Source organism: Orcinus orca, chromosome 16 (assembly GCF_937001465.1).
Source record: "Orcinus orca chromosome 16, mOrcOrc1.1, whole genome shotgun sequence".
NCBI lineage: Eukaryota > Metazoa > Chordata > Mammalia > Artiodactyla > Delphinidae > Orcinus > Orcinus orca.
Window position 1 is genome coordinate 57,044,969 of NC_064574.1, and position 71,104 is coordinate 57,116,072.

General features: G+C 44.7%; 1 protein-coding gene and 1 long non-coding RNA gene across 3 annotated transcripts in view; both read left to right on the top strand.

Annotated features, from left to right (window-relative positions):
• The first annotated feature begins 16,274 nt into the window (after window positions 1-16,274).
• On the top strand, window positions 16,275-43,729 carry HAPSTR1 (HUWE1 associated protein modifying stress responses). Of its 2 annotated transcripts, none has more exons than XM_004270191.4 (5): window positions 16,275-16,410; window positions 17,488-18,402; window positions 19,003-19,083; window positions 28,771-29,046; window positions 41,331-43,729. In XM_004270191.4, exons 2-5 carry the CDS (start codon window positions 18,177-18,179, stop codon window positions 41,573-41,575), a joined length of 828 nt encoding a protein of 275 aa, XP_004270239.1. In that variant the 5' UTR covers window positions 16,275-16,410; window positions 17,488-18,176; the 3' UTR covers window positions 41,576-43,729. The 2 variants fall into 2 exon arrangements, 1 of the variants encoding a protein (XP_004270239.1); XR_004483525.2 differs by lacking the exon at window positions 16,275-16,410 and adding an exon at window positions 38,448-38,562 and having other exon boundaries at window positions 17,138-18,402; window positions 41,331-41,487.
• An 18,027-nt stretch (window positions 43,730-61,756) lies between these two features.
• The window catches only part of LOC117201538 (uncharacterized), a 13,894-nt gene continuing 4,546 nt past the window's right edge, over window positions 61,757-71,104 (top strand). Inside the window, exons 1-2 of the long non-coding RNA XR_004483604.2 lie at window positions 61,757-63,181; window positions 63,597-63,711. This is a non-coding gene — a long non-coding RNA (uncharacterized LOC117201538). The remainder of the gene's footprint in view (window positions 63,182-63,596; window positions 63,712-71,104) is intronic.

Genomic DNA, 71,104 nt, shown 5'->3' on the forward strand with positions numbered 1-71,104 from the left:
CGCATGCCCCATCCCAGTCCTGGGAGCTGATTCCAGGAAGCACCGAGAGGGAGAGAAGTGAGACAGGGAAGGGAGAAGAACCAATAAAGTGTGCGTTAATGGGCAGGGTACCATGTTGGACAACAGGGTCTGTTTCCCTGGGGGTCCCCTGAGAGCCTGTGTGGGGTGCAGGTCACTGTGACTCCAATGGAGGGCAGAGAGCCTGAGGCATTTATCCACCAACGTCTGTCCTTCCTGGTTGAGAGAAGCCCTCAGGACTTTAACTCCTCCCACGTTTCCAGGGTGAGCCTGTGTTGGGTTGAGTTGGAGAGCGCCCTCAGGTAGAGAAGAGGAGAAGTGCAGGTTAGAGCTCAGGTGAAGCAGAAGATGTAACCAGAGTCAACAGCCTCTGGGACACTTACGTGCGTGATGCTTGATTCAGGCTGGTCAAACATGCACGTGCCTTATAAATACCAATTCATGGATTCCTCATGACAGCCCCATGAAGCAAGTGTTGCTGTCACCCCCATTTTACAGATGGAGAAACTGAGGCAAGGGAGAACGGCAAACAGCTTGCACAAGACGACACAGCAAGTCCTAGCAGTGCAGGATTCAAACCCAGAAAGTCTGTGCTTGTCACCACCACTTACGACTCTTGCCCACTCTGTTTTGCTTCCTTTCGTGCCTTCCATACTTACTGAGCACCAACTCGACCTGGCTGGTCTCAGCTTGGGGATCACCTCCCCTAAGAAGCCTTCCCTGACCATCCATCAAAAGTAGACCCCTCCAGGGCTTCCCTGGTGGCGCTGTGGTTGAGTCCGCCTGCCGATGCAGGGGACACGGGTTTGTGCCCCGGTCCGGGAAGATCCCACATGCCGCGGAGCGGCTAGGCCCGTGAGCCATGGTCGCTGAGCCTGCGCGTCTGGAGCCCGTGCTCCGCAACGGGAGAGGCCACGATAGTGAGAGGCCCGCGCACCGCGATGAAGAGTAGCCCCCGCTCGCCGCAACTAGAGAAAGCCCTCGCACAGAAATGAAAACCCAACGCAGCCAAATAAATAAATAAATAAATAAAATTTATTTTAAAAAATGTTTCAAAATACAAACTTTTCAAAAATAGATGCTTTGACTCACTCACTGTCACATTCTGGAATTGTCCCTCAAATTACTTCCCTCTAATATAGTTTTTGTTTTTTTCTTTTTGTTTTTGGATTAAAAAAAATTTTTTTAATTGAAGTCTGATTTATTTGACATGTTTCAGGTGTACAGCAAAGTGATTCTGTTACACACACACACATATGTGTGTGTGTATATTCTTTTTCAGATTCTTTTCCATTATAAGTTTTTACAAGATATTGAATATAGTTCTCTGTGCAGTTTTGGGTTATTTTTAGAGGTCAATTCTGATCCCCTTACAAACTCTGCTCCTGGCTCATTTATTGATTGAATCAGTATTTACTGCACCCCCTACCAGGAGCAGACCCTTCTCAGGAACCCAGCCCAGGGGCTAACCCCATCCATATTGTTTTTCTCGCAACCCATCTTCTTTCCCCAAAGTCAAGTGCCTGGGACAGTAAGTTCTCAACATGAAGGAGGTGGGAAAATGCACAGGGGATTTAGGGTGTGAGATGTTGTAATAATCCATTGTGATCCCACCAGATATATTTTGAATCCAAACGCCTCTCTCCAGCCTCTTTTCTCCTCTCTATCACGGCTGCCCTATCCAGGCACCACCACCTCTTGCCTGCATTATTTATTTATTTGTTTGTTTGTTTATTTATTTTTGGCTGCATTGGGTCTTCATTGCTGTGCACGGGTTTTTCTCTAGTTGCAAGAGAGCGCGGCTTACTCTTCATTGGGGTGCAAGGACTTCTCATTGCGGTGGCTTCTCTTGTTGCAGAGCACAGGCTCTAGGCACATGGGCTTCAGTAGTTGTGGCATGCGGGCTCAGTAGTTGTGGCTCGTGAGCTGTAGAGCGCAGGCTCAGTAGTTGTGGCGCACAGGCTTAGTTGCTCCGAGGCATGTGGGATCTTCCCAGCCCAGGGCTCAAACCCATGTGCCCAGGCGGATTCTTAACCACCGAGCCACTAGGGAAGTCCTGCCTGCATAATTTAAATAAACTTCTTCTTTTTTTTAATTTAATTGATTTTAATTAAAAAAAAAATTTTGGCTGCACCGGGCAGCACGTGGGATCTTAATTCTCCAACTTGGATCAAACCCGTGCCCACTGCAGTGGAAGCGCCCAGTCTTAACCACTGGACCGCCAGGGAAGTCCCTCTTTTATTTTTTTAAATTACATAATTTATTTTTTGGTTAAAAATTTTTTTAATTTTATATTGGAGTATAGTGGATTAACAGTGTTGTGTTAGTTTCAGGTGTATCAATAAACTGCTGGCTGGTCTCCCAGCTTCCACATTAAAACTCACAAGAGCAAACTTTTTATTATGGAAACATTTCAAAAAATAGACAGAAGTAGAGAGAAGAAAATAATGAACATAATTTCAACAACAATCAGCTAATCAGCTTATGGCCAATCCAGTTTTACCCACTCCCGGGACCCCTGGGATTTTTAATTCCTCCAAGGACAGGATAATCTGACTTTTCATCAATTCCCCTGCAAACGTATTGTTTGTTACGGCATAAACTTTATTCCAAAATTTCATCAGGGATTTGCTTTTGAATCCAAAGTTTTGATACTCAAAACGAAAGTTTAGAGACCTTTAAAAAAAAAAAAGCCTCTCTTTTACAAATCCTGCAAATCAAAAGCCTTGGCTTTCAAGATTATAGTCTCTGCCATGAATTTCAAAAGCCTGCTTAGGAACTCATAAAAGCCAAGACTTTGGCATTTTCTTTTTTTGAATTGGTTTGGGTCAAGCTTCTCCAAGGGGTGTATCCAGAATGATTCAGGCCTCAGCCTCAATACTTGGTTTTGTGGAGAGAGAGGTCACAGGATTTCTCTTAAAAAGGGAACAAACAGCATTGCTGCATGTGCAGAAAATGTTACCCAGGACTATTTTTATTGTTGTTCAAATAATAATTTTAATGAATTTAAGTGATTTCTCAGAATGTTCACAGATGTGAAGTCCACAACCCTGTTTTTCCATAGACTTTTAAGCTCTTTGAGTACAATTTCTCCTAATATAAACTTTTACAAGACCCTAACTTCCAAGTTTGAGGGGGTTATTTTCTATTTAATATTTCAATATGCTGGGTGTTTCGGCAAGAGTAGCTTGCTTCTCAGGGCTGTGCACCAGTGCACCCTTGCAAACCAGTGTCCTGGATGTCACCTAGAGTCTCATGTCATTTGAAAATTCTGCTTAGCTTTGCATCATCTGATTTCCTTGGTCATAAGCATTGGCATTAATGTTGAAGTTAGCCACCTGTTTTAAAAAAAAAAAAGTAAGATTTTATTTTTAGGCAAATCCACTGAAATCTCCCAATATTTTTCAAACCAAAAATCACTAGAATCAGGACTTACCCTCAGGCCCGGACATGATACAGACAAACCGAAGGGGAAGGAAGGGTGGTTAGTGGTGAGAACCACTTACTGAGAATAGAATCGCTGGTGTTTATCCTTAGCTCAGCCAACAGCTTCCCTGGTGACCTGATGTGCCAACGCTGGGTTCAGTTACCAAACGGGCAGTTTTCCTGATGACAAAATCAGAATATACTGAGTCCTCAAAGCCAGAGGCAAGAACCCTTCTGTTTTTCCTAAAGTGGCCCAAATTATCACCACTGGGTATGACTTGATCGTTGTTTTTTTTTTAATAAACTTTTAAAGTTACAACTCTTTTAGATTTACAGCAAAGTTGCAAAGATAGTAGAGATTTCCCATATAACCCACACCCACTTTCCTCTGTGATTTTCCTGCATTATAAACGTCTTACATTATTCCCATATATATGCTACAGTTAATGAACCAATATTGATACATTTTTACTGAAGTCTATACTGTGTTCAGATTTCCTTAGTTTTTACCAAATGCACTTTTTCTGGTCCAGAATCCAATACAGGACACACATAATTACATGGAGGCATCATGGCTCCCTAGATGCCTCTTGGTTGTGACAGTTTCTCAGACTTTCTTGGTTTTTTGTTTTTTCCATTTGAGATGTAATTCATATACTACAATATCCATTCTTTCAAAGTGTACACTTCAGTGGGTTTTAGTATCTTCAAAAATTGTGCAGTCATCACTACTAGTCCCTGAACATTTTCTTCACCTCTGTAAGAAAACACACACCCACGTAGCACTCACTCCGCATGGCCCCAGCCCCCAGCTCCCAGCAACCACTAATCTACTTTCTGTCTCTATGGATTTGCCTGTTCTGGAAATTTCATATAAGTGGAATCATACAACAGGTGGCCTTTTGTGTCTGGCTTCTTTCTCTAAGAATGATGTCTTCAAGGTTCATCTGTGTTGTAGCAGGTATCAACCCTTTGTTCCTTTTTCACGACTGAATAATATTCCACTGAAGGGATATAGCACATTTTGGCTATCCAAAATGTGGATGTATCAATGATGGACATACTCACTTTTGGCTGCTATGACTTTCCTTAATAACTTCAAGGAGTACTGCTTAGGTGTTTTGTAGAATGTCCTTCACATGTTTCGCATGATGATGCTACTGTTATGGGTTCTGGGAAGGAAAACCATAGAGGTAAAGTATCTTCTCATTGCCTGCATTGAAGGTGTATGCTACCAGTATGATTTCTCACTCTTGATGTGAACTTTGATCACCTGGCAGAGATGGTGTCTGTCAGATTTCCACACTGTAATGTGCCCTAATTTTAATAGACTGTTGCATCAGTTTCCTCTTTGGCTGTGTGGTTGTAATTCTGACATTAATTTTTGCTGCATAGATCTATTCAAAGGAAGGCTGGTTTTAACTTATTTGATTTGAATTCATGCTTTAAAGAGAGACCTTTTATTTTTTTCAGATAGAATACATTTAATTACATTAAAATATCACAGTGAAGTGATTTGTAGAGATTTTTAAGCAAATATTTAATATGCAGTGTTGGTGGGGATGTAGAGAAACAGACATTTCATAGGCTGTCTGGAGTTAGGGTCAAGATGGGGAGGAAGTTTGACATTTCGCATCCAAAGTCTTAAAATGTGCCACCTGAATCCATCAGTTCTATGTTTAGAAATTTATATGAAGAAAATAAATACATATGCCAAGATTTGACCAAAACAAACAAATAAACAAAAAACCTCAATCCAACTCAGTATGGTGTATTAGTAGGAACCAAAAATCAAAAATAAACTAAGTGCCCCAAATAGAAAATTAGCTTTAAAATCGATGACATAACCCCACAATCCAATGCCAACCAACCATTTAAAAGGATGTAAAGGTGTGAGTAGCTAATCACAATTTATGGCAGGGAAAAGAAGATGAAAAACAGCGCTGATAGGAAAATTCTAATTTTGTAAAACAAATGTATATATGTATATGCAGAGAAAAAATAAAGGAAAGATATGTATGAAAATATTACATTTGTTTTTTGAGTTGTGGGCCAAGAGTTTGGTTTCTTTTCATTTATTTGTATTTTTACATTTCCTTACAATGACTATGTTTTGATTTTGTGATAAGAAAAAATTAGTTTTACATTTTTTTGTTGTTTTTTTTTTGCGGCACGCGGGCCTCTCACTGTTGTGGCCTCTCCCGTTGCGGAGCACAGGTTCCAGACGCGCAGGCTCAGCGGCCATGGCTCACGGGCCCAGCCGCTCCGCGGCACGTGGGGTCTTCCTGGACCGGGGCACAAACCCACGTCCCCTGTATCAGCAGGCGGATTCTCAACCACTGCACCACCAGGGAAGCCCTAGTTTTAAGTTTTAAAGTTATTTTTGATCTACTACATTGAATAATGTGATTTCTATGTATTTAGCCATCAAAGTGCACTTTAGAAAGGAACCTGACAAATAATTATATAATCACACTAGGCCAATCCCAGCTCTATTGCTTTTTCCTTTTTTCCACACCCTGAGGCATGCAGGATCTTAGTTCTTAGCTCCATGACTGGGGACCAGGGATCAAAACCCCACCCCCCGGCCTCCACCCAGTGGAAGTGCAGCGTCTTAACCACTGGACCGACAGGGAAGTCCCTACTGCTCATTTTCTGTATCAGCCAAGGTCCCTGCACCAGAGAGGTGGCCGCTCAAATCGGGTGAGTTGAGGAGAGAGCAGTACAGGGGATCATGTTGTACTTGGAGGCCAATGACAGCTGAGTTACCTCTCCTGTGCTGGAAAGGCAAGGAGAGGGAGTGGTCACCAGTAGTCAGAATGGGTAGTCTGCTGCCACCCCACCGGTAAGGAGCTGGGGGAATAAGTACCCTGACTCATGTCCCTCCCTCTGCTCTCTTTTTGGGCTCCCATCAGCTAGACTACTGGAGATGAGAGGGCATATCCCAGTTTGTGGACATGGGCTACACTGGTCAGCCTTCCTGTGCTGGTAGCCGAGAGAAGAATGTGCAGAGTGGACCTGGAAGGGTGGCCAGAGGACAGCCAGCCAAGGGCCATTGGAGCTTGTTTGAGTTGTTTAACCTCTATAGTATAATAAATATATTTGGTCTTCATCCCTGCTTCCTGGCACAGATCTAAAACCCTTGGAATTTCCTGAGTGACAGGGGTGGCTTCTGTTATTCACAAGAAGCCCCTTTCAATCACATCTGAGTTTAGGCTAATGAGGCGGCTTAGGGTGGGGCCCCTAGACAGCCTCAGGATGGGGCTGCTCACCAGAAAGACCAAGTGGTGGGAGGGTTAGAACTCTTAGCACCCAACCGTCGACCTCCAGGAAGGGGTGGAGGGGAGCTGGGGATTTCAGCTCTATCAAAAGTCTTGAACAGCACCCTCTTTCTCTCTCTCCCTCCGTTGAAAGAAACCAGCTGCCAGGTCTCGGGTTGCCCCACGGGGAGTTAGTTAATATAATTATCACCCAAACTGTTTCCTTTCCCAAAGGAGATTACAGTGGGATCCCCGCTGTAAGCCCTCCCGTCATACATACCCCTCCCCTTTCCACGTCCCCAGCAACCTTTTATCTGTTTTCTGTGACTATAGATTAGCTTGCATTTTTTCAAAACTGTATGTAAAGGAAATGAATCATAAAGCACGTACTCTTTTTTGTCTGGCTTCTTCCACTCAACACAATTATCTTGAGATTCATCCGCGTCGTATTAGGTACCAGTAGTCCATCCTTCGTATCGCTGTGGATCGCCGGGTCCACTGTAAGGACGTACAATAGCCCCTGTATCTTTCACCTGTTGATGGACATTCAGGTTGCCTTCAATTTGGGGCTGTTACAAATAGAGCTGGTATAAACATTTGTGTATAAATGTGCACGTAGGCTTTCTTTTCTCTCTGATAAATATCTAGGAGTGGTTAGGTCTTATCATAAGTGTATGTTGAATTTTATTTTTTATAAATTTATTTACTTATTTATAATTTTTGGCTGTGTTGGGTCTTCGGTTGCTGTGCGTGAGCTTCCTCCAGTTGCGTAGAGCTGGGGCTACTCTGCTTTGCGGTGCGCGGGCTTCTCATTGCGGTGGATTCTCTTGTTGCGGAGCACGGGCTCTAGGCGTGCGGTCTTCAGTAGTTGCGGCTCGTGGGCTTGTAGCTGTGGCTCTCAGTCTCCAGAGCGCAGGCTCAGTAGTTGTGGAGCACGGGCTTAGTTGCTCCGCGGCATGTGGGATCTTCCCGGACCAGGGCTCGAACCCGTGTCCCCTGCATTGGCAGGAGGACTCTTAACCATTGCTCCACCAGGGAATTCCCCCCATATGTTGAATTTTAAAAGAAACTCTTGAATTATTTTTCAAAGTGATTACACCAGTTTACATTCCCACGAGCACTCTAACAGGATGCTTAACAATCACTGCACCAACTCACTAAATGCCAGAGGTCCCTCTCATTGTGATAACCCAGCCCCCAGCCCCCTTTACAAATGCCCCCTGGGATGGGGCAGTGCTGTCACTATTGAGACCCACTGGACCAGAGGATCTTTGGTTCCAGCACTAGGCAAGGATCTGCCCCCATTTAGGAACCATGGAAGAAAACCTATGAACCCCCATATTTCTGAACTGAATTCAGTAGCCTGAGGTCCAAGATGATCACAAGAGCAAGAGGTAACTGCTAGTAGCACATCTTGGCTTGGCCTTGCATTCTGTGGTTCTTCAGTATCTGAAAAGACCAAAATGGTCTTTATTTAAAGAACTAAGGTTTACATGCAGTGGTGAAACCCAAGTGGTGGTTAGAGCCTAGAGTCAGCTGACCCATTTGCTCTCTCTTCTTAATTTTGTCTTTGGCCCTGGAGCCTCCCTGGGGAAAAAATAAGAGGTGTTTGGTAATCTTGCGCTGAAAGCGGGTACTTAAGTCAAAAGTACACCTGAACTCAGCTAATTTGCACTAATCACCTATGCCAGCCGCGGATCAACCAGAGAGGAGAACGTCCTCAGGATGCAACCACAAACACGCATTGCGGGAGCTTCCCACATCAAACACTATTTTGATTTCTAAAACCTTCATCCCCTGCCCCCTACTAAACTGGAGAGTGCATCAGAATCCCCTAAGGGCTTGTGAAGACCCAGAGTGCCTGGTCCCACCCCTAGCGATGCTGATTTCTTATACCTGATTTCTTCTATCTGGAGAGGTACCTGAGAATTTTCGTTTCTAACAAGTTCCCACGTGGTGCTGATGGTGCTGGGCCAAGGGTCACACTCTGAGACTCACCTCCTGATTGGAACCTTTTGTTTGACAATGGGAAGTTCAACCATGGCAGTGATTTTTCAACTGATGTGATTTTTCCCCCCAGTGGACAAAATCCGGAGACATTTTTGGTTGTCATAACTGGTCCTGGCCATTAGTGAGTAGAAGTCAGGGATGCTGTTCAATATCCTATGATGCATAGGACAGCTAGGATTATTAGAAATTAATTAGAAATAATTATTTGACCCAAAATGTCAGTAGTGCCAGTGTTGACAAACCCAGCACTATAGGAGAATGCTTAAATAAATTAGAAGATTCCCACAAGGAATAAATATTATGCAGCCATTAAGAAGAATGCTCCTTGTACAACAATAGTCAATATTCTGTAAATGAAAGTAACCTTTTAAAATTGTATAAAATATTAAAAAATTAAAAAAAAGAAGAATGCTCCTTATACTATGTATAAAAGAGATAAACAACAAGGACCTACTGTATAGCACAGGGAACTATATTCAATATCTTGTAATAACCTATAATGGAAAAGAATCTGGAAAAGAATATATATATTCTTTTTCAGATATATATATATTTACATATATCTGAAATATCTGAATCACTTTGCTGTATACCTGAAGGTAAACACAACATTGTAAATCAACTAAATGAGAAAAAAAAAAGAATGGTCCTTAGACCTTTTTATAACTTGGGGAATTGTTCATGATATGATGTGCGGGGAAAAAAAAGGATAAAAGAAGTATATTCAACATATTAGCTGTTTCATTTAATTTTCTTTGTACTGTACCACTACCTAGAATTATCTGGTTTGTTTCTATGTATACTTATATATCGTCTGTCTCCATTTACTAGGTTGTAAGCTCCTGGTATTCTTTAGAAGAGCATTAAATAGTTGCTGAGCATGTGAATAGGTAAATGTAAGTAAAATCAGTGGTGTGCTGGTAAATGTTTAACAATCAACTCTCAGAAAAGAAAATCTCTGATTTGTCACATGTGCCAGTTTCCATGGTGGCTGATTTCAAGCTACCTCCGGCTTAAGAAGAGATGAATTAGAGGGCTAGCTCCTGGGCTAGTTGATGTCCTCCAAGGATGAGTGGAATAATCTGGCTATTAATATGATGCAGCTCCCAATTTCTGGTCTCAAGCCAGCTTCCAGATTCCTGATTGAGAGCATCAGTTGAAGAAATGTTATGCTAATCGTGGCAGGAGTCTGGGGAATGATGCATAGAAACATTCTGGGTATTGGGGACCCATAAAGTGTAGGTGTTCAGGCGGTGAACTGCATGAAGGTGGCACATCTGGGGCATGTGCCATTTACATCACAGACACACGCGAGCTTGTATGAAAGAACGCAGGCAGGCTCAGAGATTCTTGTCTTCTGAGTCCTGAGGCAGGGGGGTATACCTTCCTTCATAAACCCCATGGACTGCTGGCCATGTACACATTCTGGAGAGCACACAGACACACGTGGTCCTGTTATATATACACGTACGTGGCTGGGCATCCCCTAAGCTCCACCTTTCTCAGAGGCCCAATTCCGCTCCCTCAACCCTGACTCTGAGGCTGACATGATTGTTCCACCTGGGGGAGAGGGCAGTGGAGTATCACCAGATACATATATGTCCTGGGACGCCTTCAAGTGGGTAAAAGTATTCGACCTTCAGCCAGGGCTGCTGTACACCTGGCTACAGGAATGTACTTAAAACTGTTTTAAAAAATCATTTGAGGACTTCCCTGGTGGCACAGTGGTTGAGGGTCTGCCTGCCAATGCAGGGGACACGGTTTCGCTCCCTGGTCCGGGAAGATCCCACATGCCGCGGAGCAACTAAGCCCGTGTGCCACAGCTACTGAGCCCACGAGCCACAACTACTGAGCCCGTGTGCCACGACTACTGAAGCCCACGTGCCTAGAGCCCATGCTCTGCAACAAGAGAAGCCACCGCAATGAGAAGCCCATGCACTGCAACAAAGAGTAACCCCTGCTCACTGCAACTAGAGAAAGCCCACGTGCAAGAGACCCAATGCAGCCAAAAATAAAATAAATAAATTTTTAAAAATCCTTTGAGGGGCTTCCCTGGTGGCGCAGTGGTTGAGAGTCCACCTGCCGATGCAGGGGACATGGGTTTGTACCCCAGTTTGGGATATCCTCCTTTCTGTTCCACCATCCTTGGCTTATAGCTTCCTTCCTAAAGGTTACCTCATGGTCAAAGATGGCTGCTGCAGCCCTTGCAATCTTGCTTGTGCTCCAGGTAGAAGGAAGAAGGAAGTAGCAAGTGGGCATGTTAAGTCAGTTCCCTCCAAGTAGCTTTCCTGGAAGCCCCACCCAATGACTTCCTCTTATTATTTCATCATCCTCCCTTAATTTCAAGGGATGCTGGGAAATGTAGTTCTTAAGACAGACACATTAAGTTCCTAAAGCTGCCAACCTCCTTCTCTTCAAGGCCAGCTGGGCACGTTTGGTTTCCCACAGGTACGATCATTTGGTTGCCATCTTTGTTCCCTCCATTGGCCTGGAGGACATGATAGCCCTTGCTAAATTCACCCAGAAAAGCTTAAATGATGGCCAACAAAGCCCATTCTTCCTGAACACTGGAATGTCTCTAATAAAAAAAGCTCTCCTCCAAAATAAAATGGCCTTGGACATTATAATGCCTCAAAAGGAGCCATCTGAACGATTATCCCAATAAAATGTTGTGTTTTCATACCTGAAAAAAAGAAAAAGGGCACATTGCCCACTTGAATAAAATGTAGGCTCTGTTAGCAAAGAACAACTGTGGAATGATAATTGGGAAGGGAGCTAGCAGACTCTGTTATATATATTATCCCATTCCGTGCTCAGTTTTGAGAGATCCTTAGGAAAATCCACCATTTCCCCCATGAGGTCTGAGATTCTGTGACACGTCTGGGTAAAAGATTTTTTGTCTCATAGATAACAGACTAGCAGCACTATTTTCTATTGTTTGTCAAGGCAGGTAGAATTTACTTGCCCTAGGTTAGCTGTATTTCATAACAAGGGGAGGAGAACATATAAGGCTTCCAATTTCTGTTAAAAATTTCTTTCTTTAAAACTTATCTTTGTTTTCAATCTGTGTTACTGTTTAAAACAAGAGTTTACCTTCAGTTTACCAAAAGAGGTAAGTGGGTTGTAACTGTATCCAATCATGAGCATGCCATTTATGCTCTCAGAAAGGCATCAAAAAGGGGAATCAGAACCCACCTCTTCCACCTTCCTTCCCTACTTGCTGGAACACTCACCTCCTGTTCCTGTACAAGATGACTTTGGAAGGTGAGTTGTGGGCCTTCTGGGTCACCTTTGGAGTCTAGGACTTTTTGAACAATCAGAGAATCCCACCTTCATTAGAGAGCTGAATGCAGCCTGGGTGAAATCTAGATCTGGTGGTTTTAAAACATGTTCTCCATGGGACTTCCCTGGTGGTCCAGCGGTTAAGACTTCGCCTTCCAACACAGGGGGTGCAGGTTCAATCCCTAGTCGGGGAGCTAAGATCCCACATGCCTTGTGGCCAAAAACCCAAAACATAAAGCAGAAGAATATTGTAACAAATTCAATAAAGACTTTAAAAATGGTCCACATCAAAGAAATCTTAAAAAGAATAAAATAAAACATGTCCTCCAAATCTATGACACTCCTCTCTTCAATAGATGGGGTCTAATTCCCCCCTCTTCTTGAATGTGGCCCAGACTTAAGTGTGTTGCGTCTAAGGAATAGAATGTGGCAGAATGATGCTGTGTGACTTTTGAGGCTAGGTCATAAAAAGGGTAACTTCTGCCTGGTATTCTCAGCTCACTCACTTTTGGGGAAGCCATGTCTTGAGGACACTCAAGCAGCCTGTGGAGAGCCTGAGGCTCCTCATCTGTTCATTTCACCATCCTGGTTCATTGAAGATCAGACTGCGGACTGGGAATATGTGTCTTCTCAGTGAGATGTTTGGATTCCTTCTTCTCCAAGAGATCTTCTCACTAAGTCATCCCCCTCCTGCTGTCTTTGCTTCAGCAAAGGATGGTGATTCTGGAGACAGGCTGCCTGAGTTTCAATCCTGGTTCTACTGCCTACAAGCCGAGTGGTTTTTTTTGCTTTTTAAAAATTTATTTATTTTTGGCTGTGTTGGATCTTTGTTGTTGCGCGTGGGCTTTCTCCAGTTGCGGTGAGTCGGGCTACTCTTCGTTGCAGTGGCAGGCTTCTCTTTGTGGTGGCTTCTCTTGTTGCGGAGCACGGGCTCTAGGCACGTGGGCTTCAGTAGTTGTGGCGCACGGGCTTAGTTTCTCCGTGGCATGTGGGATCTTCCCAGACCAGGGCTTGAACCCTGTCTCCTGTATTGGCAGGCAGATTCTTAACCACTGCACCACCAGGGATGTCCGAGCTGGGTGGTTTTATATGAGTTATTTAACCTCTGTAAGCCTCAGTCTCCTCATCTGTAAAAGGGGACAATCGATGGATACACATCAGGGTTTCTCAACCTCAGCATTACTGACATTTGGGCCAGATAATTCTTTGTTGTGGGGCTATCCTGTAGGATGTTTAGCAGCATCCCTGGTCTCTACCCACTAGATGCCAGTAACAATGTCTCCCCTATCCCAGTTGCAACAACCAAAATGTTTCTAGACATTAGCAAATGTCCCGTGAGGGGGCAATATGACCCCCAGTTGAGAACTGCTGACCTAAGTCATTTATTTCTGTGCATGGTGCTTAGTCAGCACTCGAGAAATGATCATCATGATTATTTTTCTCTCTTCTGATTGCAACAATATTAGATTTCAGCAACGTTTTTGCTAGGTGTTTTTTTTTAAGATGCTGTTTGCATTTTTGTGACAAAATTATTTTTTTAAATGTATGCAAGATGGCTAATTTCATGTGATGTGAATTTTAACTCACTTTATTTTTTATTTATTTACCGTTTAAAATTTTTTATTTATTTTTTTGGCTGTGCCAAGTGGGATCTTAGTTCCCCGACGAGGGATCGAACCCATGCCTCCTGCAGTGGAAGCAAGGAGTCTTAGCCACTGGACCACCAGGGAAGTCCCTGTATGCTGTTAAATGTTAAATAAAAGATGTTTTATTTTATCTTGTTATTAGTATTGCCTTTTGAATATGATTTGACTTTTCTTTTTTTCTTTGACTTTTCTTTGACTTTTCTTATGTCTTTTGTCTCATGTCCTTGAGTCTAACTTTGACCTTTCTAGCAGTAATTAATCCATGAGACCACTTTTGCTGCCCACTGTGATGAATGCACGCATTATGTATCGTGAGAAGCTATTGGTATCCTTTATTCTCTTGACATTTCTGCTCGGTAGTCAAATAGGTGAGGAAGGGCTTCCCTGGTGGCGCAGTGGTTGAGAGTCCGCCTGCCGATGCAGGGGACACGAGTTCGTGCCCCGGTTTGGGAAGATCCCACATGCCGCGGAGTGGCTGGGCCCGTGAGCCATGGCCGCTGAGCCTGCGCGTCTGGAGCCTGTGCTCCGTAACGGGAGAGGCCACAACAGAGAGAGGCCCGCGTACCACACAAAAAAAAAAAAGGTGAGGAAAAAGATGGGCTGCCATTGTGGGTTTTTTTGTTGTTGCCATTGTGGTTTTAATTCAATCACATTAAGAATCTTGGAGTGGGGAAGGCCTTTTTAAGCTTGATGCAAAACTCAGAAGCTTTATTTATTAAAAAAAATTTTTTTTGGCCACACCTTGAGGCTTGCAGGATCTTAGTTACCTGACCAGGGATTGAACCCGGGCCCTCAGCAGTGAAAGCACCGAGTCCTAACCACTGCACCGCCAGGGAATTCCTTCTGGTTACTTTAAATGGATTGAAGTTTCCAGATCTTAGCTGAAAGGTGTTATATTCACTGTGGCTCATACAGCCTCCCAATTCCAAGGCTGGAGGCTAATCCAGAAGCATTTTCCCAGGCCCCTTGAGTGCTAGTCTTTGTTGAATGATTTTGTGTGCTGGGATTGTAGGAGTTTGTTCTCTCCTCACTTATCATTTAATCCTGAGACTTTTAACCCCTTTTTTAACCCTATGACTTTCTAACATCATCTCCATTTATTATGCTCAGAGAGACTTAGTAATTAGCCCAAGGACACTCAGCTAGGAAGTGCCTGTACAATTATTTAGAAAGCCAGATGACATGGCACCATCTCACCATCATCAGAAAGAGAATGTAGTTCAAGTCAAACCAGATCATTCCTGGTTCCTGGAGCCCTTTCTACTTCTGTGCCTTTGAATCTATGGGTCCCTCCACTCTGAGGGGCCTCTCCCTTCAGGGAGCCTTGCCTGTGCTTCATGGCTTAGCTACAACGCTTCCTCCCCCAGGAAGCCCTCCCTGATTCTCATCACTGGGAAATAGCATTTGGCACATGCTCATGCTGCTTTTCACAGTGGCCACTTGTGAGACTCACCCCACAGCTTTTGCAGGTTGGCTATGAGCACCCACCAGGTGTTGATGTGTAATAATGTTGCTTAGGTTTTAAAAAAGGCAGTTTAGAATGAAAAAAAATAAACTCATTTGCCAGTAGCCAGTAGCCTGGTCTCCAGTCATTTTGTGTGTATGTGTTTGTGTGGGACAGAGAAAAAGAGAGAGAGAGAGATTCATCTAAGACCTTGGTAGCTCCCAGAAGAATCTCACTTATCACAGAAAACGTTACAATGCATTCAGATGATGATGATAACGATAATTATTTGCTTTAAAAATAACTGAAGATTTTTCCTACTGTAAAAAAAAAATTGAAAAACATTTTCATATTATAGAATCAATAGTTTTTGTAGTGCCTGTACAAAACAGACCCTAGGCTGTGTTCCTCTAATACTGAGTGGACAAGTACCCTGCCTGCCGCTCCCTCCCATTCTGGTCGACCTAAAGAACTTGGGATTCCTCTACAAGCCTTACTTTTGCCTGGCATGTCCTTCCTGCCATGGTCTCCATCCCCCTTTCTTTCTAAACCTTATCTTTTTAAGATTCAACCAGGAACAAGACTGCCAAGCTCCCTGCCCTCTAAGAACTTACTTTTTGTTGAAAGGAGGCACATAAGTAATCATTTCAGATACTGATACAGGCTATGAAAAAACAAAACCAGGCAATAGGAGAGTGTGGAGGGTGGTGCTTTAACGAGGCTGGTCTGACAAAGGCTCTCTGCTCGCGGGCCATTTGAGAGGAACCTTGAGGAATGACGACGAGAAGGAAAAGATTCCAGAGAGAGAGGGAACTGCGAGGGCAAAGGCAGTTTCCGAGGAAACAGAAAGAAGGCCAGTGTGGCTGGGCAGCCCAAGCCAAGCAGAGACTGGCGTTGAGATGAACACAGAGGAGGCGGGGCCAGGTCCTGCAGGGACTTGTAGCCCACAGAGAGGAGGTCAGATTTTATTCCCAAGGTGATGGCTTTACAGCCAAATTGCTTTGTAGAAGGGTTTTCTTGCAGCTCGTGGGACTTCTCCAAGCCCCAGTGGCTCATGCCTCCGCCGCCAAACTGTGAGGGCCAGTTTTGCCTCTGTGCGGTCATCGCCCCTTTAAGTGGCGGCTTACTCCTCAGACCCTGAGCCCCTGGGGACGCCCCCGGCTGGGTGACCGCAGCGCGCAGCCCCGCGCCTGGCCCACAGCAGTCGCGCAGCCCGGGTCGGCGGAGGCTGACCGGGCGATTGCGCACGGAGGCTGAACAAGTCGGCGCAGAACTTTCCCCCTGGAAGCGGGGCCTCCCACTCGGCGCGGCCACGCGGATTCCGGTAGTAGGAGGGGGGGGGCGGGGGCTGGCACGTGAGGCAGGCGGCCGCACGTGGCCCAGGAGTGTGCTTTTTTCGGGACAGGTGCGGGGGCCGCCAAGTTCGCGAAGGCGCAGACGCAGCCGGGCCTCGGCACCCCGTCTCCCACTCAGGTTTATTTTCAGATTCGTGGCCGCTGCGGTCTGGTCAAGGGAAGGTGTCCTCGGAGAGCGCCAGGGCGTCTTAGTGGGGCGGGCCAGAGGGTCCCCCACGCACAACGCGCAGCGAGCCGCGTGCCTGCTGTCTGCCCAGCAGGCTGGTGGGAGCCCGCGGGCCTCGCATCTCGGAAGTTTTTCTTTGGACTCTGAGGCTCAACTTGCCCATCTAAGAAATGGGTCTGAAGTAAACAGCTGGCGAAGCACTTTGCCAACTTGGATTCAAGTTGGGCGTTTAATTCACTTTCTTCGATTCCCTCCTCCCTTTGGAAGCCCAAGGGGCTGGAGTAGCGGGATGCCACCCACCACACCCTTCCGTCCCCGCAGAGCGGTCACGGGAGTTGATTTTGCGTCCCCTACGGCCTGGAGGCACCGGATCAGCCCTCCTGTGGGGTGCGGTCTCTGAGCCCCGGGTCACGTGACTCCTGCTCGCTGCCTCTGGCCAGCGAGCAAGTGCGCATGCGCAATTCATTCTCTCTCTCTCTCTCTCTCTCTCTCTCTCCCCCCTCCCCCTCTCTCTCTCCCCTCTCCTCTCTCCCCTCCCCCTCCCTGTCTTTCCTCTCTCTTTCCCTCCCCTCTCTCTCTCCCTCCCCCTCCCTTCCTCTCTCGCTCTTTACTTCTCCCTCTCTCTCCCTCCCTCCGTCCCTCTCTCTCCCTCCCTCCGTCCCACTCTCTCCCTCCCCTCCCTCTCTCCCTCCCTTCCTCTCTCCCTCCCTTCCTCTCTCCCTCCCTCCCCCTCTTTCTCTCCTTCCCTCCCCGTCTTTCTCTCCCTCCCTCCCCCTCTTTCTCTCCCTGCCTCCCCCTGCCTTCCTCTCTCTCTCTCTCTCTCTCTCCCCCCCTCCCTCCCTCTCTCACTCTCTCTCTCCCCCTCCCCCCTCCCCCTTAGGTTGGCTCGGACGCAACCACTGTCAGCTCCTCCCCCTCCTTCTCCGTCTTCACCCTTCCTTTCACTCCCTTTCCCTCGCCCTTTGGTTACGTCAGGCGGACACGCCGATGAGCCAATCACGGCGCTGTGTTTAGAGGCCGGCAAGCGGAACCGGTCGGATTGGACCAATAGAAGCCCTCGGATCCGGCGCGCCCCAACCGGGCAGGGGAGCCGGGGCCGAGTGGGCGGTGCTTCCCCGTCAGCATGTGGGCGGGGACCAGCAACCGCAGAGGCGTCGACGACGGCGGCAGCAACGACGACGTTCCTCAGTCTTCGGGGTAGGCTCGGCGGCGCCGGTAGGGCTACGCGGAGCGGTCGGCGGTGGCCCTAGGGAGGCCGCGGCGCCATGGCGGGGCGGTAGACGTGCTCAGGCCGGCGAGGCGAGAGGCGGCAGTGTTCATCCGGTCCGCAGCGCCCTTCGGCAGGGGCCGGGGGTGGGGAAGACTGGGTCGGGGGTTGTCCCGGGCAGCGCGGGGCCGCGGGGCGGGGCTCGCAGGCCGTCGGGGTGCAGGAGGCCTGGGCCGCCGCGAGGAGCCGCCGCAGGCCGCTGGGCCCCGCCGCCGGGCCGCTCGACGACGACGCTCCCGCGGGGGCCCCGCCTGAGCAGGACGCGGCCGCGGCGGCTGCGAGGCCGCGGGAGGCCGCGGAGGATGGAGGAGCGGAAGGAGGAGGGCGAGGCCGAGATCCAGGAGCACGGGCCCGAGCACTGGTTCTCCAAGTGGGAGCGGCAGTGCCTGGCTGAGGCCGAGCAGGACGAGCAGTTGCCCCCTGAGCTGCAGGAGGAGGCGGCGGCCGCCGCGCAGCCCGAGCACAAGCAGCAGAAGCTGTGGCACCTCTTCCAGAACTCGGCCACCGCCGTGGCCCAGCTCTACAAAGGTGAGGGCCGCCGCCGCCGCCATTTTGCGCCGCCGCCCCCGCCTCGCGCCCGGCCGTCGGCGGAGAGCCCGGGGAGCGGTTGGCTGGGCTCCGGCCGTCGCAACGCGGCCCCACCGCCCCCTCCTCGCAAGATGGCGCCGCGGGAGGCGGGCCCTCGGGAGGCGGCCGGGGGCCGGCGTGGGGGGCGGCCGGGCTTGGGGCCGCCCGTGGGGCCCTCCCGTTCCTGGGGCCGGGCCGCTGGGTGCCCCCGGGCCGGGGAGGGCAGGGGAGGAGCCCCCGGTCACAAAATGGCGAAGGGAGGCGGCGCGGGGCCCCTATTGTGCTGGAGCCGGCCTCGGGGCGGGGACTGCGAAGGGGTGCCTCCCTCTGCCGCGCATCTGTCCCGGCTGCGCCCGGGGGCCCCGCGGCTCCCCCTCCAGCCCCGCCGCGACCCCTTTCTTGCCCGCTCCCCACCTAGCGCGGGATCCCGGAACCCTTGAACAAAATGGCGAAACCTAATATGGCCGTTCCGGAGTGATTGACGCCCAAATAACATTGCTTTTTCTTTTTTTGTCTTTGTGTGTTTTTTTGTTTTTTCTCTTTCGTTTCGTCGTTTTTCAGACCGAGTGTGTCAGCAGCCAGGACTTTCTCTTTGGGTTCCCTTCCAAAATGCAGCCACTGCCGTCACCAACCTTTACAAAGGTAAGGACAACTTTGCTGCATTGCTGGCTAAGGGGAAGGGCGGTCTGCGTTAGGGTTTAAGTCCTGCGTTCCTTAGTGCATTGGCCACCTTGACCTGGAGGTATCTCCCGAGTGTTTTCTGCTTCTGAATCCAGCCACTAACTCTCAGTATCTTGCAACTTGAGAATTCTGGCGGTGTGGTGTTATATCTAGATAACGGGTTCTCAGCCGGGGGCGTTTGGTCCCCTGACCCCATGGCGATATTTGACAATGTCTGGGGCACTCCAGAGTGTCATCACTGAGAGGAGGCCGCTAACTGTCCTCGGTGCACGAGACAGCCTCTCCACCCCCCAAATGGCAGTAGTGCCGAGGTTGAGAGGCCCAGAGCTCCAGACTGAGATGTGCTTCTTAGGCACCCAGGGAAGAGGAGTGTGTCTCGCACAGAGGTGGGAGGGACAACTTGTTTGTGGAAAAGCACCTCTTGGAATAGTTTTTCTTGAGTTACGCAATTTCGAGCATGATGGTGGCACAGCATAATTTAAGTGCGTCGAAAACTAGCTAATTGGAGTAATCTGTACGCACATTAACATGCAGATATTTGATGGAGTTGCTCTTCCCTAGCAACTCCATCAAATATTTGCCTTCCAAGCTGCTTTCTGCCTGACGGTACATTGTTGGCAGGAAATCTGATCAGTTTGAGTTGATATCAAGATTTGTGTTTCATGGCAGTGCTTTTCTGCAGTTAATCCCCGCCCCCCACGTGAAGATATGTGAGTAAATGTTCTTGCCCATCGTGTTCTCTCAGCAACAGTGGGTTTAGATTTGTTTTGAAGATTTGGAAATTTGGGTTTGATATTTGGCAAGGTTTCTGTGGGAAAAGGATTTGAATTTGAGTGTTAATTTTAGTAAAAATGTAATTTAAATAAATGCTTTTAAACTGCCAGAAGCTGTTGATAATTGCAGTAGAGCTTTGTGTTTTTCAGAATTATCTAAATAAGGTTGAAACAGGCTGTGGAGTGACTTGATTCTCAGATTCTTATCTGCATAAGAATAAGCCAATTAAGATAGCATTCTTTAGGCAAAAAAATCCCTTATTTTGGATTTCCTTTTAAACCTTGCAGTTTTTTGGGATGATAATTTGAGAATGTAAACTGAACCTGGTGAATAGAATGTTAATTTCAGGGAATGAGGAGCTAATAATCTAGGCTTACTGAGAAAAGGAAACCTAATGAAGTGGTGCCCCAGTGGTCAGCTTTGATTTTATATAGCTGAGTTCCTTAAATTTTGACTCTAACATTCATTACTGCTTGAGGGTTTTTAACATTCTCTGGAATGGCTCTTGGTTTCACCCAGACAGGGAATTTTGAAATAATACTTCAAACTCATATTTTTGGAAAACTCTGCTTTCTTGGAGTATAATTTACATATAGTAAAATCACCGTTTTAAGGTGTATGGCATGAATTTGACAAACATACATTGTTAGTAAATGGAATATATCTATTCCCCCCACCCCAGGCAACCGCTGATCTGAATTCTGTATATATGGTTTTTGTGTTTCCATAATGTAATAAATAGAACCTTATAGTAGGTAGCCTTTTCTGTTTGGTATCTTCTATCCACTTTTCATAATGTTTTTGAGATTGATCTATTCAGTTCACATTGCAGGTATTAATAAATTGTTAAGTGCTTTTCGTTTTTCTGACTAGTGTTGTGTGTGGAGGTATCACGGTTTATCCATTTCAGGTTTTACAATTATTTTTTGCTTTAAGGGGAAAGCAACACATAGTTTTAGTCCATCTGTGTGCCACGCTCTTGGACTAGGCTGTAGAAGAATATGAATGTTCTCTGACTTCTCAGTTTTTGGTGCTGTTGTGTGCTTCTGGAATGCATCTCTTTAGGACTGTAGCTGACGGTTTTCTTTAGTGTTAATTCTTCATGTAAAAAAGTGGGCTCAGAAGCTGAACTCTGAAATAATCCCTAATTTGATTTCTTGATTTGAAAATGCTTCTTATAATGTATTAGTTTCCTTTGTTCAGAAAATGTAATGGAAGACATTAAATTTCTTTTTAAATAAACATGAAGTTCTTGCATTATGGCAAATGCTGGATTGTCAGTCCAACCTTAGCTTTATTTTGTGTCCTATTTCTGTAAAATGAAATATATCCTCTTTTACCTGAGGAATGGTTAATTGTGGTTTGTGGAATTTGGTAGTATAGCAACATTATTCTGTTCCTAGCTGACTCAAGGAAAGTGTGGATAAGCTCTGCAGATCCTCACATTCTTCCTCCTTTTCAGGGTGTGGTCTTCAGAGAACAAGAATGCAGCTGTAGGAATAATTGGGTACCTTAAATAGAACCAATAAAATTAGCAAGGTAGTGTCACAGTGCATGCAGCTGTAAGTAGTGGTAAATTTAGAGTGTTCACAGTTCTTATTCCATATCTAAATGTGATTTATGGGGGCGGGGATGGGGGAGATTTTGGAGGATCCTTGTAAATGGGCAATGCTCTTGCAGTTTGTATGATTAAGCGCTTATCTGACAAGCTGAAGATGGCTCATTTTGCCTCACCCAGCCTGGGGAGAGGTTGGTACTTCTACCAGCTTCCTGATAGCACCTAAGATGAGCACATAGGAAGGTCAGAATTGAGGTAAAAGTCTAGCAGAGGGCCCCTTTTGATGTGGCGTTTTGAAACATTGAACGATGCAGTTGGTTTGGTTGAATGTGGCTGGAGACTTGGAGGAGAGTGAATTGGGGTGTCCTCAGTGTGCACAGAATTTGGCAAAATGGAGTTCCTTTTGCTCCACATAGTAAGTTGAGTCAGACATTGGCATCCTTTTTTGGAAGGGAAGAAAATTCTGATGGCTGGTTTTTGTTTTTACTTTGCTTTGATAAATCTAAAGGAAGTAATGTTTGTTAAATATTCAGCGGTGTTGTGTCCCCTGGCTTAGTACGTTTTCTGTTGTCTGCAGCAAAGGGAGTGAAGTTACTGAGGTGGTTTTAACTAGCCTGGTTGATGCTTATCTGAAAAATCCTTTGTCAAGCTCATCTCTTTCTGACTCTTAAATACACCTCCCATTTCCTTGGGTGACTGGTTGCAACCTCTTTCCTGACTCCTCATTAGGAAAATAATGAATTCTAAATTCCTTCTACCGTGTGGGGTTACTTGCTCAGTAGAGGCTGGCCGTCCTTTGGAGCCTCGTGGTCAGCGGAGGTGGGCGCTGGGGCCCTGCTTGCTCTGCAGCAGCTGCCTGGGAGCCAGTGCTCACCCACATCCCCCAGAGCCACTTCTCGCTGCTTCTTATTGTCATTTCCCTCAACTTTGTAATATTTTTCTTTTTCGATTTTTGTTTTATGTTAAGCTCCATTTTTTTTGTTGTTGTTGTTTAATGCTAAGCTCCTCCGCATTTTAAAACTGTCTGAAACTTTAGTCGTATACCGACTTCTCCCACATATGTTAAGAGCTTTCTCTTGATACTGTTTATGTTAAAGATGTTTTTGGTTTTCTCCTTGAACAGCATTTGCCCCAAGGTGTGACTCTAGCGGTACTTGGAGAAGGCCAGCAGCATCATTATCATGGAGTCTTCTGCTAGATTGTTCTAGTTCAGATTTTAGACTGTTACTTTTTCTTAGTCGTATGGTCCTGGAGACAGATAATGGAACAAAAAATATTTCACTATTGTAAGCCTTCATTTTCTCAATTGTGAGTAGGAGTAAGTACGCACAACTTAGAGTGCAGGCTCTTAGTGTGTCATGCAATGAGTCTTCAAGCATGGACTGTGTTGGTGGTCAGGTTCTGTTTTTCAGATGATGTTTTTGGCTATGGGCAGTGCTTAAGATGAAGGGAAGAAATTCTTATTTATTTATTTATTTTTATTTCTGTCAGAATAACCTTTGTGGTGTGTCTTCATTTTTCCCTGAAAGGGCTGAAAGTAAATAGAATTGACAGGAGAAAAATAGTGTGATGCCCTTTAAAGTCCTTATTTTTGAGACATCTTGATTCCAGATCCTGTTTATAGTGTGTAGTCACTTCATTGTGCCCTTCTTGGGCTTCTCTGTGAACTGAAAGTGAACGGAACGTACTGAAAATTTTTGGATGAGTGATTGGTGTATAAACAACTGGTCAGAGAAAGCATGTTCTACCTGGAGGCAAATAATGAAATTTCAGCTTATGTTTTGACTTTCTGGAGTTGGTTTGTGACTCTCCTGCTGCAGAAAACTATTGAACTTTGAGAGTGTTCAAAAAACCTTAGTATGGATTGCAGTTGAATACCCTGTTTTATTTTACTAAGCAGCAGCCTCAGTCATTATTAATACCATTTATAGATTTTTTTGTGAATTTTTATAGAAGACTGTCAGTTTCTGATGTGTAACTTCTCTGTAAAAGGATGTTTTAGCTGCAAATAGCAGAAAAGACAAGTCAGGCTGGACATGGATTGGCTGCTCTCTGCCTTGAAGCCTGAAGGTGGGATTGATTGAATCCAGTGGCTCAGGCCTCCCTGCTCTGTAGCTCTCTGTAGTCCATGTGTGGGCCTGCGCATACCAGCTTTGTCATTAGGCTAGTTTCAGTGTTGGCAGCTCACACCTCACAGCTTAGGGTCACTCACGGAAGGTTAGAAGAGCCCAGAAGCTTCTTTCCCAGGAGCTACCAGTAAATGACTTATGTCTCTGGGACAGAATTGGGTCACATGGTTATTCAGAACTAGTATCATAGCCACAGTTTTGGGGTTATGCAGATTTGTTTGGGACTATACCACAAGTTTCATCATCAATTGAGCAAATGTGGAAGAAGCCTTTATTCAGAGCTATCCAAACAAAAACTTGTGAGTACCTTTAGGAAAGGGAGGACGAGGACTGGATGGTAGGGAACCGTGGCCACTCTGATCCTTCCCTGGTTCCTGCTGTTTGTATGTGCTAGGTGAAGATTTAAGTCAGTATGTAAGTTACCTAGAAGTTCGTGTTTATCTTTGGATACCACTTTGTTAGGGAACTTAGAAATTGTTTCCTTAAATCAATTGAAAAAAGAGCTTCCCTGGTGGTCCACTGGCTAAGACTCTGCACTCCCAATGCAGGGGATCCCGGTTCAATCCCTGGTCAGGGAATTAGATCCCACCTGCTGCAACTAAAGATCCTGCATGCCACAATGAAAATCCCACGTGCCTCAACTAAGATCTGACACGGCCAAATAAAATATAAATAAATAAGTAAATATTAAAAAAAAAACAATTGAAAAGCAGTTTTATTTTGGTCATGACTCATATCTTTTCCTTTTTTAAAAATTTATTATTATTTATTTTTGGTTGCGTTGGGTCTTCGTTGCTGTGTGCAGGCTTTCTCTGGTTGCAGCGAGCGGGGGCTACTCTTTGTTGCGGTGTGTGGGCTTCTCGTTGTGGTGGCTTCTCTTGTTGCGGAGCACAGGCTCTAGGCGCGCGGGCTTCAGTAGTTGTGGCATGTGGGCTCAGTAGTTGTGGCGGACGGGCTTAGTTGTTCTGCGACATGTGGGATTTTCCCGGACCAGGGCTCGAACCCGTGTCTCCTGCATTGGCAGTCCTATTCTTAACAACTGTGCCACCAGGGAAGTCCCTAGATATTTGTTTCTAATGAAACAGTTAAAATACATATTTTTTCCTACAGCAGACTAGTTGGTTAATGTAGATTGAGTTCTAAGTTTAAATGTTTTGTAGTTACTAGTATTCCTTGGAAATGTACCCTGATCTAGCAGTGTGATTTTTCTGGTTTGTAGATCCTCTAAGGAGAATGGGAGATGACTTCTCTATTGTTGAGGAAAAAATCGATTGTAGAAAGAACTTTTGCTATTTAGTAACTTTTTAGGGCAAGGCCCTTTGAGCCTCAGTTCCAATTCCTTGTTTATGAAATTGAGGTATCTGCTTTGGCTAACTCACATAAGGTTAGTAAGTATCAAAAAACTATAGACAGTGAAATCTTATTGTGTTTATGTTTCATGTAAGAAAGTTCTGCATTTGGTCTTCATTTCAGAAATCAATATGATTCTTTGCCTACTGCCCCTTGCCAGCAGTGGGAAAATGAGACTAATAAAAATCCCTTGAATTCAATTTCAGCTATTTATATAAAAACAGTTTAAAAAAAATATGAAACAAAGATGTCTACTGTGAGTTGTATGAATCAGTTTGTTTCTTGAATAAGGAAATGAATGTGTTGTGATTAAAGGTTAGATTGACATTTTGATGCCCTTGGGCTTTGCCTAACCTTCGAGATCATGGCCTTTTTCCACAGTGGCTTTGGCATCAGTAAAAGTGTTGGACACAAGACTGTCCCCACAGTTTTCTTTGCTCTGCATTTCTAGAATTTGGGTGTCTAATTGGAAGGTTCAGGAGTATTCAAAGCAGTCTTTGGCTGAGAGCCTTCTGGAGGCCATCTTTGTGTGTACGTTTATTATTTTACTGGACACTAAATTAACCAGTGATTAAAATCTAGTCTGGTCATTCCTAAGATTCTCCAGTGAGCATTTAGATCTCTTCTACTTAGTGCAAGATGTGATAGGAGGGTTTAATTTTCAACCAAGTAACTCTTTAAAGTTCTCAAACATAAGAACTATATTTTAAACTATGTTTTAGTGTCAATATGAGATTCTCTGTTTAAGGAAATAACTGAGATTGGATTAATCTGGGCGGTAAAGTAATTGGATTTGGCTTTCAGGATATGTTAATGGTATAAGACCAAATTATGCCCAGACAGTGCAAAAGCATGTATGTACCCGAAGACCTTAAATGTTAAATCTGCTTTTCTCCTCCTGTACTTCTTAGTCTGTAAAAGTCTGTTTACAAAATACTTGATTTTTAGCGTGTTCTTGGTTGGTTGTGTTGTTGAGACTTGTGCAGAATTTTTGAGGTGAAGTGATTGGTCAGTTGCATACATTTTAAAAGAGGTTCACAACTACTTATATAACTGCCTTCCTTCAAAAGTATGAATATTGAGTTTTCCAACTTTGTTCAACTCTGTGATTAAAGCATCAGCCTGTTGCCGATCTGACTTTTGGGCTTTCCTTGTGTCCTCAATCAAAACGAATCAAAGCTCTTCCTCCCAGGATTGTCAGGGTTTTTTTTTTTTTTTTTTAAACTGCCTCATCTGGTTCCTTCCCTTTGGCTCTTGAGTTTTGTATCAAGTTCAGCTTTTCTTATTTGCTGTCTGGTTTGCTAGGTGTACATTTACATGCCTGCTTCATCTTACTTTGCACTATCCATGCTTGCTTCGAACTTGTTTCTTGTACCCCTTTCAACTTTTTGTCCCTCTATACTTCCAATTCTGGACCTGCCTCCATTTGGTTCTCGAAAAATAAAATTTCCTGAGTCATTCTTTTTGGAAACAAACTTCTCTGGTTAAGAGCTTGATTTTAACAGCTCTCTTCGGTAGGGCAGCTTTGTAGAAATCTAGTTGCTTGTAGATCCAGAACAGTGGACGGTTATCCTCCTTTCTGTGGTCCCATGGGATGGGCTTAGTTTACTCAATGATTTGATTTCTCTTAAAATGTTTCTAGCTCTTTCAGAATCACTTAAGGTCTACATATAACTTTACAAGGTCATCTTAGAGATTATGCATCCTTTAAGGTTGGCTTCATCTAAGTCTTTAAGACTAAGAGACGGGAAAGCACTGTATTAGCCTCTTAAATGCTATTTACCTTTGAAGTGGGGTTCGTGCTTGTTTTGTTTATGATGAAATGAGAAATCAGAACACGTTGATTCACATTGTAACTTGGGCATTCTAGTAGTGAGACACTGGAGAAATTACTTCATTCATGAGTAGCTTTTTCTTTTAGACGCGTTTTTTATTTATTTATTTATTTTGGTTGTACTGGGTCTTAGTTGTGGCAGGCGGGCTCCTTAGCTGTGGCATGCGAAGCTGTTAGTTGAGGCATGCGAAGCTGTTAGTTGAGGCATGCACGTGGGATCTAGTTCCCTGATCAGGGATCAAACCCGGGCCCCCTGCATTGGAAGGCGGAGTCTTATTAACCACTGTGCCACCAGGGACGTCCCACGAGTAGCTTTTTTTATATTTGTAAAATTAGAAAGTTGTGATGGAGTTTAATATTTAAAGAGTACTCCTGTGGGTAACTTCTTTCATTTTTCTTTTTAACTTTTTAACAATAAGAACTGATCATCTAAGGAATAGGCCTTGTTATAAAGTTCTGTTTGTGCTGCCCTCTTGCCATCTTTTTTAATAATGCAAATTCATGCAGCTTGGGAGCCTCTGTGATGTCTGGATTATTGTCTTTCTGGGACACAGGTCTTCATTCACTGGTTTGCTTATCCTTTCAGCATCTACTTTAGATGTCGCAGACAGAATTAAAATCCAGGTCAGGAAAAGTAAGAGGAATGAAGATATATTGGTGATTTTCCTGCTAGCACAGCAAATCAACTAAAAATAAATTGCAGTGACTTAAGTTTGCAAGTATTAATATTGTTTTCAACTGTGTAAAGCCACTAAAGGGGCAGGCATCATTTTATTGAAAATCTGGGTTCGGTATGTACAGGGAGAGGGCAGTATCTACAGGGAGAATAGGAGACCAGTCTGAGAGATTTTAAGACAGGGTCTTTTGGAAGTGGTTATAAGTTACAGAAAACTGTTGGGAGCTGGAAGCAGATTGAAAACGTTCCTGGGAAATGAATGAAGCTTCTTGTTTCCACAGTGCTGTTTGGCTTTGTTGAGCAGTCAATCAGAATTAATTTTCCCTTATTATTTCTAAAATGTTTGCTACTGCTTTTAGTGTGTTTCCAGTTCTCGGTGCTGAACCTGTCAGTAGGAGTACACCTCCGAAATGACATGGTACATGCAAGGTGAGCACCGCCTGAGTGATTTGTTGCGGTGTATAGTCATCTGGTGAATGATGTGAACGCTCCTGTTTAGTTAGAACTCCTGAGAATTCCTTCTTTTCTCAAAGCTTAGTGGTTAAGAACCACAGACTCTGGAACAAAAATTCCAGCTCTTGAATACTGTGGTAGAGTTACTCAGTGTCTGTTTGCTCAGTTGCAATGAGGGGACAGTAGTACTGCTCTCAAGGTATTCGTGTCCCTTTCTTCTCAGGGGAAGCTGGGTATAGTACCAATAAGCATTTAATAATTCACCTATTTAAAAATTTTTTTTTTTTTTTGCGGTACGTGGGCCTCTCACTGTTGTGGCCTCTCCCGTTGCGGAGCACAGGCTCCGGACGCTCAGGCTCAGCGGCCATGGCCCACGGGGCCCAGCCGCTCCGTGGCATGTGGGATCCTCCCGGACCAAGGCATGAACCCGCGTACCCTGCATCGGCAGGCGGACTCTTAACCACTGTGCCACCAGGGAAGCCCAATTCACCTATTGTTAGCATTACTAAATAAACTAGCTTGATTAGATTAAGTAAGCTTTTTTAAGGAAATAACATTATTAAAATGGTAATTCGTTTAACAATAAGTAGTCTCTGTTTTTATCTGTTGAGTTTTTTTTTTTAAAGAACAAGGCAGAAGCTCTAGGATTATGTGATGTGTTTACTGAATTTAGAACATTATGATTAGGTGTCAGGTATGATATTTTAAACATGAATGAAGTTCAGTTTAATAGATTACTGATAGACTTAAAGAGCCCCATGCTTAATGATATTCATTTTGGTGAACTTGTAAAATCGTGGTTTTCTTTAGGAGAGAATGCAGCTTGGCTCTACTGATCATCATGTATCTTCTTCTTATTCTTTTTTCCTAACAGAAAGCGTGGATACCCATCAGCGAAGTTTTGATATTGGAATTCAGATTGGCTATCAGCGACGCAATAAGGATGTGTTGGCTTGGGTTAAAAAGCGCAGAAGAACTATTCGTAGAGAAGATTTGATCAGCTTCCTGTGTGGAAAAGTTCCTCCACCGCGAAACTCTAGAGCTCCCCCAAGACTGACTGTAGTGTCCCCTAACCGAGCTACTTCAACGGAAACTAGCTCATCTGTAGAGACTGATTTGCAACCCTTCCGGGAAGCCATAGCTCTGCATGGTAAAGCCGTTTAAACATATTTCTTTGGAAAAATGGTTAAGAGTGTGCCTGTGGACCCAATTTCACATTTAGGTTTAGGTCCAGATATATTGTCTGTTTTTTGTCTATTCTAGTTACTACTTGCTCTAGAAATGTTTAAATAGAATGTAAGCTAAGAACTTACATGGGCAATTTTTGAATGTTAGCCAGCCTATCCTAAAAAAAATGTTTTTAGAAAGTTAGTTTGAGCTGATTGGTGTTACAATAACAGCATTTTTTGCAACATTGATTAGAATTTATTGCTTTACACACTGATATTGTACATGTTTCCTTACTCTTCTGAGTCAAAGAGGAAGTTTTTGTGTCTTAAGAATACTGTTGCATTTATAATTACCTGGAGAGCCTAGTCAGTTACGGGCAAGTAAGGCAGATAACTGTTGGGCTAGTTCTCATGGGAACTCCCTTTGACACCTTAGGTTATTGAGTGTGCCTGTAGAACCTGAGCGTTGATGACCCAAGAGGGAGTGGACAGATGTAAGAATAATTAACTTGACTTTCCTTATGTCTGTTGTCCCTTAGGGCCTTGCTTTGATAGGAGTGTTAGAGAACAGGTCCATCACCATCTCCCCAGGCCAGACCTGCCATAAAAAGACATTCTTGGCTGAGGGGTTTAAGTATTATTGGAGAAGCCTGGGGTATGTAGTCAGTAAGTTTGTTGTTGCTTGTTCTCTAATACAGGCTTCCAGATAGAACTGGGAGAGGTACTTATAGGACATTCAATACTGCTGTAAAAATAAAACAACAAAATAATAAGACTTGGTTGAAGCCAAGATGAAAACATGGATTGTACAAGTGACTAAACAGAAGTAATTAGTGAGTTAGCTCATGAGTCCTGTTAAAAGTTAACATATTTCTGAGCCATAGTGTAGGTCATCTAAAATAAAATAACCTGGTGATAAAAACTGGGATGTATACAAAGGGCTTCTATATCATCAAAGCTTTAATGCTTACAGAGATTCTTGTTCTCTTTGGCAAACATTGATTCTTTATCTAAAACGCCATTCAGAACATGGGAGTTGGAAAAAGTGTTGTTTTTTTCCCCTCCTGATTGTGAATTTGTTTACGATAAGTTAAAAACACAAAAACATTTTATTGCAAGGAAGTCCATGATGTATGGATGCAGTACATAAGACTGCTTGCTGTTTCTAATGTAGTGGAATAGTTGATGCTGTCAGAAAGTTTGAAACTCAGGCAAAATAGAGATTGATCTGTTCCTACTGAATTAGTTTCACATCTTTTACCATTGTTTGAAAAAAATTACTACAAGTGTACATAGTTTGTCAGATTAATTTTAGTGCATGGTAGTATTTGATGTAGTTGTGTTTTCCTTAAGCATTTTGATTTCCTTTGTCATCAAGTGGATTTATGATTCATTCCATATTTCTCTTGTTGAAGTGTCTTTTTTTCTGTATTATACTCTACTGTAGAAGGTAGTTTTAAGAAACATAAATGCCACTCTTGTTATAAAATCTTAATGCAGTTGTACACATTGTAAAAAGGGCAAGCTAGCAGCTCTCCCCCCTGCAACTACTATATTCTCCACATCCCATTACATTTTCTTAAATTGAGTTTATTCAACTTGTGATTTATTATTTTACTGAACTTTGGGAGTTTTAGTGGTGATGTAGATTTTGGAAGGTACTATTTATAATTTTGACTTATGTTTAAATTGTGAGGGTTTAAAAAAGTTTAATTATAAAGCTATAGAAAAATAACCTTTCCCTTCAATAAACTTACGAAGTAGTGCCAATCCAGAGTACATTGGATTCCTAGGGTTCATAAACTGAATTCATGTAGTTAAAACATGAAGTTGCTATGCAGTAATAGGGCCCCTTGAAAAGAGTACACAGAACATTATATACTGAGTTTTGTGTTATATTGGTTTTAGAGGACATAGCTGTGTTGGGAATGCTAGTCTGACTTGAGTATTTTTAGTAATTTGAATGATTTCTAATAGGGCATTGTTAACTAAATTGCAAAGCAGATTAATGACTAACTTTGTAACCAGGTGTCCTCATGATCTGATTTATTGAATAGCTGTAAATTGAAGTCAAAACTGTTTAGATCTTTTAAAATATGTTTGGAAATTCATCTTAATTAGGGTACATACTGGTCAGAATTTGGTTTTGCATAGAATTTGCTTAGCCAGATCTATGAAATGTGAGGTCAAATTGAAGTTCTTGGGGTTCTACGTTGGAGGGAGAGTCTAAATTCATGAAGTTTTGGGGTGCCGGGGGAGACAGGAAAAGAATTGGTATACTGAGGCTGACTTAAATTTATAATCAAAGCAAACATTAGTGTAGGAGTCATATTGATTTATTCTTATCCATAAGCAACCTCATGTCCTTAAAAGAGAGGACAGGGCTTCCCTGGTGGTGCAGTGGTTGAGAGTCCGCCTGCCGATGCAGGGGACACGGGTTCGTGCCCCGGTCCGGGAGGATCCCACATGTCGCGGAGCGGCTGGGCCCGTGAGCCATGGTCACTGAGCCTGTGTGTCTGGAGCCTGTGCTCCGCAACGGGAGAGGCCACAACAGTGAAAGGCCCGCGTACAGCAAAAAAAAAAAAAAAAAAAAAGAGGACAGTTACCCCTGTAATTTTTTCTTTTTTTCTTTATCGGCTGACTTCCAACAAATGCCACCCATATGTGCTATATGTTCTTTATATGAAGACAGATGGCCAAGATATAAGATAATTGTAGAGTTTTTCATGTAGACAGTGAGGGTGTGATGATAAGATCCTTTGATCAGTACCCTCATGAGCCTTACATTTAAGTATTGCAATTAAAAGTACATCAATTAATGATTATCAAACAGTTTCAATCAAAACTGTCAACTAATGGTTATGGAGGTTTAAGGAATATAATCCAGTGCTTTATTTTGGCACTTGTTTGAAAAATATGTTGTTTATTTTCTGTGTAACATGATATCTCCTTATCTGGATGTAAACTCACCAGAGAAATCAAGGAAATGTATATGCATGTGCTAAATTGATCTCTGTCCTTTCCTTATTCATCCTTGTCTTAAAATAACATTATCAAAAATTTACTGAGAACTGAATTAATAGCTGGCACCTTGTTTTTATGTAAACAAATTTCAGATAGACCAAAAATCATCTGGACCATTTTGTGGTTCCCTGCCTGCCTTTCTGATTATTCCTCTCTTAGTCATCCTTTCTCTTCTAGAGACTTTTATTGTCTTCTCTTTAGGCTACTTTGACCTCTGACCTTTCAGTGACTTAGGTTACATTCCCCAGGGTTTAGCCTTTAGCCACCTTCTCCTGCAATCCCTTTAAGGGCCATTTCAGTCTTAATTTACAAAATTGGTCCTTATAGTTTAGACCCTCTCTCCTGACTGCTAAAGACGTATGCCCCATTGTCCCCTGGTGGACATCTTCACCAGGGTGTCTTGTAGGTGTTCAGAGCGGACTCATCTAGCCTCAACAACAGCAAAAACAGGTCTTTTCTATTTTTGTGACCTTGCCACTCAGCAGATGCGTACGTAGCAGATTCTGTGCAGTTTCTAGGGAATATATGATTGAATAGGGTGCTTCCTTTTCTGTTGAGGCCAATGCATACTTGGATGATTTATTTTGATGTCATATGTAAGGTGTTCTGGGGTCAGAAAAGGACATTTCACAGTGTGGCCTGGCCATGGGTTCAGAGAAGGCTATTCTGGAGGAGGTGAGTTCTGGGCGCTTGGAATAATCTCCTTCCTGCTCTTGCTTCCCAGTCCTGAGTTGACCCATTCACCAGTCCCTCTTTCCTGGGACAACTGGAGTGATCTTTTTGATCTTGTTGCTTCACTGAAAAATAACCTTTGTATCCCTGTGTCCTCTAGGGTGAAGTCTGAACTGAGCACAACATTGTAAGACCCTTGTAGTTTGATCTGACCTTGGGTCAGATATCTTAGCTATACCGTGTAATCTTTTGAATACCTTCATGCTCTTTTCTAAGGTTTTCTTCTGCCTGTTCATCTCTTCAGACAGATCGAACATCTGTGACGAAGCTTTCCTTCAGTTCCCCCGATTTTCTCCAACCTTCCCTGAGCTGTGTGTCTGCTCTCCCCTTTTGCTTTGCTTCCATAGCTATCCCTTCCCATAGACTGGGGCTACAGTGGTGCAGGGACCGTGTCTTGGAGCTTCTGGCTTTAACAGAACCTGGCATAGATGTGTTCTGAGCTTAACACAGGGATTCAGAGGTCTGCTAAGTCAACGCAGTGGGGGCAGAGAACCTTTCCAAAGAGTTGAGGCTTATAGATCCCCAGGTGACTGCAGTATGAGGAGGGTGAGGAGAATGGAGAACAGAGCCGAGCGTATCTTAGTGCTGCAAAGTCAGCTCTTCACACTGAACAACTGAGTCTTGGAGTGGGACCTGAGGGTGATGTACCTTTAGAGCGGTTCTTTCAGTGTTTACTTCACGTCAGCGTCCTGCTGAGGAGGGTCTCATTTAAAACTAATACTTCCCCTGGATTATTGCCGTTTTATTGATGAAGAAGGCTTATTTGGCTAAATAAAATAGACCAGGTCAGTAAATGGTAGAACAGATATTCCAGATCTGTCTGGTTCCCCAATTCAGTACCTCTACATGTGTACATTTGGGGTTTCTTTCCCCCCCCCCCCACCTTAGTAGGGCTGGTGGATGGCATGGGAAAGGTCTCTAGGCTTGTTTTTCTTCCCTAAAGACATCAGACTATATACATAAGTTTGGTATTTCTTGCTGGGGTTTTTCCCCATAAGTGAATCTGGATAAGTAGGCTTGAAGATGAATGGCTTTAACCTGTATTTCTGGTTCATTTTAGCAGGAAGAGTATTTAGGCTTTGTACATAGGCTGCGTTCCCAGCATGACCTTGGGCAAGATGGCTAATGTCTCCAAGGCAGTCTCCTCTGAAAAGGAGATACATAAAGTGAGAAGCAGAGTACCCACCCTTAAACAAAGTGTTCTTTGCCTTGAGAGAAGGAGGACTTCTGCTTAGTTCTAAGTCCTGAGTGCCGCCTTTGCCTCTGGATAGCATTACTGCAAAAACAGACCTGGAGGTCAGGTGGCCTTTTAGGATACTTTTTCTCCCTTTTCAGGAAGGGTGCCTTTTTAAATTGCAGATAATCATTCCAGAGGAAGGGATAATTTAAAACTTAGTGTTAATTGCCTACTTATATTACTTGGTGAGATCTTGAGCTTCTTTTATGTTGGTATAAACTGGTGAAGTTGAATGTTCTCTCTGTCTACTGGATGAAGAGATTCTGAGCTGACTTGCCCAAGCTAGTGCTGTGTCTAGAAAGCCTTAGATTGAAATCTGGTTTCCTCATTTTGGGTTCTGTTTGTCATCATAGGGATTAGGTAAAAAGGGTCCAGAGCTAGAATGGGGCATATATGTAGAAGATAGAGACCTGGATGGGAAAGTAAGCCGGGTGCCAAGTCAGACTTCACTCATTTGCTAACTTTATTAAAAACCTGCTCTCAGTCATTTCATAGGTGGACTTTGTAGGTTTTTGGCCCTGGTTCAGACTGTTCCATAAAAATTGGAGACACTTGGTTTTATTGGTAGTTCTAAAAGTCATTTTGATGGCATTCTCTTGACTGTAGTACAGGGAACTAAAACCCCATTGGGACTGGGTTGACCCTCTGTAAAATTCATCAGTTCACACAGGGTCTGGGTGTTAAAACTAGTCACTGGTGGGAGCCATTGCTGTCATTGGCATTTGGCTTTAAGATATCTCCTTGCTCAAGTTCAAGTTCCTTTTGTGTTTAAACAACAAAAGTTTAAAAAAGACAGTGGGCTGCTACATTTGTAAGTACTGAAAGGGTCTTAGGCAAATGCAGGTAGTCTAGCCTTTAATATGATATTGGAGAATTTCCCCCGAAAAAGGAAAGTAACAAAAGAAAAGGTTTTTGTTTTGTTTGTCTGTTTTTGAGAAAACACTGTGTGTGTTAAAAGATAGCTTTTTTAGCGAGGGTTAAAATCTGAAGCTTTTTAGTCTGGAAACTCTGTGTGTGTGTGTGTGTGTGTGTGTGTGTGTGTGTGTGTGTGTGTGTGTGTGTGTGTGTGTGTGTGTGTGTGTGTCTGGCTGTGGTGTTATGAGTTCTGATTTCTGCAATTAAAATCCTTCTGTGGAAGGTGCGGTCATTTAAAAATGCAAGTGTATCTTGTCATTCTGTAGCCTTTCCTATTGCCCAGCATTTACTGAACACAGTAAACAGCCAAGCATTCTATTTATTAGAGGCTAGTGATAGGGTCAGGTAATACAAAGATGAATCACATAATCTCTCAAGGAGTTTCTAGCCTAATAGAATTGTACTATTAGTTTGAAACATAATCCCAGGCAGTCAGATTGAGGCACAGTGCCATCACTTTAGGAGTTACTAGGCTCTATATCTGGCCTCTCTTTTGTCTAACAAAGTCTTTTTCTGGCATATGTGGTGATCCTTAATCTCTTAAATCATTAAATTGCTTGACAAGATTCTTGGATCTGGAGAGACTGGGTATAGGGCCATATAAGAAAAATGCATTCATTTGATACCATATTCAGGGGTGTAAGGTCAGGTAGGAATTTTTACTTTAGAAAAAAATGTAAGGCAGATTCTGAATTTGTCATAAAATGGATCCCTTCTTCTAGAGTTTTGGAAAGCTGTGAATTTAGGCAGCATGGACCAATAGGATTTTCTTGCTCCTTCGAGCCACAGGTTTTGTAGCTTTTGTTATTTTTTCAGAACATTCTTTGGCCTGTGTGTAGTAGAGAAGTTACCAAATTTCGGTGAGAACAAATCTTCCTGATAAAATTGAGATCTGTACATTTAAGAAGAAATTTGATTATTTATGCTTGGTTCTGTGTCTCTCCCCTTTTCTATCACTCTTCATTCCTTCTGTTGATAAAGCTAAATATATAGAAACAAACATTGACAGCCACACAGATACTTAGGTTAAGTGCTTTTAAACCAATGGTACAGTATGAAAGAAACTTCTTGGCAATTTTCTGTTGTAGAGAATTAATTAGAACTGACCTGTGGGGGATTTATATCCAACCACCTTTCAAAATCCCTTTTCCTCCTCTTGCCCACACTCCTAGCACAATGTGTGGAACACAGTAGATTCTTAATAAATGCTTGTTGAATGTTGCATTCTGCATCTTCTTGAAATAACAGAACTGTCAATAGTCATTTAACAGTAAAATGTTTTAAAAACTTATTTGGAAATTAAGATGTAAGAGATTAATGCACCAAAAGCAAATCTCATCTCTTAATTGCTTAAGATTGATTATTTCAAGTAACCTTCTTTAATGGAAACTCTTGTGAAGGCTGGAATTTTTAAATTATACCCTTTGTTCAGACCAGCCTCTGAGAACAAGAACAATAAGGCAATTAAGATAGCATTAAATTTTTGATGAAAAGTTGGCATTTTCTGTATATTAAGATTAGATATTAGCTACTGAAGTTTCTGTGGGTAGGACTTAACTAAAGCTTCCAACATTAATAATACAAAACTGTTAATGAATTTGCAGTAAAATTTTCTTGGACATTTTTTTCATTGAGGTGAAGTCCATGTAGCCATGCCTCAAAGCCAGTTTATTCACCTAGTACTTCCTTAATAATCCATTGGTAGTTTAACATTTAAGTTTTATTTTTTTTCACTAGTTTTCTGATTTATAAATATTAATTTCTTGGAAAATTTGAAAATTTCCAGAAAGTAAAAAATCCAGTATCTTGTTTTCCCACTATACAGAGATAACTGCAGTTAAATGTTTGGTGCATTTTCTTCCAGTCTTTTTTTTCAATGTATAAATATTAAAATTATTTCATAGTTGAGATCATGCTGCGTATATGGTACTGTATCTTGCTTTTTTCATTTTAACGTCGTGAGCATTTTTCCCATGGCATTAAAACTGTCTTTGAAAAATTGAAAGCATTTTGGGCTGTCAGCATAACTGAAAATGTTTTCTTGGTGTGACACATGTATCTTTGTAATTGGTTTGATTTAGTGTGCTTTACTTCAATAAAAGTTCAGTATTACAATTTACAGATTGGGGTGGGGAGTGGTATCTACTTCAAATTACCCAAATCTTCCTAGTAGAATTCACTTTTCCAGGATTGAACTCCTCCCCTGGTGCACTTAAAACACGACATTTACACACAAGTGCTTGCTTGCTTAAAACCTCAGAATACAACTTTGTGCAAAGGGAGTGTATGTCCATTTGATTAGTGCATTTCATTTCAAATGCAAGAATGCCTGTTTCTTAGGGTTCCCAGTCAGAATGTTAATCACTTTGTCCAAGTTGTGGGGATTTCACATCCCCCTTCTGCCGGAGATGAGAGAGCTGGTGGCGCAGACCTGCAGAGGGTCCTGGACCTGTGCTGAGTGGAACCACAGTAAACAGTCTGCCTTGTCTCCTCCAGGGCGAGTCTCGAGGCTCGCAGGTGCTGAAGGGGGCTGGGAGGCCAGCAGAAAGGGTAGAGGCGGCCTCTAGGCCACTTCCAGGGCTGCCGGATGGAGGAAGGGAGGCTGGCTGGGCTCTGCATTTGCTCTTTCTGTGTGACCTAACTATGTGCTGGTAAACTGGAATTATATGTAATTAATTCTGAAAACAGGATTTTCTTATGACCCTAAGCATGACCTTGGTATGAAAATAATAGTTCTGTGCTACTTTTTAACAATTTGCCATGTAACCTAGATTCCTATAACTTGGACTGTAACTTTGTTTTAGCTCATGTGGGAGCTTTCTTTTCAAAGTATGATTAAATCCTCTTGATCTTTTTTCCACCCCTGCACTAATCCTTTAAAATGAATGCAGAAACTTTTAAAACTGATAAGTTTATCTTGTATTAAGCAATGGAGACTTCTCTGTCTAATCATACTACTTGTTCTACTGCTTTTTGTCAATTGATATTCCCATAGCCCTTTTGAAAAAGTGTGTTTTTGGTAGAAATTAAGTTGTATGCCCTTGGGCCATACAACTTAGTTTTTAGTTCTGAAGCATGTTTAGATTCTCTGTACTTGTATAGGCCTGATTGTTCATGTGGCTTAGCTAAGGTTTCCTAAAGCATCTTCTAGTAGCTGTCATTGGTTTATAAAATAAAATTTGGGTTGTTTAAAATATATATTTTTTGGTTGTTAATCTTAATTTTTTTTTGACACTTGTGAAAAGTCTTTTGGGGGAAGATTAGATAGTTAAACTTTGAAAAGAATTTTCACTGCTGAGAGTAGATAATAATAAATAGGTAATGTTGCACATTGTGATTTTGCTTTAGCTGTCAAACTAAGCCCAGAGTCATACACCCAACAGAAAAAAGATTATGGTTTTCTGGAAGTTACTGGGGAATTTTCAAATTGACCAAATTGATGTTTAATCTCTCTTCTTTTTTCATGGAGGATAGCAGTTGAAGGATTTGCTTGAGGTGCCTCTTCACTTCTGATGGAGCGTTTTGAGCCTTGGGTGTTAAACGTACAGCTACGTGGCTCCTACATTAACAAGAGGGGCATTGGAGCAGGGTTTGTTGAGTTCTTTTTTGGGTATTGAATGCTTAGGGGATCCTGAGTTTAATTACTGAAGTAGCCCGGTTTATTGCTGAGGGCCCACATTTTGCAGCATAATTACCGTAGAATCTCCTGCATTATGAAACAGGTATGAAAAGGTGGTCTCAAGTACACAGACACCTTTCAGTATGTTAGAGGCTGCGAGATTAGGAAAAAAGGCACAGCTCTCCCCTCAAGGAGTTTACAGTCTTGGTGGAGAACTTAAAAACAGAAAAAGAAAAAACCAAACCCAGCAAGTTGGGAATAATTGAGTTTTAACTTCATGGCAAAGATTTAAGTGAAGAGAGCCACCTGGGTATATATTTCCTGGCATTGGAGAGGTGAATAAACATCAACAGCTTTGGATTTCAGAGTGACGGGTAGGGCTCTGAAGCATTCTGTTATGTGCCAGGCACTGTGTTCATGAGATACAGATGTAAAGACACAGTGTCTATAGGAAGAGATGGGCAATGGTGCTATGCTATGTGAAATCAGCCCGAGGCGTTTCTTGCCCTTCTCTTTAACTTTTAATAAAGTTGTGTGGGCTGGGGAAGAAGCAGCGTGGTTTTTTTCTGAAGATGTTCGGTTTGAGAGGGCCAACAGGCAGTTAGAAATATGGATGGGCCCTTGATCTCAGGAAAAATGTCTGCTCCTGTGGCACAGATGTGGAAAATGATGCCTGTGGGTAAGCTAAGAGGCCAAGGCTCTCACCTGGGTGACATCAGCCTGTGAGGGGCAGAAGAGAAGCCTGCAAAGGCCAGTGAGGAAGGAGCAGGCAGGCTGGAGAACAGCAAAGAGGAGAGTTTCTAAGGAGAGGGAGGAGTACCAGGAAAGTAGCCCCAGACTGGGAGGCGGTGCTGGAGGAGCGTGGGCCTCAGGCAGTGGGGAGCAGATGTTGGGAGGCAGGTGCAGCCTGGGCCATTTTTAGGAACTGCAGATGAGTTGATATTGGCAGTGCATGATTATTAAGCCTTAGGATGGGAGTGAAGAGGGCAGAAGGGAGAGTTAGCTTCAGCTGCTCAGAGACAGACCTGCGAGGCAGGCCGGGCCCTAGATCCTGAGGCTGAAATAATTTAGGCTCGAAGAGGTGGGTAGCATAACATGAGTAGGAATTTAGATTCTGTTTGTCTTGGGTCCCAGCTCTTGCTTACTAGCTCTGTGACCTTGAGTGCCTTGCTCAGCCTTTTAACCTCGGCTTTTCATCGGCAAAAAAGATAGCACAAATATCATAGGCTGAGTTTGAGGATGAAATTAAAAAGTGCTTATTAATACAGTGCCTGACATAGGAAGTATTCCAGTATTAGTGCTTTTATTTATTTTTAATAGGCACTAGCCTTGGAAATGAGTGAGATTCAGATTTCCTCTGGCCACCAGGGGAAGGGAGAGAGGATGCATCTTCTACAGGGAGAGCAGTGAGGGGACTGGTTGGTTCCTAGCGTAGGGAGTTGAGAGCAGTTTAGAAAGGAGGTGTGGACTGCAGAACTTGATCAGCATGTATGGGAGGTGGTTGAGGCCAAGGGTTTGGGAATGTTCACAGTATTTGTAGAGTGAGAACAATGTCAAAGGGAATTTAATAGCTTTGGTGTGGTAGGAAGCAGAGAATCCTTTTTCAACTTAATGTTCAAATTTAAAGTACATTTATGGAGTAAATGAGAATGGGCCCCTACGAAACCAACCTCTAAGCTTACTTTAAGGTACAGGTCCTATTCTTGGGAAACACTGATTATACTAGATCATATCAGTTTAGTCAAGCACTAACAAAATCCATATATGAGGCTAGGATAGCCCAAGGGGGAGTCCGTAAGAAGGAAAATCTACAGGCGGTGATGTCAGGTTATTAAATTAAATGCTGTGGTTTGTTTTCAGGCCTCTCATGCCTTTCACAGGTGTATCCTGAACATTTAGAAGCAGAACATACAATGGCCTCCTTTAACTGTTCAGGGGTCTAAGGAATGAGTGTCTGACCATGAGTGCTGGAATACTCTGGATTTAGTAACTCTTAACCTTGAAGGCAAGGCAGCAGGATTTTTTATACCACCCTTGTTCTCCCGCCCCCCGAAGGATTAGAGATGATGCTGAGTGAGGCTGCCCTAAGGGGTATATACCAAGTATAGTATAGTCCAGACCTTGGGGTGATCATATTGCCTGATTTGTCCAGGGCAGAATCACTTTGTATTTGATGTCCCAGGATCATTTTTAATAGTGACCCTTTTTCATGTTCAGTAGTGTACTGTTTTAGATGCTAAATTAAAAAGTCGCCTTATCTATAGAAATGTCAGAATAAGCCCACTCAGGCCTGCAAGTGACTGCATGCTCCCCTGTTTGCACACACACACAGCACAGGGATCTATTGGAACGGTGACTTTGTAGAACCAAAATCTTCTCCTGTTTAAAGCAAGCACCTCCTTCCTCAGCTCTAAGTTACCTATAGTCCGTACCTAGTGAGTAGATGGCAGGATTTCATAATGGAGTTGTACACCTAGCATGGTGCCTGCCGCATAATAAGCTTCCAGTAATTGGTAGTAACCGATAATTGTAAATATTGGTAGTATTACCAGTGAACATTTCCTATGTCAAAGCCAGATGATTCGTTCTTCCAGGAAAAAACTGCTGCCCGGTGATCCCCTTGCAAGGAAAATAGGCAGACATCCTTTGACACTATGACGACGTTGAAAGTAAAGTTGGGTTGCTTTCAAGAGGGTTAAATAATCGAGCAACTCTAAAACCTTTTTTCTTCTTCCTAGGTCTTAGTGGTGCAATGGCTAGTATAAGCGTGCGTTCGAGTACCCCAGGCTCTCCTACACATGTAAGCAGTGGATCGAATGCTAGTCGAAGGAGAAATGGACTCCATGATGTCGATTTGAACACTTTCATATCAGAAGAAATGGCACTCCACTTGGACAATGGTGGAACTAGAAAGCGTACCTCAGCCCAGTGTGGCGATGTCATTACAGACTCACCAACCCATAAACGCAACAGAATGATCTAAACTGCAAACATTTTCACACCCACCATGCTGCTTGAAAGCCACTTGATCCTCAACATATACTATTATTGCAAAGGAAACATGAGGCCATCTTCCCTTGTTCACTGTTTAAGACAAGTGAATTCTATAGTGGTTGCCATAAAAGGAAGTTCTAGGTATTTACAGTAGATGCCTCTTGTAACTATGGCTTTCTTAAAACTATAGTCCTAGCAGAGGACATCAGATATCGTGTAGTCGTTAGCAAGATCATCATAGGGAAACATATATCCGTTTCAAGGCTAAAAGTGACCTTAACTGTATTTATTCTCAAAGGGAAAGGAAGTATCAGATGTTTATTTGGTTATAGAATGCTTTTTTTGGGGGGGGGGGCTCCATTTCCTGTGTGTTGAGTATTTTGCTTCAACAGTATTGCCAGGTTCCTAAAATTGTCTAAAACACGTGATTTGGCTTCCTCGTCAAATCGCCAGGCTTCCATTTTTGCAGCAGCACTGTACCATGCACCTGGTTTCTCTCTAGTAACAGTGTGCAACTTCTGATTATTGAACTGTGCCCTATTTTTAGTTTTCAAAGCAGTTTCTAATTCTGGTGATTGTGTGATGTAAAGAGGTGCTATGATGGTCATGCAATTAATACTTAATATCAAATCAATACACAACTTTATTGGATTCACTTTGTGTGTGTTAGTGCTCTAAAAGTAGCAATATTATTAAATTGCCCCCAGATTAACCTTGTAGGATTGAAATACTCATTTTTAAGACAAGTACTACTTCCCATGCAGGGTACTGTCCTTATGGTAAATGTAAACATGTAGACTGCATTCATGATGACCTAAAGTAGAGAGGTCATGAACTTCATGGGCTTCCTTTTTGGTTCAGTATTAGAGCGAGATGGATGGTGGGAGGGTAGGTATTCTAGTCTGTTATATTCTGTTTAACATTTTTCATGAATGTTCTACTTTGTGCAGTTTCCATTGGAATGGGTGGAAGATAAAGGTCTTTTATCTGCTAATAATGTGATCACACCTTAAATAGCAAAACCCAACTCTCCAATCCCTCTCCTATAAAGTGCAGTTTGGAATCTCATTCTGGAAAAGATGGAATCGCATGGAGGTTCTCTAGATGTTAGGTAGACTTAAATAAAAGTTCTCAATAGATTCCTCTTTTGAGTAAATATAAGACCTCTTGTACCTACAATGTTTTAGAGCATGTTTCATCTTCATTTTTAATATCTTGAACTGAATGGTAGTCTTTTTTTAGATGAAGAACTGATGTCAGCCTGCCAGGTACTGTAATTTATTCTATCATATTATTATAAATGTATCAAGTAGGACAGTGAAAATGTTTCCTTGCAAACTTGTAGCTCAGTATCAGTTACTTTCTGTTTTTATCCTTAAAAGACCATTACAAATCAGTGTAAGGGTTTTTCCAGTAATTACTCACAGCACTTTGTTAAAGTTTGCAATTTCTTCAGCCATTTAATAATCTTTCTGTGAAGAAACTTTGCTAAGTTAACCATAATATTCATTGGGTGGGATGTGAATGTAATGTGTGAACTGAAGAAGTTCTGTATTCACTATAGATACAGCCCTTATTTAAAAAAAAGTCAATTCCATACTAAACCTAGGAATGAAAGTGAGGCATTTCTAAATTTTTGCAAAAGTGGATCATTTTTTTTGTTTGAATATGATAGGAAGAATTATAGCAATGTATCATTTTACCGGAAACGGGTGAGCCTATGTATTATGAATACTTTCAGGCTTCCCTTTGGAATATATCAAGAAATGAATCTGGAGTTATCTTTGTTTTTCTATCGTAAATTTAGATTCTGGAATTGGGTTTGGTGGTGTGAAGCATTGCTCACAAGCAGCCAGAACTCCTCTTCCTAAAGGATTTTGAGGCTGAGGAACACATATTTAATCTCCCCTTTATGCCTTGGTTCTAGTTCCTCTTTCCAAGTTAGTAACAACAAAAAAATTTTTTTTGGTGGTTTTTGTTTTAGTTGGTGCTCTGAAGCTTAATCTCAATACCCTTTACTCTCGATTGTCAAATTTTGATAAAACATGTGCCATTTTCTTTGGTAAGAGAAAGCAGGTCTTCATGTCTGCCAGAACACAATTTATATATCTTATTGGCTCCATTAAACTTTTTGAAAACTTTAGCATTTGTTACTTTTTTCCATTGCATTTAATTCTAAATGCTCTGTCACCCAGCAGTAACTCTTCCCCCCATCTCCGTCCCGTTGCTCTCCTGTGCCACCCGAGCACAGAATAAACCAAGACCTAGGAGTAGAAAGGGAATGATTTCTCTTAGGAAAACTTAGTTCTGACTGCTAGATTTTTGCAGCCTTTCTTTGTGCCATTTTAGATGCAAAACAAATCATGGAAGATTGCATATTTGTGTGATACTTTTTAATGTTGGGTTTTTTTTTTTTTTTCCTTCAGTCTTTTGAGAACAGTGTAGGCTGACAGTTTACTTTGGGGGAACAGAACCTCTTTTCATCTTAAGCTAGATTCTCTGATTCTTTTAGACGTCATAGCTCATGAGTTCTGTTCCTGTTACCCTAACTTGGCATGAGTGGGTTGAGTTATCCTTAAGCTGCAGTGTTCTGAGCATGGCTGAAGCATTAAAAACTTAAGTATATAATGTTTGGTATTTTATAGAGCAAAATTAATGGAAAGCATTTGGCTGAATCTAAAGACCTGCAGTCAAATTCTTCAATGTGGTTTACCCAACTGGAGTAGTGGTACACACCTTAAATCATTCAATGAATAAATAATTTAAAAAACAAAAAAACTATGGGGCTTGTCTGCAGTTTTGTTTTGGTCATCACATCTGAACAACTTTGACATAATCAGATGAAGTTCAGGCTTAAAAAATAACTAGCCGAAATATTTTTCCCAAGGGCTGGTGGAACTCATTAAACTTGAGTTACTGTGGCTTTTGGGCCTTAAGGTTGCCATACAGCAGTGAAAGCTGGGCTAATTTGCTGAACAGTAAGGGGGGTCGCCAAGGCCTGGCCAAGAGGGTGAGCTAGCCTCAGTGCAATGAAGGTGAAAGATGCCAAGAGATGATTTGGAAATGGGCCTTTAGCTGGGGACACAGGCAGCACAGTTAATTTCAGAAAATGATTATGAGTGGATCAGTAGTTTTTGGCACCGTTACTACCTGAACTTTTTGAGAGGTATAGTGACTGTTAGCAGATTAATCTCATTACATTTTATTTTGTATAGCTTGCTACTACCTGCCACTTCATCCATTAGATTGATTATTTAGGTGTCTAGTTAGGAGGTTGGGAATCTTTCATAGGTAGGTTCTGGACTCTTGGAGTGCAGTTACGTGAAAGCTTCCGCCAGAAGAAACCCTTGTTTATTTTAAACTTAAGATTCATATGTTTAATTTAGTTAAGTTTAGGAGGTTATTCTGATCAGATGTTGTTATAGTACCTGCTCCCTCCTTGAAAGCTGTCACAACTTTGATCAATTCAGATGACCTCACCTGGTATGTCTTGCTTCCACACCCCACGCTGGAATGTTTGTGAGGTGTGTGATGTTTTAGTGGGGTCACTTTGTGTTGTACTGATGTACTTGACAAGGTTTTACTTCTTGTGGTGGGCCCTGCATGTTCTCTGTGGAGTCCAGCACAGAGTAGCCTGTGATGCAAGAGGATTTTGAGAGTCCAGCACAAATTTTGTGGCCCTCGGCAAAACTGGGAAGTTTCATTGATGTTATTCCAAATTTCTGATGGCCCCTCATTTTATTTGTGTTGAGTTAATGCTTAAAAAAAATTTTTTTAACAGGAAAAATCCAGCCACACAGCAGCTTATAGTATATGCAGGTCTTTCTGCATAAGAATGTATATGGTGATATTTTGTGACTAAATAGAATTCCATGGTATGTCTGGGCCTTCATGGTGGGTCCCAGTTTTTTCCAGTTAGTAACAGTGAACACTCAAGTTTTTTTTAGGTTCCTATGGGATAAATTTCTGCAGGTAAAGTTGTTGGTTCAAAGGAATTCATATTAAATTTCATATTAAAATTCAATATTAAAATATTGATATACTTTAGTATTGTATATATATAATGTATATAATATTTAATATACTTTAATATTTAATATTTAATAAGGAGGATCGGCTAATACTTCCATCAACATGGTTATAAGAGTGCCTTTCCCCCTACATCTTAGCCAGTGTTGGGTAGCTGTACTACTTGCAGAGAGAAATGATCTCACGATTTCCATTTGCCTTTTGCCCCCTTGTATGAAGGAGGAACCTTTGCTTGAAATCATGTGGATTTGAATGCTGACCCCTCCACTCACTAGGTGTGGGAGCCTGGGTAAGTTTGCCTCTCTGGGCTCGGTTTCATCATCTGTGAAATAGAAAAAAATGATGCGAAGCTTAGTGACTTGAATTCTGTGGATACATTTACATCTGCATTTATAATCTGCCTTCCATCAGTGGAGCCCTTATTAACTCTGGAATGTGGCTGATAGTTTTTTTTTTTTAATGTGCCATTGAAAAGATTAACATACTCGTTTTTATAAAGAAAATTAAAATGTCAAACATTAGCGTAAAGGCTTTTCAGCCCTCTCCAAAGGTAAAAACTGGATAGTTTTGGAGAGTAACCTTCCAAGCAATTTTCTGTAGGTTTCTAAGTCCTTCATGCGTGTGGCCACTCAGCTGTGCTGGTTGACTCCTGTGTAGGAGTTAGTGCTGGATCACACACTTGAGTGATGTGAGAGACTGGAACGTGGAAGCTCCAGGCTTGAAAATGGGCTGATTTCACCATGTCCTGGGACAGTTTGAGAACAGAGGGGTAGGTACCAAGCACAAGGTGAAGCTTGCGGGTCTGTGTGATGATTAGTTTTTAGGGCAAAAGTTTGTCTACATGTTCGTGAGATCCTACTTTCAAGAATGAAGTTGAACGCCTACCTAGGATGCCACAGGCCAGCAAGTACAGGTGACCTTCCTTTATGAGTCCTTAATCCTCGAGTTGGGGAGCCAGGCCTTCAGAACCCAGGGGACTGGGTGCTGGGTGGGCGTGTCCACTCTGAGTTCAGTGCAGGTCCCGGTTGTGCTTTGTTGCAGCACAGTGGCGCTTGGTAGGGCTGGGGTAGTCCTCTGCTGCGGATCTGGTGGGTGTGTGCTTTGAGCTACCTGAAGTGTTTAGGGTTCCAATCGTTCATGGAGCTGTCATTGAGAGCGCCAGGAGTCCTAGGCTTTATCCAGCTGCAGCAATGAGGAAGGCTCAGCAGGTGTGCAGCCTGAGGAAGAAGGGCTGGGGGTGCTGGGGCAGCCCGCCCCCACTGGTTTCCCTGGGGTGCTTTCAGTCCCCCGGGCCCCGGTGGGCTCCTAATTCAGATGACCCCCGTAAGTCCACCATGGTATGTGCCACTGTACCTTTGGGATTTGTGGAAGGATTCTCAGGCCATTGGTATCTGTTCCTTAGGGGTGGTGGTGATGCTGGGCTGAAATTCCTGGGGGAGAGGAGACCATTGATCAAATCATGGAGGAGGCTGATTGCTTTTTTCACCCATCTCTTCTACAGTGAATCTCACGACCACAAAGGCAGTGTTGATTTCAAGGTGTATCTAGAAGTTTGTAACTACCACGAAGTTCTGATGTGCTGTTTGGGGCTTCTTGGGTTAACATAAATGTCTACAGAACTGTGTTTGCTTACACAATTATTTGGTACGTTAAGGCTTGTCTCTTGCCCATCTCAGTGTTTCTCGAGCATTTGGACTGTGATCCACAGTAAGAAACACCTTCCCCTTGAAGACCTAGTGTGGACACACATGCACACACACACCCCCCACAACTGAAACAAGTTGTAGAGAATTGTTACCTTTTTGTGTGTGGTGCACTTGACTTTATGGTTTCTTGCTATTTCTCTAAACAGTATGCTGTGAACTACTACACTGATTTCCCACCCAGTTTGAAAACCTGGGAGCTCTGGATATCAGCGCCTGGCACAAAGTGTAGGAACTTGGACATTTCTTGAATGAGTGAGTAGATAAAGGTGGCTTGAAGTTTTCTAGATTTTCATGAAAAGTTCCTCTTTTTCCCTGTGGACCTTCACAGTCTGTCAAGAACCAGGGTATGGTGGTCAGTGAGGTGAGCGCTGTCTCCTGTCCGAGGTGAGGTGAAGATGCCTGGGACGACAGCTGCACGTGGGAAGCACACCCAGGAGCCGCTCAATATGGTCCCCTCCATTGTCCACCTGGCTGGATAAAATCCCCTTAGAGTGTGAGAAGGATCTCTCCTGGGTTCTATGCTCGACTCCAGCTCCTTTCGCTATTTCGTCTCCTCTCCAATTCCGTGGTTCTCAACTTACCTGCACATTAGAATCAGCCATGTTCAGGTGTACCCCAGACACACTAGAGGAGACTCCTTGGGGTGGGACCCAGGCACTAGCATTTTTCAAGCTCCTCTAGTGACAGACAACTGTCCAAGGACCTCTGGTGGGTTCTTCAGAGAATCCAGAGGGGAATGGTGCTTTGGCCCTTTCCAGATTGTTTATTGGGCAGGTGGCCAGTGGCACCGGGCTTTCAGGCCAGCCCTGAGGCTGAGGGCAGCTGGTCCTGTACCCCGCCGCTCCCCTTAGCTGCCTGCCCAGCCACCTTCAGTCCCTTAGGCCTTCAGGAAGTCTGGACATTCTTCTGGGGCAGGCTGTTTTACTGGGCGTGGCAGGGGGAAGTTTGCACCCACAAGGCCCCAGGGCGCTGTGAATCATGACTCACCAGGAGTGACCCAGCAGTCTTGCCCCAGGAGATGACTCTCCTGCACCTGGCGGGTCTGTCACCTTGGGAAAGGTTTAAAAATACAGATTCCTGGACTCCCCACCTACATACAGAATCCAAAGGTCTGGGGTGGGGACAGGGTTTCTGTTTTTAAAAGAAGGCAAACTAAATAAAAGTGGGTCCTAAGTCCTACTACCTGGTTATCTCTACATTTTAAAAATTTTATTGGTAACACATGCACTTGGGAAAATAGTACGGAAAAGTTCAAGGTGACAAGTCTTCCTGAGCTGTCTCCTCTGGGATGTTGTCGTGTGTGGAGTTGAGCCTGGAGTTGTGCGGCCTTCTGCCCCTGAGGGAAGCTGGGCCAAGGCCGGGGCTGATGGGCACAGCAGGAAATGAAGGACCTTGGTCCCAGAGCGTGCCAGCCATTGCATTTACTCAGCTTGGAATCCTGTTTCAAGGAGCAGTTCCCCGTTGCAGGAAATCAGGGTGGGGTGCAGACCCCCAGTCTCCCTACCTTGTCAAGAGTTACTGGGCGCACTTTAGAATTTCTGTACATGTACTTAAATATACGTATTCCTGAAAAACTATACAAAAAGGGTCACATACACTCTCAACTGCACTTTTTGTTTGCAGTTAAAATAAGTTGGAGGGCTTCCCTGGTGGTGCAATGGTTAAGAATCCGCCTGCCAATGCAGGGGGACATGGGTTCGATCTATGGTCCAGGAAGATCCCACGTGCCGTGGAGCAACTAAGCCCGTGCGCCACAACTCCTGAGCCTGCGCGCCTAGAGCCCGTGTTCCGCGACAAGAGAAGCCACCGCAATGAGAAGCCCACACAGTGCAAGGAAGAGTAGCCCTTGCTCCTTGCAAGTAGAGAAAAGCCCACACACAGAAACGAAGACCCAATGCAGCCATAAATAAATTTATAAAAAAATAAGTTGGAGCTCTTCCTTTGCCAGCCTGTACAGACCTGTACCTTGTATTAGTAATGAATATTGTAATGGAAAAGGGTGAAGATACCTGCCAGCTCCATTTTCCGGATGAGAGTGGAGCTTGGGTGCCTGGCATTGTGGCCACTGCCCTGTGCAGGGCTGGGTGCGCAGCGGGCTCCTGGGGAGCCCTCGGGGCTGCGCTGGCCACTGTGCTCGGACGACGTGGAGCCTTGTGGGTATAGTCACCCACCCACCTGGGCAAGTGTTGGCCACTCTGCCTCGCCCTCCCCGTCTGTAAGGGAGGATGAAATGGTGTGATGCCTCACACGGAAGCATATCCACCTCACACGGAAGCATATCCGCCTCACACGGAAGGATACTCGCCTCACACGGAAGGATACTCGCCTCACACGGAAGGATACCCGCCTCACGGTGAGCACCGAGTTCTTAATCCTGGTACCGGGGCCGCAAGAGAGCGTTGTCCCTTTCTCCAGGGGAGCCAGAGCGGCTGTCCTGAGGATGGAAAGTGGTGACAGCGGGGGACGCTGAGGCACCCGGGCCAGAAGAGGGCGCTCTGGGGGAGGAGGGGGACCGCCGAGGTCGTCGGGGAGAGGCACCGGGACGACGGACCCGCTTCGAAGGGAAGGCCTGGGCCTCCACCCAAGGACAGCACGAGCGCGGCAGGTGGGCTCCGCGGAGCCGCCTGGGACTCGACGTCCTGGGACATGACGTCCCGGACACTAAGCTGCCCAATGAAACTCGTTTTAAATCGGCTGGCTCTGCGCGCCTAGCGGCTGCCTGCGAACCCACATAGTGGGCGCCCCTCCAGATGTCCCGGCTTAGGTAGGCGACCAGCGGGGTCACCGCTGGTACAGGCTCACGGCAGGCAGGGGTGGGGTGTCTGAAGGCCGAGGGAGTTATTTCCAGGCCCTGGGCGCCGAGGTGGCCCCGTCTGAGGCTGGGGTCAGCTGTCACCCCAGCTGGTGTTCTCAGCAGGTGCCAGCGATGAGGGTTTCCCTTCTTGGGCATGACCTAGCAGGGCTCGGGGGCCACCCCACTGGAACCTTCCCCAGAGGCCTCTCCTTGTGAACATTTGCTCCAAGTTGTGCAAATACTGGAATTCTTTTGATTTATGTCTGCCCCCTGGGGTGCCCTTTCACCCACTGTTGAGAAGGCTGTCACTTTATTCTTTTTGGTTCGTCTTCCATGTCATCTCATAGGACCCTCCCCTCCCCCATCATCCTCTATGCCCCTTGTTTCTCATCCTGTCGTGATTTTATTTACTGGTTTACTTTTGCGTTGTGTCTGCTTTTCCTGGAGGCCATGTGTGTTATTCACTGTCATTGTGTCTGTCACCGGGTGGACATCCTTAACCATATTTGATGGGATGAGGGGATCCCCATTTTACATATGAGAAGACAGAGGCACTGAAAGGTTAAGGGGGTGCCCAAACCAGGAGCTGAACCCATATCTGTCTGCATATGCCCTGTCTAGAATGTACTTGTGAGCATTCCTTGTCTAGCTGAAGCTTGGGTTCAAATTCAAGAGGATTGGGACCTTGAGCAGGTTACCTTAACCTGAGCCTCAGTTTCCTTGTTCAAAATAGGGATGACACTGGTTAATTACCTCCTGGGGTTGTAGGCAACAATTTCTTGTTTTGGGGGCCTGGCCAGGGACTGGAGGATGCCCATGTGAGCTGCATGACCTGGTCAACTGGACGAACTTGGATTGAGTTTGAGAACTTCCTTCAGACACACCATTCAGTGATGCAAGCAGATGCTGAAATCGTTTTCCCTCACCCGCAGAGCCATGCACCCCGCAAAGTCCTGGGCCCCCACCCCTCCCCCGGGGGCACCTAGGGTCGTCCGTGAATATCCCCTTAAGGCTGGGAGCCTGGCATTCTCCTGCAGGGACTCACTTCCTGTTTGGGCCTGGAGTTTGGAAGGTTGAAAAACAGCCAGGGTCAGCTCCTTGAAAATGGCTGGGCCCGCACACCAGAGCCTTAAAGGGACAGTCCTCCTAGGGCAGGGCTTGTACAGGGGATTCCTGGCGCTGAGTGGGTGCTGATGAATGGGCCCAGCGACCCTGGTGTCCGGATTTGAGCCCAGGGAGCCTGCCGCCAGATCCCGCAGTGCTCCTCTTTTCCCCTAAGGACACAGCCCCAAGCCCCCTCCCACCTTGCACCACCTCCCAGTGCCCAGTCCAACTGCCGGACTATTTTGGAGGGACCCACACTGCCAGGACCTCACTCCCTAATTCTGTTGAACTTTGGTCTGGGCCTTCATTGTCAAACTGGGTAACAGTACCCTAGGCTGACTGAAAATTCCATGAAGTCCTGTTTGTTGGGGGTGGTGACTGAAAATTCCATGAAGTCCTGTTTGTTGGGGGTGGTGACTGAAAATTCCATGAAGTCCTGTTTGTTGGGGGTGGTCCACTCAGATGCTGACGGGGTCAGATCCATGCGTGAAGCTGGCATCCCCAGGACGAATGTGAATTGCAGAGTGCACAACGGTTTAAGGAAGTTTGAGTTCAACACAGGCTGTTGGCTCAACTGAGCACCTTCTGTGGGTGGGGATGGCTTTGGCCTTCCTTGGGTCAGGGCACCTGAGAGAATGGGTGGATGCCTTTCCAGGCTCCTTCAGGCTCCTCACCTTGCCCACCTCTAAAATGGGCTCTCTCACCGGCCCTGGATTTGGGGTCCTGGCTTGGGATACTCAGGAATCCATGAACTGTAACTCGCACTTACTTATTCTCGGGGTTTAGTCCCTGCTCCTGGACCACCCGCCTCCCCCCCAACCCCGCCCCCGCGAACTCCCTCCCATCCCCAGACTGTGCCAGGGTTCTGGTGGTGTCTCGGGTCTGCCCTCCAGGGCTTTGCCTCAGAAGTCCTTCCTAGTCCCAGCTGTGGCTGTAATCCTTCCATTAGCCTGTGCAGGAGACAAACACATGGCTGTGAGCAAAGCAGGCTTGGGCTTTTTGGCCAAAACAAACAGGAAGTCCACCAATCCTGCAGGAATTTGTGCTGTGCCCACAGGGAGATGAAAGGCCAGTTGTGCTGGTAACCCCATTTCTCCACTGTCTCTTGGGTGCTTTACGTGCGTATATCCCATTGCAAGGTTATTGCAACCCCTAAGGCATGTGTATGTGTCTGTTTTGCCAATGGAGAAGCTGCTGCTCAGAAAGCCTGAGTGACTTGTCTGAGGATACCCAGCTGGCACTCAAACTTGGAATTTCATCTCTCTAGTCCAGACTCCGTCTGTGTGATTTTCCTTTACCTGATCAAGGCACAATCCTTGTTGCCATGGAACTTGTGATCTGGTGGGGAGTGTGTCATTCCGGATCATTTTATGTGTTTAACTTTGTTTTATATTCACTCCAGTTAAATGGTGATGTTTCGTGGTCTCAGCATAAAGAGAGGGAATAGCTTCTTTTCCACTCAATCATGCCTTTTCTTCAGTATAAAAATGGAATTCTTTATTAGAATGGCTGGCACACTATTTAAAGAAACAGAACAACACAGCAGGACTAAAAAAAGTAATGCTGATGTACAATCTCTGGACACAGGATTTGATATCCTGGCTCCACCACTGATGAGCTGTGTGACCTTGAGCAAACCCACTTAACTGCTCTGTGCCTCAGTTTCCTCATCTAAAATGTGGATAAGTTGTTGTTATGAGGCTTAAATGGAGTTAATGACTTAATAATCGAAAGTTCTTATAGTAGCATTTGCCATTTAGTAAGCACTGTAGAAGTGGTTTTTTTTTTTACTGTGATAGAATGGATAAATATATTATGGAAGGTAAATATACTATGGAAGGTGGAATTCCCTGGCGGTCCAGTGGTTGAGGCTTCACATTAGCACTGCCGGGGGTGGGGACAGGTTCGATCCTGGGCAGGGAACTAAGATCCCACAAGCCGCGTGGCATAGCGCCCCCCAAAAAGGAAGGGTCCTCACCCATAGCAGATAGAGTTAATAGCCCCCTTGGTCCCTCAAACCCCTAGGGCAGGCTTGTCTTGGGGATTCCTGGTGGTGAGGGGTGCTGATGAATGGGCCCAGGGACCCTGGAGTCAGGATTTGGGTCCAGGGAGTCTGCCACCAGATCCTGCAGTCCTCTTTTTCCCTAAGAACCCCCCTCTACCCCCTCCCACTTTTATCGCAGAGGCAATAGTTTTGACATTATTTTGGTATCTATCTTTCTGGACCAGGAATCAGTAACTACAGCCTGTATATAGCCTCAGGGCCAAATTCTACCCCTGCCTGGTTTTGTGAATAAAGTGTTATTTACATTCATTTGCTTACATATGGTCTAGGGCTGCATTTGCAGAGTTGAATAGTTGTGACCTTATGGTTCACAAAGCCCAAAATGTTTACTCTCTGGTCCTTTACAGAAAGCTGACCTCTGCTCTAGACCATTTATCATTATAAAAAAAAAAAAGGAATTATATTGTAGGCATTTGTTTGGCAGTTTGCTTTTCTTCACTTAATATTAAATCAAGGACCTCCTTGGGAATTCCCTGGTGGTCCAGTGGTTGGGACTCGTGCATTCACTGCAGAGGGCCTGGGTTCAATCCCTGGTTGGGGAACTAAGATCCCTCAAGCCGCGTGGCATGGCCAAAAAAAAAAAAAAGGAAGGGAAAAAAAGATCTCTCCACACGCAGACCAGCCTGCTGCTAGTATTTCAGAGTTTGGCCATCCCATAATTTATTAGCCCATCTCTGTGATGTCATTTAGTTTATTTCCCTGTAGTCTATTGCAAAAAGTGCTGCAGTGATTCTTTTGTGTATATGTGTGAGATTTCTAGATACCAAGAAATAGAAATTCTGGGTCAAAGCATACATACGTTTAAGAGTTGGATGGAGACTGTCAAATCTTCTCAAAAGGCCAGTTTACCATAATTCAAAAAGATACATGTACCACAGTGTTCACTGCAGCATTATTTACAATAGCCAGGACATGGAAGCAACCTAAGTGTCCATCAACAGATGAATGGATAAAGAAGATGTGGCACGCATATACGATGGAATATTTGTCAGCCATAAAAATAAACAAAATTGAGTTATTTGTAATGAGGTGGATGGACCTAGAGTCTGTCATACAGAGTGAAGTAAGTCAGAAACAGAAAAACAAATACCGTATATTAATGCACATATATGGAATCTAAAAAAACGGTACTAATGAACCTAGGGGCAGGGCAGGAATAAAGATGCAGACATAGAGAGCAGACTTGAGGACACAGGGGGGAAGGGGAAGCTGGGACGAAGTGAGAGAGTAGCATTGACATATATACACTACCAAATGTAAAATGGATGGCTAGTGGGAAGCTGCTGCATAGCACAGGGAGATCAGCTTGATGCTTTGTGACCACATAGAGGGGTGGGAAAGGGAGGGTGGGAGGGAGACGCAAGAGGGAGGGGATATGGGGATGTATGTATACGTCTAGCTGATTCACTTCGTTGTACAGCAGAAACTAACACAACGTTGTAAAGCAATTATACTCCAATAAAGATTTTTTTAAAAGCCCATTTTATACTACTCCCAGCAATGTCTGCAAGCACCCATTTTCCCATATTGTCTCCACACTTGAAGGTTGAACCTTGCCAAATTAACTTTGAATTTATGGTACAAAGTTGAATTTATAGTTCTCATAAAAGCCTGAAGGGATTTTTGGAAACGCATCAGAAATATTGCTATTTAAGTTCAGCTGAAAGAATTCACAACTGAGATTAGCTAAGGAAATTTTGAAATAAAGAATTTAAAACTTAAAAAATGGTAATAATTAAAAGTTAGGTGTTGGGAATTCCCTGGTGGTCCAGTGGTTAGGACTCTGCACTTTCACTGCTGAGGGCGTGGGTTCGATCCCTGGTTGGGGAACTAAGATCCAGCAAGCTGGGAGGCACTGGGGGCACGGCAAAAAAAAAAAAAAAAAAAAGTTAGGTGTTGGCACAATGAAACAGGATAGATACTCCAGAAAATATACTTGGTATTCCATCAGAAAATAGCACAAATGATAGAAGGGATGGATTAGCCAACAAGTGGTGTCAGGGAAAACAATATTTGGGGGAAAAATTGTTAGCGCATCATCTCATGCTCTCAGATATTTTGAGAGATTAAAAAGTTAAATGTAAAACATAAACAAGGAAAATGTTTGTGAATGCTTAACCTTATAAGCGTAAAGAAATGGACAATATTTTTTAAAAATAAAAAATTGTGAGCATAAATTTAAACTCTTGTTCATCACCAATATGAACAAAATTGAAAGGAAAATGGGACTGTGACATGTAATACACCAAAAAGGAAAAATAGGGACAGGGAATTCACAGGCAGAAATGCAAATGACAAATCAATATATGCATAGAAAGTTCAACCTTACTTTGTGAAATCCAAATTTTAAAAAGAGATACTGAGGGTTTTTTTTTTTGTTTTTCTTTTTGAGATACTGAGTTTTGAATACAGTTTTGAAATGGTAAGTGGATATTACTCAGCACTGGGAAGTCCGGGATGATGTACCTTCATACATGTTGTTCCTGAGAAGGCAAACTTCCAATATTCCAAAAAATTAGTTGGCCATCTGTATCAAGATCTTTAAAAATGGTCCTAGCTTTTTTTTTTTTTAATTTTTAAAAATTTATTATTTATTTTATTTATTTATTTTTGGCTGCATTGTGTCCCCGTTGCTGCACACGGGCTTTCTCCAGCTGCGGCTTGTGGGCTGTAGGCACGCGGGCTTCAGTAGTTGTGGTGCACGGGCTTCGTTGCTCCGCGGCATGTGGGATCTTCCCAGACCAGGGACCGAACCCGTGTCCCCTGCATTGGCAGGCGGACTCCCAACCACTGCGCCACCAGGGAAGCCCGGTCCTAGCTTTTGATCCTATAATTCCACTTCTAAACATTTACCCCAAGAGGGGAATAATCAGAGTTGTGGAAACTGCAATAATATGAAGTGTAGTATTATTTGGAATAGAAGACACAAAGAAATAATATAAAAACCTAGTGATAGGGGACTGATAAACACATCTTATTAGTTTCACTAGGTGGAAAATTATGAAGTCTTTATAAAGCATGCTCTTGACTATTTCAAGAAGTGGGGAAATGCTCATAATATAATGGGAAATGTATGCAGCATGATCTTAATTTGGCTAGAACAGTGCCTGGTAGCTAGTTTTCAGTAAATGTGAGCTACTATCATTATTGATGATGTCAGACCCTCAAATTATCATTCATTCATTCATCGCTCAGTTGCATACGTATCAGTGTTCCGGCTCCTTGCCTGGTCCACCCTGTGTGAGCCATTTGGGGAAGGTTGTAGAGCAGTGGCCCCCAGGCTCCTTCCCCCTGCGGGGGGTCCCTGGGCCATCAGCTGACTCTGTTTCTGGCTAAGCACTGCCATCTAGAGGCCTCTGGCCCACATGGCAGCTGTCCCTGGCAGCCCCTCCCGCTGACACTGGGCTCCAGCCCCAGGGGTGGAGAGGGCGCGGTCGACCCTGCACCCTGCCCCACGGGAGGTCTGCTTGGTCAATGCTAGAAAGACCCTTAGGTCAAGATCCTTACAAGGATCAAGGAAGCCTTTGGGGCCGTATTTCTTAAAATGTGGCCCTTGAACCTGCATCGGTGTCAGCTGGTGGGAGACTTAATAGTAAAGATCCAGGGTACATCCCACTCCCCCTGGATCAGACCTTGCTGGGGGGAGGTGGTGGGCAGGGGTGCTGAATAGCTAGAATTTTAACATGCTCCTTGGGTGATTCTGATGCACATTGAAGTGTGTTTTTGTTTTTAATTTTTATTAGAGTGTAGTTGCTTTACAATGTTGTGGTAGTTTCTACTGTACAGTAGAGTAAACCAGCTATACGCATATATATATCCACTCTTTTTTGGATTTTCTTCCCATTTAGGTCACCACAGAGCAGTGAGTAGAGTTCCCCGTGCTATACAGTAGGTTCTCATTAGTTATCTATTTTATACGTAGTATCAATAGTGTATATACGTCAATCTCAATCTCCCACTTTATCCCATCCCCACTTTTCCCCTTGGTATCTGTACGTTTGTTCTCTACGTCTGTGGCACATTGAGGTTTGAGAGCCATCGATAGACCATTGATATTTTATAATTTAATGGGCGTCAGAGCTTGGCATAGAGCCTTTGACCCTGGAAACATACATATAGATAGATATATTTTAGGAGGTTCCTTGACTCCATTTTAAGACTTTTTAAAGGGCAGTTTTAGGTAAGCAAAATTGAGAGGAAGTACAGAGATTCCCATATTATACCCGCCCCCCACCAGGTAGCCTTTCCCATTATCAACATCCCCTACAGAGTGGTACATCTTATGAACTTAGACTGACACATCATAATTGTCCAAAGTCTATAGTTTACATTAGGGTTCATCTGGTGGTGTATATTCTATGGATTTGGACATAAGAATAATGACAGGTATCCATCATTATAGTATCATACAGAGTATTTTGCTGCCCCCCAAATCCCCTGTGCTCCACCTATTCATTCCTCCCTCCACCACAACCCCTGGAAAACACTGATCTTTTTACTGTCTCCCTAATTTTGCTTTTTCCAGAACGTCATATAGTTAGAATCATATAGTATATAGCCTTTTCAGACTGGCTCCTTTCACTTAATAATATGCATTTAAGATTTCTCCATGTCTTTTCATGGCTTGGTAGCTCATTTCTTTTTAGTGCTGAATAATATTCTGTTGTCCGGATGTACCACAGCTTATGAATAAAGCTACTGTAAACATGCACGTGCAGGTTTTTGTGGGGATCTAAGTGTTTAGCTCCTTTGGGTAAATACCAAGGAGAAAGATTGCTGGATATTGTATGGTAAGAGTATGTTCAGTTTTGTAAGAAACCACCAGACTGTCTTCCAAAGTAGCTGTACCATTTTGCATTCCCACCAACAATGTATGAGAGTTCCTGTTGCTCCACATCCTCACCAGCATTTGATGTTGTCAGTATTTCAGATCTTGGCCATTTAAGTAAGTATGTAATGGTATTCACTGTTGTTGTAATTTGCATTTCCCTGATGACATATGATGTGGAGTATTTTTTCATATGCTTATTTGCCATCTGTGTTTCTTCTTTGGTGAGGTGTCTATTAAGGTCTTTGGCCCATTTTTTAAATATAAATTTATTTATTTATTTTTGGCCGCATTTGGTTTTTGTTGCTGCTCGCAGGCTTTCTCTAGATGCGGCAAGCAGGGGCTACTCTTCGTTGTGGTGCGAGGGCTTCTCATTGCGGTGGCTTCTCTTGCTGTGGAGCACGGGCTCTAGGCGCGTGAGCTTCAGTAGTTGTGACACGTGGGCTCAGTAGTTGTGGCTCACGGGCTCTAGAGCACAGGCTCAGTAGTTGTGGCACACGGGTTTAGTTGCTCCGTGGCATGTGGGATCTTCCCGGACCAGGGATTGAACCCATGTACCCTGCAGTGGCAGGCAGATCCTTAACCTCTGTGTCACCAGGGAAGTCCTGGCCCATTTTTTAATAAGGTTATTTATTTCCTTATTGTTGAGTTTTAGGAGTTCTCTGTGTATTTTGGATAACAGACCTTTATCAGATGTGTCATTTGCAAAGTTTCTCCCAATCTGTGGCTTGTCTTCTAATTCTCTTGACACTGTCTTTTGCAGAGCAGAAGTTTTTAATTTTAATGAAGTCCAGCTTATCAATTATTTCTTTCATGGATTGTGCCTTTGGTGTTATATTTTAAAAGTTATTACTATGCCCAAGATCACCTATCTAGGTTTTCTCCTGTGTTATCTTCTAGGAGTTTTAAGAGTTTTACATTTTACATTTTAGGTGTATGATCCATTTGGGTTCATTTTTGTGAAGGGTGTAAGATGCTGCAGCCAGAGCCACAGTGAGTCCCGGAGAGAGAGAACGCTGACCTGCTGCTCATAAACCCTCTGGGGCATGAGTGGGGCTGGCTCTTTCGCCCACATACCCTGGAGAAGGGGGAAACCCTATTTTTTGTTAGTCTGTTCAGTACTCTCTGTCATGGGGATAGCTGCACTTTAAAAATTTCTGATTGATAAAATAAGCAGTGATTTGAGTGTAATAGAGTAAAATCCTAAATGTACTGTGTTTGTTTAACTTCTCTCTTCTGAGCAACATAGTAGAGTTAGTAACTAATACCAGGTACATGAGAAGAAGTGTCACAAAATAGGATTTTGCAAATCCTAGCTCATTACCTATTAATGCTGTGACCTTGGTCAAGTTACTAACTTCTAAGTTTTCTCATCTGTGAAAGAGGATTCACAAGAATATCCTACCTGTGGCAAAGACTGCTCATTTTCCCCTAAGATCGTTTCTCCCCTGAATTTTAGCTGGGGCTATGCCAAATGAAGACTACATTTCTCAGTTTCCTTTGCAGCTATGTTTAGCCTTGTGACCAAGTTCACCAATAGGGTCTAAGTGATGTGGGGAACTTCTGGGATGCGCTGTTGCCATTCTCCTCCCCTTTCCTCCTTCCCCTGAGCTGGACGGCAGGTGCAATGGCTGGAGATGGAGCAGCTGTCTGGAACGTGAAGTCGTTTTAGGAATGGAGAGTGGAGGGCATGCATAGTAGATGGACAAGACAGAAGAAAGTTGTTTCTCTGATACCGTGGAGCTGCCACACCAGCCCTGGACCACTCCATAACAGATTTTTATGTCACAGAAAAGTAAACTTCTATCTTATTTAGGCCACTGTCATTTTGGGTCTCTGTTACTTGTAACTGAATTTAGGCCTATTAAATGCATGACCTCAGAGTTCTTGGAAAGATTAAATGAGAGACGATGTACAACTTGCTTATTGCAAGAGCTAGCACATTATCAACACTCAGTAAATGTTAGCTTCTTGTTGTAACTTCTCTAGCATCTAATTATAATAGCTGTCCCTCATCTCCAATGAGAGCTCTAGAGGGGAGTCCTTCCGGAAAGAAACATGATCAAGACTGTGTTGGTTCCAAACAATAAATAGTATCTGGGAATTCCCTGGCGGTCTAGTGGTTAGGACTCTGCGCGTTCACTGCCAAGGGCCTGGGTTCGATCCCTGGTCGGGGAACTAAGACCCCGCAAGCCATGTGGTGCGGCCAAAAACAAAACAAAACAAACAACCAAAAAAACCCCGACAGTATCATCATCATAAACAACGAATTCAGTTAGAAATGATTTCATTTGCGCTCTTCTGTTTACTAGTTTTAGCTGACAAAGATCAGCTTTCCAAGTTTGCATGGTATTTTAATGGCCAGATAAGTCATACATTCTTTTATTTTTTAAATTTTATTATTTATTTATTTATTTGGGGCTGCATTGGGTCTTCGGTGGCTTCTCTTGTTGCGGAGCACAGGCTTTAGGGGTGCGGGCTTCAGTAGTTGTGGCGCATGGGCTTAGTTGCTTCAGGGCATGTGGGATCTTCCCGGATCAGGGCTCGAACCCGTGTCCCCTGCATTGGCAGGCAGCTTACATTCTTTTAAATAGCTGTGTTTACAAACACATAGCTCCATTATTCCACATTTGAAACCCAGCCTTTCAAAACAGTTTAGGTGTATTCTTCTCCTTGGCTTTCTCTGTTTTAGAAAACATGTTGGAATGCTTTCCCAGAGTCAATGGCCGCAGTTCAGCTTTGTGCTTTGTAACCTATGGGTGGTCTATTTATCAAATATTCAGTGATATCTACTGTGTCCAATTAACATTTGTTTGACTCAGCTGTTTCTAAGATCCCATTTAGCTCTCAAGGTCTCAGTATTTTGATTCTGCAAAATACTGTGAGTTTTTAGAATGCAAACCTTGATTCCTAAGGAATCCCAAGGGAAGAAGCACAGGCAGAGTAAAACTGAAGGAAGAAAATTGTAACAAGATTTGTTATCAATGGATGAAAGGAAAGAGAAGATAAAAATCAAGATGGTTACCCTTTAATGTTTAAAAAAAAACTTCAAAATCAACAATATTAAATGTAACATTTGGGGGGGTGGATAAAACCTATTACTACTCTACATTGATATAATTTTTAAAAAACCTGAAAGTACTAATATTTTTATTATGGCATAAAGCAGTATTTTATATGTTAACTCAATTTTTAAATGGGTTGTATTTTAACAGCCCATCAATTGTTTGATAGGTAAATTGGAAACTATTTTCTCTGTAGAAAATGGTAAAATAATAACATTTCCCAAGCTAGCCCAACAGGGCCATTTAAACTAAATGGTAGCTGAATTATATACTTATAAATATGGTTCGAGTTCTGGGGTCCAGGAGAAACTTTAGCTTCATTTATTGAGATAACCATGCTTTCCTTTTTTTTTTTTTTTTTTTTTTTTTTTTTTTTTTTTTGCGGTATGTGGGCCTCTCACTGTTGTGGCCTCTCCCGTTGCGGAGCACAGGCTCCGGACGCGCAGGCTCAGCGGCCACGCCTCACGGGCCCAGCCGCTCCGCGGCATGTGGGATCCTCCCGGACCGGGGCACGAACCCGTGTCCCCTGCATCGGCAGGCGGACTGTCAACCGCTGCGCCACCAGGGAAGCCCACCATGCTTTTCTTAAAATTAAGTTGTGTGGGCTTCCCTGGTGGCACAGCGGTTGAGAGTCCGCCTGCCGATGCAGGGGACACGGGTTCGTGCCCCGGTCCGGGAGGATCCCACATGCCGCGGAGCGGCTGGGCCCGTGAGGCGTGGCCGCTGAGCCTGCGCGTCCGGAGCCTGTGCTCCGCAACGGGAGAGGCCACAACAGTGAGAGGCCCACATACCGCAAAAAAAATAAAATAAAAATAAAAATTAAGTTGTGTGAAGTGAAATTCCTATTCGTCGTCCCTCTTGTTCTTGTATTTTGTCTGATTGTTTTTCTTTAGGCCAATCCATATCAAGGTTTTAGCTGCCCTTCCCTGAAGGGTAGGTACCGAATCCTTTTAATGTGCTTGATAAGGCACCCATCCCTATTTATGAACAGTTTTTTGGTTGTTGTTAAAGCATCTCCAGTATCTGGGCAAGAATAAATCGAGTAAGTCATGTTCCATAAGTCGCTTGTGATCAGACACCTTGCCTTATGTCTTTTTTTTTTTAAAGAGATTTTTAATTTTTATTTATTTATTTGTTTGGCTGCGTTGGGTTTTCGTTGCTGCGCGTGGGCTTTCTCTAGTTGTGTCGAGCGGAGGCTACTCTTCATTGCGGTGCGCGGGCTTCTCATTGCGGTGGCTTCTCTTGTTGCAGAGCACAGGCTCTAGGCACATGGGCTGCAGTAGTTGTGGTGCATGGGCTCAGTAGTTGTGGCTTGCAGGCTCTAGAGCGCAGGCTCAGTAGTTGTGGTGCACGGGCTTAGTTGCTCCGAGGCATGTGGGATCTTCCCAGACCAGGGCTCGAACCCGTGTCCCTGCATTGGCAGGCGGATTCTTAACCACTGCACCACCAGGTTAGTCCCTGCCTTGTGTCTTAATGGGAAACCATGAAGAATCAGAAGAGTGGATCTAGAGATAAAAGCCAAGAGAATTTCTGAGAACAGAGTGCAGGAACCATCCAGCCAGGAGTCAAGGATAGAATTGAAGTTCAAATAGAACAAGGACTTTGCCTCAAGAATTTGAGTCAAGTTGACTGTGTTTTTTTTTTGTTTTTTTTTTTTGTGAATAATATTTCTTTCTCATGCTGTAAGTTCTATTTTATTTTATTTTTTTTGGCTGCGCCGTGTGGCATGTGGGATCTTAGTTCCCGACCAGGGATCGAACCTGTACCCCCTGCAGTGGAAGCACCGAGTCCTAACCCCTGGACCGCCAGGGAAGTCCCTGACTGTGTGTGATTTCAGCACGTATGCAGTGACCCCCTTCTCTTTTTCTTCACTTTCCGCAGAACCCAAAATTTATTGGGGTATCCACTGGTTTAGGGCTGCTGTAACACATGACCACAAACTGGCTGGCTGGAAGAAAAGACATTTATTCTCACAGTTCAGGAGGCTGGGAGCCTAAAATCCAGGTGCTGAGGGGGGCTCCCTATGGGGGAAAAGAGGGAGAAACGGCTCCAGGCCTCACTCCCAGCTTCTGGTGGCCTGAGGTGTTTCTTGACTTATGGCCTTCTTCTCCCTGTGTCTTTGCATTGTCTTCCCTTTGTTTGTGTCTTTATGTCCAAATTTCCCCTTTTTATAAGGACATAAGTCATATTGGATTAGAGCCCACCCTAATGACCTTATTTGAAATTGATTATCTCGGTTAATCTGATATCTTCAACTATGGTCACATTCCAAGGTCCTGAGAGAGGACCTTGACATCTTTTGGGGAGGGGGCCCAAGCGTCCACCCTCCTCAAGGGAGGTCCCACAGTGTATGGCTGCCCAGCGGGTACTAGCACCCAGCTCTCTCTAACTTTCCACATTCCACACCACACCTCTCTAGAGCTCCATATTTACCCATGTGAAAGGGGGCTGCCAACTGCACGTGAATCTTACGAAAACTCCAGTGTGGGAATCATTGAAGGATCTTTGAAGAATCCAGATGGCCCCCTTTCCAGGTGAGCAGGCCCAGGGCAAGGAACCTGCCCAAGGTCCCGGTCCAGGGACAGAACAGGACTCTGGGGAAAGGCTTTGCCTGGGAGGCCCCATAGCCACAGGTTGTGAAGGAAAACCTTGGGCCACCTGCCTAAGCTGGAACCCGGCTGTGGAACTCGCTAGCTTCGTGACCTTGAGCAGGTCACATGACCTCTCCGAGCCTCAGTTTCCTCACAATCACGAGGATCAGAGGAAGGGCCATATTGGGGACTTCCCTGGCAGTCCAGTGGTTAAGACTTTGCGCTTCCACTGCAAGGGGTGTGGGTTCCATCCCTGGTCAGGGAACTAGGATCCCGCATGCCGTGCGGTACAGCCAAAATAAATAAATAAAATAAATAATTATCCTATTAAAAATTTTTTTTTTAAAAAGAAGGGCCATTTACAGGGTGCTCAGCACTGTGCCTGGCGAGCAGCGAGTGTTCATGAAGGGTTAGCCAATTGTTGTCCATCTCAGGGCCATTCCTCCGAGGGTGGCTGTGACCCTTGTCCTGCACCGAGGCTTAGCTTGTAGTCAGAATCCTGACTTCACTTCTTGGATGTGTGATCTTGGGTGACCAACTTCAGGTCCCTGAGCTACAGTTTTCCCATCTTTAAATGGGGTGAATGATATTCCCCATCACAGAGAGTCATTATGAGGCTTAAAGCACATTTATTCATTCAATAAATATATATTGCGGTCTTTTACTGCAGGAGTCTATCTAGAGATAAACATTAAACAAATGAATGAGGGACTTATTTAGCAAGTGGGAAGGATGTAAGTGCTGCAGGGAAAACAAAGCAAAGAATGGGAAGGAGGTAGAAAGGGAAAGAGAGGGGGTGGCAATTTAAAGACCTGAAGGGGAGGAGGGAGTGAGCCATGAGGGCACAGAACATGCAAAGGCCCTGGGGCAGGAGGGTGCCTGATGGGTTTGAGGGACAGGATGGAGCCAGTGTTGCTGGAGGAGAGCAGGGGAGCAGAGAAAAGAGAGAGGTGGAGGTGAAGGCAGAGAGGGACAGAGGCTGCTGGAAGGATCTTGGACTTACAAAGAGTTCAAGGTTAGCCATTGCAAACATTCCACTCATATTTTTTGGGCTCTGCCTTGTCCCAGGAACTATCTGGTACTGGGGACAGTCCAGACCTCGAAGAGCTCAGCCCTGTACTTGGGGGATGTTGGGGCTTTGCAAAGGGGCCAGATCTGGGGAGTTCTTGGGGTTGTATCTGGGTCTTCTTAGTTTGGGACCAGAAATGGGTGCTCTGAAAGGTTTTGGAAGCAGACAAATACACCCTTTCAACATCTAGAGTCTTATCTATTAGACATGACTTAAAATTTTTTTTCCTAGGGGTGATTGAAGCCCACTGTTCGCCTGGGTCTCTTTTTCTCCTATGCCCACCGGTGGCTGAAGTTAGTTCATTTGCCTTCTCCTGCACTTCTGCTGGCAGAACTCTGCCAGCCTTTGGGTTGGATACAGATAATATATTCTGTTGAAGAGCAGGCATTCTTAGTATTATTTAAATCTTTGAAACATTAGTCTGTTGAATATGGAACTTGAATCCGATGGGGCCTTTGGACCAAATTCTTTTCCTCACTCCCATCTCTCCCCCATCCCTCCTTCTCCAGTTCTTTCCCTCCTCACCACTCCCCCGCCACAACCCTGAGTTCCTTCCTGGTTTTGTTCTCCCCAAATGATGCCAGTTCCTGTGTCTGTGTCTCTGTGTCACTTGCTGTTTCTCTGTTCTGTCTCCCTATCCCTGTCTTGACTCCAGCGATATTGACATTTGGGGCTGCATCCTTCTTTGCTGTGGGGCCGTCCTGGGCGCTTTGGGAAGTTGAGCAGCATCCCTGGCCTCCACCCACTAGATGCCAGTAGCACCCCCTCCCCAGTTGTGACAACACAGATTGTCTCCAAACACTGCTAGCTGCCCCCTGGGGGACACAGTAGCCTGGAGAACCTCTGGCCTGTCCCCTTCTTCATCCCTCAGTCTCTCATCAACTGTCTCTCTCTGTCTCTGGCCAACACGAGCAAGTAATCAGGGCTGACTGTCCCCAGGGCTGGGAAGCCAGGCTGCACCACATCACCCGCATTTCTTCTGGCCTGTACTCCACCCCCTTCTCAGTTTCCATGGGGTTGAACCGTGAGCTGGCAGAAGAGTGGGAATGGGGACCGAGGCCAAGAAGAATGTTGGCCTGTTCTGCCCGTGTGGGTCTCAGAGCACCTGCAAGATCACGGGGTGGGTGCTTGTTAAACCTGGAGGTTCCTCTCATTGAGACCCCTTCTTTTGGGCTTTGGATAAACACAAGTGACAGCGGCCTATGGCCTGTGTCTCAGCTTCCAAAAGCTGCCTCAGCAGATGGGTAACTACTGCGTATCCTCGGCCTTCCTGTCTCTCCCTGGAACCCAAACTAAGTGCCAAGGGTCTCCTGAATTCTCCATGGCTTGGGCTCTGGCCAAGGGGGCTGAGGTACCTGGGGTCAGTCACGTCTAAATTCTAAGCTATCAGGTGCTGCCCCAGAAACCCAAGTGTGGGCCCACACCCTGTCCTGGGTGCACATCTCCACGGCACATCACCTCCTGTTCCCTCAATCGCCATGCTTGGCCCTGACTCCCTTCTCCAGGTGAGCTGTGGAGTGGATGCTTTGGCTACCCCCGCACTGTCAAGGTCTCCGTGGGAGGGGGCCACGGCAGGTGCAGAAGGCTGCGGGATAATAGCGACACAGATAGAACAAACGTATGGACACCAAGGGGGGAAGGTGGCAGGGAGCGGGTGGTGGTGGGATGAATTGAGAGATTGGGATTGACATATATACACTAATATGTATAAAAGGAATGACTAATAAGAACCTGCTGTATAAAAAAATAAAATTAAATTAAAAAAAAAAAAGAAAGCTGCAGGATGGGAGAGCAGAAAGGGCTCACACAGACCTGACTTGGAATCCAGATTCTGCCACTTACCAGCTGTGGGACCTTGAGCAAGTCACTTCACCTCTCTGAGCCTCTGTTTCCTCTTCTATAAAACAGCAATACCACCACCTAGTGGCATATCTAGCTTATATGATGCCTGGAGTGGGTCATTAAAAAAAACAAAACACTCCTTCCCCCCTACCATTTTAGAAATGGCTTTATTCAGATATAATCCACATCCTATATAATTCACCCATTGAAAGTACAATTCAATGTTTTTTGGCATATTAATTAAAAAACTTGTGATGAAATATATATTGCATGATTTAGCGTTTTGACCATTTTTAAGTGGCCTTAATGACATTAGCACCTCCTCTTTATGACAAAATGATCTTCTGTGATGTCGGTAACAATCATCATCTTCTGGATTGGTTCTTTGGTTTTAAAACGAGGGAGTAACAACTAAAAGAGAAACAAATGTTTCATTTTAAAGATGTTATCTGAATTCAGGAAGGTGTTTCACGTGTGAACTAGAATTTGCACTTATTGAAACAAAAATAGGACACCTCGAGGGTTCCCCCGTCTCACTGTCCTAAACTGTCCATACAGGGACTTCCCTGGTGGTCCAGTGGTTAAGACTCCGAGCTCCCAATGCAGGGGGCACGGGTTCAATCCCCAGTCAGGGAACTAGATCCCACATGACAATCCGCGCGGCCAAAAAGCAAAACCAAAACCAAAACCAAAAGTGTCCACACAAATCAAAATGCCAAGATTTTAGGAGGTAACTCCAGCTTGACGTCCTCGTCTTGGGGCCCCCCCCCTTGTTTACATGGACTCTGCTGTTGTACTAAACACCAGGGGGGCGTCAGTGACTCAACCTGCACCCAGAGAGGGTGACGCCCAGCATCTAGGAATTTACTCCCAAAACAAACGTGGGGAGCTGAGTCTGTCTGGCTGTGTGGCTGGGTGTTCTCAGAATGAATTGCTATTTGGAATACAATGTTTATGAAGGGACAAGTATCAGTAATAAAAACGTGCTGCTTTGAAGTTCATGTGTATATTATGAAAACTCAGCGGTAACTAACGGCAGCAACTGTTTGGAACTTAGGCCAGCGAAGATATTTTGGGGGAAGAGTACTGCGGTGGTGAGGATAAAAAGCAGTCCAACTTGTGGTCGATTTCATTCTTGGCTTCAGCTCTGTACAGATGAGATACAGCCTCTTATTGCCTCCATCAGGGCAGCTGCTCCCCGACCCGCTGGGTTGTGGATGAGCCTTAGAGTTCAGGTGCAGGAAGGAACCCAGCACGCTCTCCAGCTCATCCTGCGTCATGGGCTCTGATACCTACCTGATGCCCCATCATCATCGATATAGGCCGATGCTGCTCTTGCCACTGACAGGTCTCTACCTCGCACTTAGGAATTTTTCTAATCTGGGGTGTGGCTCTCACTCAGGCATAAATCACTGTGTTCCCACTGAAACTCTTCTCCAAGAGGCCAAGGAATATGGAATTGTCAGCAATCGAACTTTTTATTTATTTATTTATGATTTTTGGCTGTGCTGGGGCTTTGTAGCTGCGTGCGGGCTTTCTCTAGTTGCGGCGAGCGGGGGCTACTCTTCGTTGCTGTGCTCCGGCCTCTCATTGCGGTGGCTTCTCGTGTTGCAGCATGTGGGCCCTAGAGCACGCGGGCTTCGGTAGTTGCGGCGTGTGGGCTCACTAGTGGTGGTGCACGGGCTTAGTTGCTCCACGGCATGTGGGATCTTCCCCGACTAGGGATTGAACCCTTGTCCCCTGCACTGGCAGGCAGATTCTTAACCACTGGACCACCAGGGAAGTCCAGCAATCGAACTTCATGATGTTTTTCTATGTAATTTTCTGGGTAACCCACGTTGCTCTGAGCCTTCTGCTTTGGGGATATTAGTTGAAGCTCACGTAAGATCCCTTTTTATTAAAACCCTCAAAGTAAATTCCACCTATGAGGTGTCCGCCTGGTACAGACAGTAACGGAACTGCCAGGTATTTAAAGATGGGCTGGGGGCAGAGGGTTCCCGTGTTAGCTGTGTCCTAGAGTGATTTAATACCGGATGAAATCCTGACACTGTCCTCCCAGCCCCTCCTCCCCAGTCCCAGAGCTGCGCCTCACATCATCCTTGAGGTCTGGGCATCAACTACACGCTGACCTGCCTGCCAACCATGCCACAGCCGGTGGGGCAGATGCTCACATCCAATTCGGGGAGGAAGACCTGAGGCTGAGCGAGCATCCGGATCTCACGCAAACCTCCCAGCCGCCACGTCCTTCTTAGCCCCACGTCTGGACACCAGGACTCCCCTGAATCGTGTGTCTCTTTGTTGGGGGGGGGCATCCCTGGCACCTCTCACTTGGTACCACGCAGTCCAGTTTCTCTGGGACTGTTCCCCACCCCTTGGCTGTCAAAGTCTGAGGTCAGCTTTGTTCCAGGTCTGTTTGGGGTTTTCTGGTTGCACCTCCTCTTGGGCCCTGTATCAGTTTCCTGGCGCTGCCGTAACAAAAGACCACAGACTGAGGGGCTTCAAACAACAGGAATTCATTCTCTTGCAGTTCTGGAGGCCAGAAAATCAAAATCGGGGTGTCCACAGGGTGGGTTCCTTCTGGGGGGCTCTGAGGGAGAATCTATCCCCCGGCTCGCTCCCGGCTTCCAGGGGTGCCGGCAATCCTGGGTGCTCCTGGACTGGTAGTGGCCTCGCTCCATCTCTGCCTGTTTTCACATGGTGCTCTCCCTGTGTTCTGTGTCCAAATTTCCCATTTCTTATAAAGAAACCAATCATTTGATTGAGGGCCTTCCCCTCCCCCAATCCAATATGACCTCATCTTAACTATTGCATCTGTAAAGACACTATTTCTACATAAGGTCACCTTTTGAGGTTCCAGGTGGACATGAGGGCCCCCATCTCTTCCTGATTCACAGCTCACATCTTCTTGGTGATCCATCAGGGCGAAGGGCCCGGATGAGATACCTTCCCAGAGGGGCTGTCTGAGTCTTGTGGTGCACGGGACCAGGGAGGTGGCCTCTCACCTGGGGAGGGGATGCAAAAAGGAGAGGTTGGGGGAAGGGGAGGGGCTCCAGGGCTAGGATGGGAGCCCAGCAGGGCAGGCGAAGACACTTTTTAATGTGGCTTCCTGCTTGCGATGAGAGAGAGAGAGACAGAGAGAGAGAGAACTTGGAGCCAGCTAGGCGGGATCTGAACTTGGGCAGTTCTCTGCTCAGATCTGGAGTTGGGGTCCTGAGGGAAGGGCTGTGTCATTCTTAGCCCTGTACCGCAGATCCATTAACTCAGACCTGTGGAGGTGCAGCTGAGCTGGAGGCCCGTCAGGTAGGGGCACCCTCAGAGAGAGTGACCAGGGCAGGCTGCTCAAATAGACGACCTTGAAAAGCCCTTCATAAAGTCACATACCCGTCTCTGCACAGCCTGGGATGGGAGGTGAGGCCTGGGGGTGCGGAGTGATAACTCATGGAGTATGGGGGGGCTTGGGCAAGGGAGTCGTGGCTGAAATACTGTCCTCGGGACCTGCCCCTGACAGCCTCCTTCTCGCTAATTACCCTGGTGACTGTGGTGATAAATCCTATTCACCTAAGTCTGGGTGCCTGGCAGGCTGAGCATCGGATGCAGCCATGCCGGACCCTGCTCTGGCCATTAGCAGCCCTGCCCGCTGAGTGGACCCTCTGGGCCTTTCCCCTGCTTTGCAATCCCTCCCGTCCCTTTGGATGGACCCTGTGGGAGAGAGGAGTCAGGTGACCCTGATTGCCCTAATATACTCTGTTATGAGCTAAAATGTCCTCCCCACCCCGGAACCTCAGAATGTGACTCTATTTGGAGATGGGGTCTGTGGAGAGGGAATTACGCTAAAATGAGGTCCTAAGAGTGGGCCGTAATCTAATATGACTGGTGTCCTTATGAGTAGAGGAGATTTGGACATAGACACGGAGAGAGGGAAAACACCATGTAAACACACAGGCGGCCACCTGCAAGCCGAAGAGAGAGAGACCTCAGAAGAAACCAACCAGCCAACACCTTGATCGTGGACGTCCAGCCTCCAGGACTGTGAGAGGATACATATCTGTTGCTGAAGCTGCCCCGTAGTCAGCAGTACTTTGCTGTGCAGCCCCTGAGACTAATGCGCACTCCCACTCTGCTCCGGGACCCCTGAGCCAGCTCGGAATGACTCGTGCAAGGGGTCGTTTTCAAGCTTTATTTCCTTAACCACCCAGCTGTCTTTTCCAAATGAAGCCTTATCTGACAGCTTAGTGTACCAAACAGAAAATCAGGATTATTCCAGTTGATTGAAGGGGAGGGAGGAGCTGCCTGCATCCACTATTTTGACATCCTTATTTTCACCTAACCTGTCGGCCCTTGGTGCTTTCCCTAGAGCACAGGTTATGAACCACGGCACCGGAGGGTTATACCCATTTTGCAGAAGAACTGTCCGTCTGGGGCTGG

Bases quoted from the DNA above. Each gene is read 5' to 3' on its own strand.
- HAPSTR1 (XM_004270191.4), top strand. From the start codon at position 18,177: ATGGAGGAGCGGAAGGAGGAGGGCGAGGCCGAGATCCAGGAGCACGGG. The intron at 19,084-28,770 runs GTAAGGACAACT...TTTTCCTAACAG, and splicing joins CGTCACCAACCTTTACAAAG to AAAGCGTGGATACCCATCAG. The intron at 29,047-41,330 runs GTAAAGCCGTTT...TCTTCTTCCTAG, and splicing joins GGAAGCCATAGCTCTGCATG to GTCTTAGTGGTGCAATGGCT.